We start from the raw sequence: 72,089 nt of genomic DNA, 5'->3' as shown, positions 1-72,089 counted from the left end.
AGCAGATACTGTCAGAAGAGCTGTTAACAGTATCCTTCAACAGGCGGATCCACGAGAGCCTAACATCACGAAGATGCGAGATGCACTTAAAAACCTGAAAGAAGACGAGTCCATCGTGGTCCTCCCAATGGACAAAGGGCGCGCTAGCGTAGTCGTGGATACCGACACCTACCGTGCCAAGATGTCTACGCTTATTGAGAACGGACCCTACCACTCCTCAACAAAGATCCAACAGACCGTCTGACCCGCAAGTTGTCCGAAAAGCTGCTCACCTTGAAGCGAAGCGGATATCTATCAGAGGCCGTTAACAACAAGATCCGACCCCGACACAAACAGCCGCCTAGAATCTACGGTTTACTGAAGATCCATAAGGCCGACTTACCGCTAAGACCTATCGTGTCGTGGTAAACACCTTTGCATATGATTTATCCGCTTACTTAGCCAACATCCTGTCTCCTTTAACAGGAAAGTCAGAGTACACGGTGACCAATTCAGTCCACTTCGTATCCACCGTCAGCAATGAGACGATCTTAGACAACGAGATCATGGTATCCTTCGACGTAGAATCGCTGTTTACCAACGTTCCTATCGACGACGCTGTACAAGCCGTACTGCAGAAACTCGAGAACGACCCAGGCCTTGCAGACCGCACCACGCTAACGCCTGCATTGATCGCTGACCTTTTGACCTTCGTATTGAGATCCACATACTTTCAGTATAACGGATCGATTAACGAGCAAAAAGAAGGCGCCGCCATGGGGAGTCCGGTTTCCGCTCTCATTGCCAACCTCTACATGGAGAATTTCGAAGAACAGGCGATAACTACATCATCCTACGAGCCTAGGATCTGGAAACGTTACGTGGACGATACCTTTACCATCTTGGATCGCGAAAACATAGACGATTTCCTACTGCATTTAAACAACCAGCAGCCTTCCATCCGCTTCACCATGGAGACAGAGAAAGACAACAAACTCGCCTTCCCGGACATCGCAGTTTTAAGAGAACCTGACGGCTGCCTCTCCACCAGCGTACACCAGCGTATACAGGAGGCCCACGCACACCAATCAATACTTAGCGTATGATTCACAGCACCCTCAATAAGTAAAACGCGGTATTGTTAAGTGCCTTTACGAGCGCACCAAACGCCTCGTAACAAAACCCTCCGTTATCTCTGAGGAGAAAAAACATATGTCATCTGTTCTGGTTTCTAATGGTTATCCTTCTCCTTTCTTGCAGAAACTAACCAAGAGCGGAAAACCAAACAACAGTGCCGAACACGCCAACGAGTTCAAAGCCACTGCGGTTTTACCTTATGTTAAAGGTCTGTCCGAACAGCTTCGCCGCTGCCTACAACAACAAGGCGTACGCGCTGTTTTCATGTCGGAGACTACGCTAAGATCTCAGTTAGTACAACCGAAAGACGCTGTCGACCCGGCTAAACAAGATGGTGTAGTTTACAGGATTCCCTGTGAATGCGGCAAGGTGTACATTGGAGAGACTGGAAGACCTATACAAGACAGAACTAAGTAGCACGATCGAGACATTCGAATCGCCCGTACCGAGACTTCCGCCCTTTTAGAACCTGCCCACAACACCGGACACAAGCCACTGTGGAATGAAGTAAAGTTTTTTGAACGTGACCCTTATTACTACACGCGCAGGGTCAAAGAGGCTATTCATATAAGACTTCACCCTAACAACATCAACAGGGATAGTGGAATAGAAATTCCAGAAGCGTGGATGCCCACGATCAAGAAACACAAAACCAGGAGAGCCATGCGACAGCGGTTCGCCGAGGGAGCAAATCACTGAGTAAACAGCAAGTATCGAAATGCACCAATCAGAGCTGCTTAAAAACAACCAATCATAGCAGAGCATCTTTATAAGATCACGCATGACCAGTCGACCTCATCGCCTGAAGAAGACTAGCAGTATGCATTCGAAACGTCGCGATCTACATCACACGTGACTACATCTGAGACAAACGAAAAACTTAGCTTTTATTGTTATTCACAAAGATGAATAATCACAACCTTTTCCACGAAGTAAAACACAAATTTGGCGATTTCAAACGTATTGACTTGGAAACATCTAAAATTCCTAGTTTGGAGAATAAGGGAGCGGAATGAGCTCGATAGTCTGAGTTGATGATAGCCCGCACAGCTCGCTTGTGCAAATAATAAATTATATTTGAGTTAAATACGTATATGGATGACCAGGCGGTGTTACAATAGACGATATAAGTCTAAAGTAAGGTGTAGTACAAAGTGAGTTTGGTTGTAGACGATAGGAAAAAGCGAGACCTAAATATAATACCTATAGATTTAGCGATTTGTTTACATACATAGGTAATTTAGTGTTAACAACTGAGTTGAAAATGTAAATTAGCCACCGTAAAGGGTAAAAAAGGTTACCTTTTCGAGCGTTAGCCCTTCGTCAGAGCGATTAGAGGAATTGTGGGTTGTGTATAGGTTTATATGCAGAAAGTGGAGCTACACCATTGGTGGGAATATGGTGACGAGAAAACAGGAATAAATTAGATGAATGAAAAACGCTCGTTGCTTCCGTGGGAATTAAGAGTGCCGATTTGGAAGATAAATTTTTGTTCTTGTGTTTAACGGCTTTGCAAACTGCTAACATGTAAGGAAAGGCCGCAGACTGCCATATGCTGTTTAGAATGATTAGGGAGATTAAAGTGTCTAGCGACTGGTTTGGATGCGTCCCAGTCATTTCTTTCCACGTCGCGAAGGTGTTATTGGAATCCGTCAGCTAGTCGTCTTCCTGTTTCGCCAATGTATAACTTATCGCCATAAGAGCAATTTTTGCAGTTAATACCATTGGGAGAGATACACGTAAAGTGATCAGTGATCTTAATGGATCTCTTGGGACCCGATATTTTCTCTACGTTATGAATGAAAGAACAAGTTTTTCATCGTGAGCGAGCGCATTTGAAAGTTCCAGGTCGGTCATTGGATTTAAAATGAACCCCCACTTATTTCATTGAAACGTGACAAAAACATAGGTAACTTTTTAGTCAGGGATTCATTTCAAACCAACTAATTTGCGTTTTCAACTCAGTTGTTAACACTAAATTTCCTACTGAATTTGCATTCAATGCCTGGCATATTTTTATTCCGAAAAGGACTTGAGAGCTAATTTATTTCCCTGCAAGGACATATACGAAGATCAGCGTTGCTCGTGGTTAACTATTTCAGTCGTAGTTTTCAACATGGCGTCTCGTCACTTACCCAACATGGAAAATAAAGGATATTCTGGCGTGTTGGGAAGTTTTTTGATGGGAGTAAATGGCAATTTTACAGGACATTTGGACGCTTCGAACTCTGTAGCAGTCAATTCGATCGAGAGCAGTTGACTTTATTGATGCACTTTCCTGTAATAGGCGAGTGTTTGGGATGGAGAACGACGGATTTTGAAGAACTGTATGGTTACCTAGATCAATGATTAATGACAAAAGAACTGGCTCGGGAAGTGAGTGGTTTTAATTTATCGAGTCCCTGTGAGATTTGATGAATAGCAGAATCAGTACTGAATATGTCTCGATCGAGAGCAGACGGGACCATGAGCTCCTGATTGTTATATTTTAGAAATTTTACAAATTTCCAAACAGTTTCTTACATTATTTGGACGCCATTATGGACGAAATGCGCGAGCGCGGCCGCCATCTTGTCCAATATTTCTGCCGATGAACAAAGTAGTTATTATATTGCAGTACTTTACTGTTTGAGTTGTGGTCTGTGCGATACCAGGATGCCTCAATAAAGAGATTTATGTTTGCACATTTTAACGAAAAAGCGAATAAATAGATTGTTTGTATTTTTGAATAATGAATTCCATCAGGGGGCAACTCAGATAGTAGGAAACTGGCTCTCGTTATTCACAAGTGTTCTCTTGATATTGAAGACCTTCGGATACCATATTGGATCTGTGACTCGCCTTTAACCACCTTCCAGCTCACCAGCGGCAAAGGAATATCTCGCGTTCTATGAAGAGTCGAGTCCCTTTCCTTCAGGGTATCTGGTCTTAAATTAGTCGTTGAACTCTTCGCGTCAACTACCTTCTTTTTGATCGCCTCAACAGGCTTCTTTCCAGTCAACCTGGTCACTTCACTATTCAAAACTGAAACAACTTTTGGAAGCCTCATAACCCAATCGGTTTATTTCTTTCCTTATTTGAAGTTCATCTCTGGACTGTATTGGAAAGTGAAAGTGCTAAAGTTGGAGAGGTTCGGCGGCTTTCAATTTGCTTCCAAGATCAACAACTGCTAATGCATATTTATACACTTTTTTCCTATTGGAAGTCTGTCATATGGAAGTAATAGAATATCCGCTTGATGAACTACATTTGAAGATTCAAAGTCTAACGTTGGTCTCGGGAAATGCTTCAGGACAGGCAAATAAATCTGTCAGATGGCTTACTTCATCGGCCAAAGCTTTGCAACATCCCCAGACACTCCTTCTCTAGTCAACTTCTTAAAAGCAGGCAATCCCTTCCAAAAACCTTTAACGCCCTAATAAACTCTTCAAAGTTTTCTTTCCATTTTGAACTAATACACCAAAAACAAATGACAGCCATTCCCAACCGGTAATCTTTCCGAGTTTTCTCTTTACCATGAAGTAATCGTTCAAGTCCTTCAGAACTTTTCCTTCATCAAAAGGAATAAAATGAGCCAATGCTTTGCATAAGAGCTAAAGAAATGTATCAACCATTATATCGTAAGTCTTTGAAGACAATGAAGCTTGGTATATCTTGAAGTGCTTCTTATAATCTTTTTTCAGAAAGCCTCTTAACTTGATCCTGGGTGTTATAGAGGTGCTATGGGATGTTATAAAATTTCCAATCAATACTGAAGGAAGGCCAAGTGTGAGAATATGAGATGGGAATATTCTGCCCTTTTCAGCTTTGCTATCAATTATTTAATTTATAATTTTTTAACTCATCTGCGTAATCCTGAAAAATGGTCTTCAAATACTTAGCATTTCGTTGGATTGCTTATATTGTAGTTATTACTCATGAATGAATTATTTGCCCTTTCAAAGCGATTGGCGATCATTGAAACACCTGCCGAAATTCCTCTTTTCTTTCATTTAAATTCTGAATTCTGTTTTGAATAGTATCCATTAAACTATCAAATTTTTAAGATTCATCTGTTGTTTCAAGATTTCCGATTGCGTAACTTTGGAAATGAGCATTCAGAAGTTAAACATTCCCATTGAATAATACTTTTCTAACCATCTCACAATTGGAAAAAGTCATCATTACTCTTGTCCTACGATTTTCCTTTATTAGCCACAGGACTTCAGGTTTTGCTATTTGCATAAATTGTCTCGTCCAAAATCTTCAACATCCTCAAATTACCTCGCGAAACCTCTCAATGTGCTGTCTGTTTGACTAATTCTGATATTAATTTCTTTTCTTTATAATCTGTTTGATTACTCTAATTTTTCTTTCTTGCTCTCTTTCTTCCGGACTTGATACTTTGAATTTAGATTTCTTTTAACTTCTCGAGTCGCCTCCAGCTTATTTCTCAATCCAAGCATATCCTCGATTACTCTGATTTCCCTTCTTCTCTGAATATTTACTTCAACTCAGGGTCTGACGGGGACATATCTTGTTGGTGTCAGAAGTGGAGCGTCAATGTTTGTAACTGGATGGTCAGGAATATTAGATATCCGTTGAATCAAAGCTCATAATTTTGGAACATTCATGTTCTCCAATGTTTATATTACCAAGAAAAATTATTTTTGTACCAATTATTAAAATCGAAAAAGAATTTAGTTCCAATATACCGAAAAGAATTCAGAGAAGTTGCCAAAGGCTGTGGAATAAAATACAGAAACAAGATTCCAAGTGAAGAATTGAAAGCAGTTCTCAGCTATCTTCCTTTGTACAGGAGACGGAACGTAGAAGTGAGAATGGAACACAGTTTTGCAAGGTCTATGACTCAATAAAAGAAGCGGTAAAGGATTTTGGAATATCAAATGCTTCCTCTATTAAATATGCAATAGATCATGAAAGGCCTTGGTCGAGAGATCTCATGAGAAAACATTCTGGCTCAGAGAAATTAAAAAAGTTAAATTTAAAAAAATAAATCTTTGAGGATTTCTTAATGTCAGGCCCTCTGGATTAGGACTCATCAGACTGGATTTTTGCTTGAACCAAATGGTTTTTTTAAAATTAGCTTTTGAATTTGACGCGATTCAACATTATGAATATCCAGACGCATTTCATCTCACATACAGGCAAGTTGAAAGCTAGAGGAGGAGTGTTGAGATGGAGAACTAAAAGTGTAAAACATATGTTATCTAATCATTGAGAGAGAGGATTGGCATTAGAACAGGTACCATTTTATCTGGACCTTTTTTGATAGGTGTCGTTGCGAGTTCATTTTTTTCAAACTGTCCCGGACGTGTAAGAATGAACAAGAGTCGATTTTTAAGATTATGAATCGATCTTGCGCAGATAAAGGAATTGCTCAAGAACAAGCCTGAAGATCTTTAGGTGGCGGTTTACCCGAAGTTTTCAGTGGCTGAAAAGGATTTACATAGTTTGGTTTAAAGAAAGACAGGATAACCCCACCCGGCAAAATTGACGCAAATATTAGGCAAAAAATGAGACACTATTCAAAGAACTTTTGGGTCCCATCCTTTTCTTGTTGTATATCAATGACCTTCCACTTGCAATACCCGATTGCAATGTGAATATTTACGCCGATGACACTACATTATGGATGGCTAATTCTAATCCTTTGTATATCCAACACGGACTTCAGGAAGTCTCAACAGAGCAAATCTATGGTTCTCGCTAAACAAGATGGTCTTAAACGCAAAGAAAACAAAACAGCTATTTGTTGGAGCCAAGCAAACACTTTCCTACTGCACAAACCCATCGCTTAACCTTTCGTTGCAAGGCACTGAAATCAAAGAGGACGTCAACGAGAAGCTGCTTGGTGTGAAGATAGACAAGCATCTTAATTGGAATAGCCATATAGATTACATGATCACTAAATTAAACTCCACGGTAAATCTTCTGAAAAGAACCAGGAAGTATCTGAATCTATCACTTAGGAATTTGCCATACAACGCTTTAATTAAACCAATCTTCGAATATTGTTGTTGTTCAGTGTGGGGAAACGCTAAGATTGATAATGATTGATATTTATGATTGATAATTAATGGACTGCATTGTAATATGATTGATAATTTATGGACCTCAAGTTTTTCCACTAATTGAAACTAACGATATGTTGTAGTGACTCTCACAATTTTTTGCCATAACAGGCATGCATTACATGAATGACTTGAGCACACCCAATGTTCTGCGTCAGATAGGGGAAAAGCTGCTGAGATACCTTGGCAGTAAATAGACGGAAGGAGTTGGCAGGATTAGGAGTAACAAGGGACAGGCAGCCAATTTCAACAACTTATGCCAGTTTGTGTCCGAACAAGCCGATGTGGTGACAGACCCAGTCTACTCAGATGAAGGCATCAGCAGACCAAAGGATAAAGTTGACGAGTACCGTACATCTGACTAAGAAAAGACTGGGAGAGGAGAGATAAAACTGAAAACAACTACTTCAACCAATTAACAAAGATTTTGCACTCTCTGCAGTTAAACTGTCTTTGGTGGTTTGACTATTCCACCTGTCGAGTCAATTAAAATAGTTTGACCATTTTAACTTCCTCGAGCAATGAAGATAGACTCTGCAGTTTATTCCTTGAAGTTAATTCGACCATTTAAAGTAGTTTAACCATTTGAGATTAATTGTTAAATTTTTCTCAGTGAACCCTATTTTTAGTTTAGTCACTGAACTTACTTTGACCATTTAAAGTACTCCAACCAGTTGAGATATAGTGTGCAATTTTCTCATTCGACCTTTGACTGTTAAGGAAGTTGAACCATTTCACCTAGAACGTCAAAATTGTGCACTTGAACTGATAAAGCTAGTTATGCATTTTAATCAGTCAACCATTTAAGCTTGTCTGATTATGTGAACTACTCCAACTGATTAAGACAAATTATGCAGTTGTGTCCAGATTAAATTGGTTTCACTAGTTAAGATAATCACGTTAGATTAATTGGTTCATGGAACCAACAAACAACATGAAACAATAACGTTATCCACAAGTCATATACTCCTCATGGCTGGCATTATAGGACAAAGCATTGGCAAGTCCTAAATTATTATCTATTGTTAGCCAAATATCACATTTTCGCACCACAAGCCTTTGCGGAGACATCTTAGATTTTCAACTCTTCCTACTGTCATCGCGGGAAAACTTGAAAGCCTAAAAGAGATCGCGACCGCAAAAGAAGAACTTCCGAAATTTTATCGAACGTGGGCTTTTTTACTTTAATTTTCATACTACTGTTGTTTTTACGTTAGACTTAATACTTAACTTCATTTTTGAGACCTGTATGTTTACATGTGATTGTCTTTTAATTGAAAAGAACTTTGTAAACACGCCAACCGTAAATTAAATTAATGTTAATAGTATTGTAATACATGTTCGTAATGTAGTGTATGCATAATTTGTGTAAGTTTAAGTATCAGTAGTGTTAGTAGCAAGTACAATGTTAGTGTAATTAATGCTGTAAGTAGTGTAAGTGATCGTCTTGTAAATAAAATTGTTTAAAAAAAAAAAAAAAATTGGTTAATGTAGTCGAACTAGTCGAGAACAATTGAACTTAACAAATAGCACAATGCAACTTCATGGGTTCAAGTAGTTTAAAATGGTCGAACCACCCTATATGACAAGATGATGCTAACTGAAACAGTTGAACCGAACAAAGTGTATATCATACTTTTGCATTTTGTTTAGTTGAACCATTAAAGCTAGTTTGATTATGTGAACTACTTCCACCAGTGAATATAGATTGTCCAATTTGTCCAGTTTAGCTGTTATCGCTCGATTGACATTTAGCCGGTTAAACCATTAAAGCTCCTTATTTGTTTTGTCTAGTTTAACCACTTCTGCTTATTCTGAATTTCGTCTTGTTGACCTATGTAAGCTATATCGACCATTTAAGTTTTCTACCCAATTAAGATAAATTGCACTGTCTATCTCTAATGGTCATGTAGTACAAATGCTCCAAATAAGTTAATAAGTTCAACCAGAAAAATGCATAACCAGGTTGATATGATCACCAACTGCACAATCAAACTTGATTGGTTAAACACGTTAAATTGTCCAAGTACCTATGACATTTAGTCTGATTGGCTAAGGTTGCTCCAATGGCCACACAAGGTTAAATGGTTCTCTTGGACAAAATGCATAACTAGCTTAAATGGTTTAGCTGGTTAAGTAGTCAAAGTAGGGAAGACAGCTAAACTGCTTAAGGTAGTGTAATGGTCGAGCTACCTTCAATTGTTGAAGCGCACATACGGCAAAATAGAGCCCAATTTGTCTAAGTTAAGATGATCAAGGAAACTTAATTAGTTCAAGCAGTTAAAGAATCTAACTGGCAAAGACAGTTATATGCATAAATTTTCCAAATTTAGTTGGTTGCAGAAATTCAACACTCGGTCGAACTTGCTTAAATGGTTCAACTGGGCAAAATTCACAACTATCTTCATTAGTTCAACTGCACACTGCACAATCTAGCTTTATTGGTTGAAATTGTTAAAATGGTCAACCTAGTTTAATTGGTTTTACCCTGTGAATGGTCAATTTAGCTTAAATAACAAAATGCATAACCTAATAAAGTAGCTCTAAAGGAGAAAAGGCCTAAATGACTTCATCAGTTCGACTACACAAACTTCAGAAACTGGCTCAAATGCTTCAATTGTTTAAACAGTCAAAAGGTGGACGTAAATAAACTGCACAATATGCAAAAGTTATTTTAATTGGTCAAAGTGGTTCACATGGTCAAAGTATCGTAAGGTGTTCAACTCGACAATTTGCGTAACTTCACAAACTGCACAATCTAGCTACAATTGCTAGAAAACTAGCAAAAGCAGTTAAATTTCACAAATTGCGCAATGTATCTTAATTGGCTAGGAAAGTTCAGTGGTCGATCTAGCTTAAGTAGGTCAACAAGAAAAATCCAGAACCAACAGAAATAGTTAAAGTAAACAAAACCAATAAGTAGCTTATCTGGTAAAATAGTTAAACTAGCAAAGATACACAAACACTGAAAATAGAAACTTAACAATTCTATCTCCGTTGGCTGCAGCAGGTCAAATAATGAAACTAGCTTAAAAGGTTCAACCAGACAAAATGAATAGCTAGGTTAAATAGTTCAAATGGAAAAATAGTCAAAATATTGCAAACAGTGTAACTGCACAGCCTACAGAATCCATGTCAAGTTGTTAGTTTACTTTAAATGGTCAATCAAGCTGAAATTGTTCGGGTGGACAAAATTGAAAAGTTGCCGAAAAAGTTAGACTGGACAAGACGTATAAATAGCTCAAATGGCTCAGCCGGCTGAAATATCAATCGAGTGATGACGGTTAAACTGTTCAAATTTCACAGTCTGTATTATTGGTTAAATGGTTTAACGGAGAGAATACATAATTAGCTTAATAGGATCAACTGCACAAACCGCACAGTCTTGTAAATTGGTCGAGATAGTTCACACGGTTTAACTAGCTTGGATGCTTTAAATGAACAAAGTGCATAGCTAGCGTAATCCATTTAATTGCACAAGTTAAAGAACTAAGCTCAAATAATTAAAGTGGTTTAAAAGGCAATTTAAGGTCAACTAAGAAAAATTGCACAATCTATCTCAATTGGTTGAAGTATTTTAAATGGTTTAATTAACTTCAAAAAATAAACGGCAGAAACTAAAAAACCTAACGGAAATGCTTAAAGTATTTAAAATATTTAAAGTATTTGAAATGATTAGGCTGGTTAAATAGTCAAACAAGCCAAGGCAATTAAAACTCAGAAAATAGTTGAGTTAGTTTAATTGGCTCGTATGGACCATTCCATCAACCTCAATTGGGTCAAATGGTTTAAGCGATCAAACAAGCAGTTAGTTAGCAAGTTAGCTGTGTCACAACAAAGAAGTTTTTTTGACTGTTTGCAGATAATCACTCTGATTTTACCTGTAGGTTAAGTTTTGATTTTCTCAGCTTTTTGGCACCGAAAACATGTTCTGTTTGTTAGCAGCAGAATTGGGCTGTTCTGGGCTTGATCTCACGAAAAGCACCATTTTTCTTTTTTTGGTGGCTAAGCTTCGCTGTTTTTAGCTTTATGATACCGGAAATGTTTCCGTTTGTTTGTCGCTAAATTTACGCTGTTTATGGTTTGATCCTACTAAAGACTAAGTCCAGCGCCTATGCGAGTAAATTACGTCTTTTTTACTTTTATCTTACCACAAACTTTTTCCCCCCTAGTTTCCCGCTGAATTGAGTTGTTTTTAGCTTTATCACAGCCAGAAAAGGTTTTCTACCTCTGCAGCTAATCACGCGGTTCTTAGCTTTCTAGCAACGTAAAATTTTCACAATATCACACATATCTCTATTCTAACTAAATAACGCGGTTGTCAGCGTTATCGCACAGAAAACGTTTTTTCGCTCCGTTGGCTCTGAATCAAGCAGTTTTTAACTTTATCTCACCAAATAATTTGAGTTTCATCGCATGGAACACAACGTTTTTGCTTTTTTGTTGTCAAATTATCAAAAGATTATTTCAAAGAAGTTGGAATTCTTTTATTGTTGTGTTTAGCTTGATAATAAAACCAGAATCGCTCAGGGTTTTTTGTCAGAGTTGATGACAGACCTAAAATATTAATTATGCTTCCATTTAATAAGTGATTTGAGATCCTTCACGATGCAATATAAATATTGCCCAGTAATATTCAGAGAATCACTTTTAAGCCTGCTTTCTAATCTCTCTTTCTTTCTTTCTTTCTTTCTTTCTAACAGCTTTAAGAACTTCAGCATCAATCCATGGAGCACTATTAGTTGATTTTATCTCAATCTTGAGGACAATCGTTAACAGCGGCACCTATTTTGCTATGATTTTCAATGAATATACCATTATAAAATACTTTTCATTAATTTTTCATAATAAGATAATCAGTAGGGGGACACACTTTTACGACAGTATAACATATCGTTCGCATACTGTGGACATTCATGTAAAACAAACAATAACATCCACATAAGACACTGAAAAATCCTGATTCTGAGTGCTGTTATACACATAATTGAGATTAAATGTATTGGACACCTTTATAACCTCTTTTAGACAATGGAGACCAAAACTGTCTATGTATTTAATTCTCTCTTATGAGGTTTATAACAACCCAATGTGTACAAAATGAAACAATAACGTTATCCACAAGTCATATACTCTATGGCTGGCATTATAGGACAAAGCGTTGGCAAGTCCTAAATTATTGCCTATTGTTAGCCAAATATCACATTTTCTGCACAAGCCTTCGCAGAGACATCTTAGATTTTCAAATCTTCCTACTCTTCATCACGGGAAAAACTTGAAATCCTAAAAGAAATCGCGACCGCAAAAAAGAACTTCCGAAATTTTATCGCACTTGGGCATTTTTTACTTTAATTTTCATGCTGCTGTTGTTTTAGGTTAGACATACTTAATTTCATTAACATTTGTTTAAGCTATACCAAAAGTAAATATCCAAAGAAATGTAGCATTTTTGAGACCTGTATGTTTACTTGGGATTCTTTTAATTGAAAAGAACTTTGTAAACACGTCAACCGTAAATTAAATTAACGTTAATAGTATTGTAATACATGTATCGTAATGTAGTGTATGCATAATTAGTGTAAGTATAAGTATAAGTAGTGTAAGTAGCAAGTACAATGTAAGTGTAATTAATACTGTACGTAGTGTAAGTGATCGTCTTGTAAATAAAATTGTTTAAAAAAAAAACCAATGTGTACCACGTCCCACACTATCATCAAGATTAACCCATCCTATGCTTATCACTTATTTGATCTCTGAAAAACACAACCAGTGCTGCTTTATCCCCATTCAATGAAGGTTTGTAATGTAACCCAGTTAATTAATGGAATGGAATGGAACTTATTCAGCTTATTGCAGACTGATCTTGCATTGAGTGACATACAACGAAGAATATTCTTCCAGGTGTGGTGGTTATCAGAGTAAGGCAAAAAAGGGCTCATTCAGTTGCAAACAAAGGAGGACATGTTTCCGGTGTTATGGCTGAAAAGACTGCAATTTAGCGAGAAAAAAGCAAAAACGTTTGTTTTTGTAAGATATAGCCACAATAATAAGCTGCGAAAGAGAGTCTTTTTCAGCAGTGGAAAAAGGAAAACTGTGGATGGGCTGAATATCGGGGTGATTGGCTGAAAACAGCCTTTATCACAACCTTTTTTGGCTGTGATGAAGTTAAAACAGCTCAATGCCGCAGCAAACAAGGTGGAAAATGTTTTTGGTGACATAAATCTAAAATAGACGTAATGTAGCTACATAGAAGCTTAAAATTTAGTCCAGTGAGATACAACTGAAAACAGCGTCCATTTAGCGACAAACAAACCGAAAAATCTTTTTGGTGTCAAAAACAACGGTGATAGGACCAAATGGAATCCAATTCAGTCTGTAATGAACAATGATGATCAAAATTGGACTATTTGTTTATCACAAGTATGATTACAGACAGAACTGGACAACATGAAATCCTATTACTAATTAACCATAACCATTTCAATTTAAAAAAAAAAAACAGACCTAGAGACAATATCTTTACTTGAAAATTTTTCATTTAGCTTGTTCCACCTGTTTGATCACTTAGACCATTTGAACCAATTTAGCTTCTTAGTGAATTTTGTTCATGTGAGCCGATTGAACTAACTCAGTTTCTTTCTGCATTTTGTGTCGTTTGACTGTTTCCGCTGTTTGCGATTTTTTCAGTTTAACTGTCTCTTGCTAGATTGACTATTTAGCCACTTAAGGTATTTAAGCTGGTTATGCTTTTTGTCCATTAAAACCCTAACTCTCAGCTAAGTTTGACCAACTTAGCTACTTGACAGTTAAACCATTGATGATAGATTGTGCAGTTGATGCTATCAAGCTATTTATGCATTTTCTCCAGTTAAAGCATTTAAGATAGTTTGACCATGTGAACTACTTCCACAAACATTACAGATTGTGTAATTTGTACAGTTTGATGGAAATTTAGCCGGTTGAGTCATTTAAGCTATTTATGCGTTTTGTCTAGTTTAACCATTTCAGCTAGTTCTGAATTTTGTCCACTCGAATAATTCCGGCTTTATTGACCATTTGAACTAGTCTAAACCGGTTGGCATAGATTTTGTAGACTGCACAGTTATACCGTTTGCGATAGCTTGACTATTTTATCGTTTGAACAATTTAACGTTGTTTGCATTTCGTTCAGTTGAACCTTTTACGCCAGTTTGATTATTTCAGTGACTGCAACCAACGGAGATAGAATTGTTAAGTTTGTTTACTTAGCTATCTTTGCTGTTTTGACCATTTCATCACATAGTAAAACTATTAAAAAGAGCTAACCTGCACAAATTGCACAATCTCTCTTAACTGATTAAATTAGTTCAAATGCTCAAAGTAGCTAATATTGTTCAAGGGGACAAAATGCATAACTATGCACTTTGTCTACTTGAACAGTTTGCATTGTGCAGCTTTAGTTTGACTATCTCACCGTTTGACCATTTAAACTACTTGTGTATTTAACTATCTTCGCCGGTTTTGCTATTAAGGAAGTCAAATATCCAAAAGGGTCAACTTGCAAAATTGCAAAATTTCTTTCCACTGGATAAGATTGTTCAAAAGGACAAAATGTGGAAGCAACTTAATAGGTTCAACTGGACAAACTTTTCAATCAAGCCTAGTTGGCTGACCTGATTAAATAATCAAACTGGCGAAAACAGTGAAACTGTAGAAATTGCACAATCTGTATTGAAGTTTAAGTCGGTAATATAGTCAAACTAACTGAAACGATTTAACTGAACAAAATGCACACCTAGCCTAAGTGGTTTAACTGCACAGCTTACCTTAGTTCAACTAGAGAAAATAGTCAGAGGCTTACTGGGTTGTAAAGCTTAGTTAGTTCATTTGGTTTTTAATAGTCAAACTTCTTTGAGTATCTTAATTACTTCAAGCAATTCAGTTAGATTCAGCAGTTTGTGCCGTTTATTCCTTTAAGTTAATTCGACCATTTAAAGAACTTCAACCAGTGTAGATGAATTGCACCGCGTTCGCCCCCTATCAAGTTCGCTCCTTTGAGTTCGCCCCTACCTCATGCCGTGTTCGCCCCCACACTTTTCAAGTTCGACCCCATCAAGTCGAGTTCGCCCCTTGATTGAGTGATATCTAGATGAGTTGACTAAACGTTTGAACGTGTCCTTTAGTAGCATGTCGTAATGATGTGGGATATTGATCAAATGAAGCCTTTAAGTGCTACTGTGGTTCTTTCTTTATTCACTCTGAGCTTTCGCCGTTCTACGGCATCATCAGGGAGGACGATAAAATATTTGCGCTATGGTTTTAAACGTTGGAGGTGCCACTGTAAATTAGCATAGTGTAGAACTAGCCAATAGGACGCATGAAAACTAATGGCGTGATAAAATGTTCTAAAATATTAAAAAAAGTTAATTAAAATAGCTCATTAAAGTAAATTATTAAAATCGAAGATCGTTAAGTTCAGTGCATTCCTCACGGGAGTTCAGTCCCGGCTTGTGCTTTCTGATGTAATACGCTTCGTACAATCGCAGATTGAACGGGGTCATTTTCACGCGTGATCACTTTGACTTCAATGTTATGGCTGTTGTTGCGATAGCGTGTTGTGAGATGTTTTTTTTTACCGACGAGTTGTCGTTGGTCAAGTGTTCTTTTGTTCGATCATGTAGGAATCGTGTCGTGCTTCCGATGAATATTCGCCACAAGCTTTGCACGTGAGCTGATAAACGGTGTTTCTCTGTAGGCATAAATTGGTGTCTGCGATGGGGCAGTTTGGTCTGTTGCATTTCCTTTCTGTTGTGTTGTGTGAAAGGGCTTGTTTCAGAGTGTAGGACTTGTGTGGGCAATTCGCACTGGGATGTTTTCTCTCTTGAAGATTCCCGTGATTTTTCGGTTTAGCAGGTCTGAGATGAACGGGATTTTGAGATAATGCCACTCTTTTGTCTGTGTTTGGTGATTCTGCAGGTGTTTTGTTTCCTGTATGGTGCGTTCTGGATATCCGTTGAGGCGGAGAATGTTGTCGAAGTCGCGGTCGTGTTTGTTGGATGTTATTTGGGTTGAACATCTCTGCTGTATACGCCTCCGTTCGTTGCGAATGAAGTTAGTCTTCCAGCGCTTTGGTAGGGCAGACTGGTGGTGTACGAAAAGCGGCTTTTTCGCAGGTTTCCTGTAAAATTCAAAGGAGCTCTCGCCGTTCGTCGTGATAGGGACTTGCAAGTCAAGTAGTGATAAAAGATAGGCCTTCTGGTGATGCAGTGGGTTTCTCGATCTCAAATTTTAGTCTCAGGTGTAGACTGTTCATGGTGTCGTGGAATTCATTTGCCTTCTCTTCATTTGGCTGTTTGAAGATATATGACGTCTACGTAGCGTTTGTATGGGCTGACGAGGCGGCAGGATGAGAAGGCGATTTGTTCAAGTTTATCCATGAACAGGATGGCTAAGTTGATTTGTGACGAAGGCACTAGTAGAATGTGCCAAATGTCACGTCAGTGACAACCATTTTGAATTTTGGCAATTGCGTGGAACCTGCTTGGGAACTGGCTTGACGGAATCATTTAAATACTCTGCGTGGGATCTGGGGTTACCAGAAATAACTGTATACACTGAATTTGTGATAAAGAGAACCACACAGTTTATCTAACAAACACAAAATGTGTTGATCGTAACAACCAGACTTGAGAAGATGCAAACCAGGCTTTCATCGCGACAGCATTGCTTAAGTTGTTAGACTTGTATCCATTTAGCTTTATTTATGAAATTAAGACTGAAGAATTTACTCATCAACTTACGAATCAACTCATCTGGATGTCACTCAATCAAGGGGCGAACTCGACTTGATGGGGTCGAACTCGAAAAGTGTGGGGGCGAACACGGTATAAGGTAAGGCGCGAACTCTGGAACTAATTAAATGATTTGAGCTTTATCCCGCCCAAGAGAACGTTTTTGCTGTTTTGTTGCTAAATTACACTGAATTTTGCACGGTATAAGGGGTTTTCTCCTGTCCCCAGCGTTAAGAGTACCTAGATCTCACTCAAAATAATGTGTTTTTGGCGTTTTTCTGTTTAATTACGCTGTTTTCAGCTTTTTTGCACTGGAAAAAGGTTTTTGCCTGTTTGCAGGTAATCACGTTGATTCTAGCTATGTCTCACTCATTACACAATTTTTGTATTTTTTCTGCCAAGTACGTTAGGTGCTAACTAGGTTTTCCCATTTTTGCAGCTAATCACACTGATTCTAGCTATATCTCACTTAAATGAACGTTTGTCTTTGTTTGGTGTTCAATTACGCTTTTTTGAGATTTTTTGCACTGGAAAAAGGTTTCGCCAGTTTACGGCTAATCACGCTGAATCTATCTATATCTCACTAAAAACAACATTTTTGCTTTTTTCGTGCTAGAACTACGCTCTTTTTATCTCTATCACACGTGGTTTTTTTTTTGTTTACTGTGGAATTAAGCTGTTTCTAGTCTCATTGCTCTGAAAAGAGGTTTTCTGCCCTTACGTAGCTAAAAGCTAAATCACAAAGATGTCAGCTTCAGAAACGTTGTTTCGGTTGTTTGTCGCGAATGTCGTAATTTTTTAGTTTTAATTGCACAGAAAAGCAAACGCTGATTTTTTTTTCAGTAAAATAGAGCTAAAAATAGCGTGATCTGCTGCTTACATGCGAAAAACCTTTTATTTCATATGTACTGAGATTTACCTAAAAAAATCGTAGTGAATAAAATCGTACTGATTCTAAATGTAGCCAATCAGGAGTACGAACGAAAAAATTTCACCGTGAAAAATAATCGTTCGTCCAATCAGCAACGCGAACGACGAAATTTCACTAATGATAAAGGAACGTGCTGAAGAGAACGGCATGAGAGAGCCGTTGCACAAAACCCGCGCGCTTTGAAAAATGGCCAGGGAAGGTTCCCTTCTGTTTACTCAGTTGAAGAATTCATTTTAGAACACGAAAACAAAAATACCGCTCAAAAAACTGAAAGAGATGTAAGATTGCCTGAAAGATTTTTGAAAACGAAGGACGAAGACAGGAAAATTGAGGATATTCCAGCGGCTGAGTTGAATGAATTCATTAGCGAATTTATTATCTCCGTACGCACTAAAGATTGCAACGAGTACGAGCCGACTTGGCTTCAAAGTTTAATGGCCAGCTTCGAATGACATTTGAAGAAAAAGGGCTATTCTGCCAGCATAATCAACGACTTGGTCTTTGAGAAAACCAGAAAAGTTCTTCAATTCAAGCAAAAGAGCTAAAGAAGCAAGGAAAAGGGAATAAATTGAACTATTCAGCGGAGCTGTTATTCAAGGTGGTAATTTTTCCATTCATATCAACAAAGTAAATCAGTCTCCGACGCTTACCACAGATCCGTCAAGTCACGAAGCGGCGAGATGGAAACGTCTGAGGCCTTTAGAACTGGAAAGTGACTCTGATGATAACTGAATATTGACTTTCTTTACATGACACTAAGTAGTTTGTTGGCATGGCTTCCTTTATTATAATATTAATAGACATTGAACTTGATTGATATCTGATGAACACAGGTAAGCTTAAGTGTTATGAACTTTATGCACTTTTATTAACTTGTTGTTGAGAAATTTTCAAACTACTTTTTTTACGCTTTTCATCGCCCCATTTGTGCTATTTGTCTACCAACGACAACACGAAAAAATCTCAGCACCTATGAAATAAACACATTACAGCATGGAAAATGCTTTGTACGATTTTCATTCACTCGTTGATACGTATCAGAAAACTCACTCGTTCGCTGCGCTCACTCGTACGTTTTCTGATACTACACAACTCGTGAATAAAAATCGTACGCGCGCATTTTCCATGAAGTAATCTCTATTTACAGTGCTATTAAACCTTTCGCTGCGATAAGATTGTACAGTTTAAATCTTTCCGCTTTTTGCAATTTTTTCACTTGAACTATAATTGCTTTTCTGACTTTTTAAGCTAGTGATGTTTTTTGTTCAATTTAGACCTAGCCCTCAGCTACTTTGAGCATTTAAACTACGTGAACAAATGAAGATAATTTGTCCAATTGGTGCAGTGCCCCTGTTTGACTATTTAACCAGTTTAACCATTTACCTAGTTTGACCCTTTTAGCTACTGGATTCAATAAACTACATTTTACAGATGCTGCAATTGAATTATTTGACCCAGTTATGCATTTTCTTCAATTCGGCCGTTGAAGCTGGTCATGCATTTTATCTGGTTAAACCATAAAGGCTAGTGTCATTTAACGACCTTAACGAAATAAGATTGCTTGTTAAATTTGGGTGGCTCAACTCATTTCGCTAGTTTGACTATGTAAACCAATTAAACCAATTAAGCCCTTTAACCGATTGAGCTAGTTTGACCATTTTAACCAGTAGAACTAATTAAGGTGGGTTTTCAGTGAAATTATTTAAGCTAGTTATACATTGTGTCCGGTTAAATCTTTCAGGTAGTTTGACCCTATTAATTACTATCAACCATTCAATGTAGATTATGAGGTCTTCTGCAGTTTGACTGGTTTTGCTAGTTTGATTATTTAACCTGGTCAACCAATCAACCTTGATTGAATAGTTGGTCCAGTTGAAACATGTTTAAGATTGGTTATGCCATTTTTTTGTCCCCTGGAACCAATTTAAGGTAGTTTCACCATTTAGACAAGTCTAACCAGTGGAAAGAGATTATGCAATGTTTGCAGGTTTCCTGTTTTCGATGGTTTGGTAGTTAAATACCCAGGTACCCTTCACATGGTCAAACTACACAAAGTTTGCACCATCCCCATTGGTTATGCTACCACAACTAAATTAAAGGCTTTAACTGGACATCAAATGCATTTTTAGCTTAATAGGATCAAGTGCACAAGCTGCATAGTTGAGCTTAACTGGTCGAAGTAGCTCACATGGTCAAAGTCGCTTACTTGCTTCAATTGAAAAACAATGAATAACTAGCCTAATCGGTTCAAATTCACAACCTGGACAATCTAGCTGAAATGGTTGACCTGGTTTAACAGTCAAACTGAAGTGAATATGAAAATGATCTCCGCAGTTATGAACACTACTTAAGCCGTATGTAAAAGAGGCCTGAAAAAAATTCAGACCTGCACGGGATTTGAACCCATTACCTCTGCGATGATGGTGCAATGCTCTACCAACATGATCTAACAAGCCAACTGGGAGCCGGTCACTATTTCGGTTCCAAATAAACCCGTGAAGTGGCGAATAAACGGCTGGAACATATGAAAGTCAAATATTTGAACTGCAGATAAAGATTTGAATATGAAAGTGATCTTCGCAGTTATAAACTGTTAGCTCAGTTGAGCACTGTAGAGGAACCAAACCGACAGAGAAACAAAGTGGTGGGTTCTTTTGTACGTTGCATGCCAGTATTGGTATGCCATTGTTTTAAAAGCAATAACTGGCAATGGTATTCAAGGTTATAGCAGATATTGTAACTACCAGTTTCTGACATTGGTTATCCTTTGTGATCGAACGAGTCCGTCCAAAGATCTAGGTTACGTGATTTTACCGAGGTTCATTCCAGTTCAGGCCAAACCTCGGCACTGAGCCTCTTCTTTCGCTTCGTTCATACTTCCCTTGTATATGGCTAAGGAACCAGTCACTGGACTGTCGTGTTGTCAAGGAACTTACGAGGAAGCTAAAGGATTGAAAATTTTGTAAACTCGTGGATAATGGTTATGGTAGCGTGATTTTTGCATTGTAAACCACCGCACAGTGTCGAGCGTTTCGTTGATCTAGAGGAATAAAGAATGAATTTACGGCTGATACAGTTTGATATAGAGTGAATCGCACATGGAAGGACACAAAGGAAGCAGGAGCGAGATTTCCAAAGGAAAATCTTTCGATGAAGAAAAGGATGCCATCTGGCGTGAAATGGATCTGGAAAACAAATCATCTCGCCGTTGGGTCACCAGGTGCAATATCTCCACTGACCAGGTGTTGCAGATGCTGAAGAAAACTTTCACGTAGATGCGCGAAATAACGGAAAAGGGTAAGCAATTTGAGATTCAAAGGTCAAAGGAAAATCGGAAAACTGTACTCGCTAAGTTAACTAAGCAGATAACATAATCTCGCCCTTGTTGGCAGATTTTGAGAGCGAAAAATAAGTACCAACTGAAGCTGAGAAATTCGATAAGTTACTTGTTAAAATGCACCCATCATTCTCATTAAAATTCTCATAGAATCTTAGGTAGATAATCCTATTGAGTGCTTGTGTTTTTGGATCCATACACTAGTGGAAAGGCAAAGGAACTGTTTTAGGGCTGTTTACAAATTAAGAGTAAAGATTCATAGAAAGTGGCTAGACAACTTTTGCAGAAACACATACAAGGTTGCGAGTGGATACATCACGAAACCATTCGAGCTGGCCACTGTGAAACCATAAGGACGGAACAGGGCTGCAAGGGTGATCTATTGCCCTTGACCAAGGAAGGAACGCCGTAACAGGCATGGCTTACATGAATGACTTGAGCACAGCCAATGTTCTGCGTCAGGTAGAGGAAAAGCTGCTGAGATACCTTGGCAGTAAATAGATGGAAGGAGTTGGCAGGATAGGAGTAGGAGTTAAGGAGGCAAAAAGACAGCAGATGATAATATCCTCCACAGGCAAAGAAGTTCTTTGTCCCAGGGAAGCATCTTCTCTGAGTCTCTCCTTCGCAATCTTAATCCTTGCCCTTTTTTGATTTTAATGTGTCCAGAGGGGTTCAGGGTAATTTAGAGACAAGTGTTAGCCACAACGTTAAAGATGCTCAAAAACTTTTTCAGAATTTGGGGCATATTTTCGCCAAACCTAAGGATCCTGTCACGAAAGAACAACGAGCCGACACCATTTATTCTATTCCTTGCAATGACAGTGACAACGAATACATCGGACAGACGAAACGTTCAGTTTGGTACACGGTTAAAAGAACACCAAAAAGCGGTTTTCCTTTGCAAAAAGGAAAATTCAGCTTTATCAGAGCATACAGGCCGAACTAAACCATACAAGTGGGTGGGATAATTCTAAAATTACCACTACTAATCGGCGTTACCACCAGCGCCTTTGTTTGGAGGCTTGGCATATTAGCTCCGCCCACGCTCCTTTTAAATCGTGACGATGGCGGTTTGCTTCCTGACGCCTATTTACACCTCGTCAAAAAAAGGCCGCTAATTAGTGATCATATAAAAGGACCTCTTGTTGCAGCGTGTAGATGGCACCAGACAGGAGTGTCGAAACATTGGGTCTATGAATTGTAACTTCTTCGGTTACATTCATCAAATCTGCAAACCAGAGTAGCATCAACCTATGTCTGATTGTCCAACTGGTTGCCGTGTGAACTTTAATATATTTTATTAACAAATGGAAGGTTTAAAATTTGTTGAGACGATCACTATCACATTTGAAAGGATGTCACAAGATGGTGTAACCAAGAAAACAGCCTATTTCAATAGCGCACTAAACACTGTGTTAAATATGTTGATTCAGAAGATGATCTTAAAATTGCCAGCCAAGAGATACAAACTTCCAATTAATCGATTGGATTGTCAGTAATGTAGACCAAGCAATACAACTGCCTGATAAAGAAAACAGGGCATTAAATTCAATAAATTCCACAAACATTTGCCATTTCCTTTTGTCAATTATGCTGATTTTGAAGCCATGGCAGAAAGATTAAAAAATGTGCACCAGAACAGAATGAATCATACAGTGAAACATATCAGAAACACACAGATTGTGTATATGGTTATGAAATTTCTGTATTTATGACGACAGATTTAGGCAAACCTGTACAAATATACAGAAAATATTGTCCATGAATTCATGGAAAATATGATTGAAGAAGTGAAGATTGCTAGGAAACAGCTAAGAAGCATTTCAAAAAGCCATTAAAAATGTCCGAAGAAGATAAGAAACATTTCAAATATCATACAAAGAAAAAGACATGAGTAAAAAATGCACCAACTACAAACTTGTTAAATAGTTAAAGTAGCAAAAACAGTTAACCACCACACATCACACAAATTTTCAAATTATCTTACTTGGTTAAAGTTCTTCAAATGGTCATACTCGCTTCAATGGTTCAGCCGGGTGAGATGGATGGACTAACTTAAATGGTTTAACTGGTTAAACAGTCAAACTAGGGAAGATAGTTAAACTGCACAAATGCACAATCTCTCTTAATGGTTGATTTAGCTGAAATGGTTAAACTGCCTTATAGTTGAACTGCACAAACTGCACAATCTCCCTGAATTGGTTCAAGTGGTACAAAATTATCAAGGTACCTTAATTGGTCCAAACAGTTAAATAGTCAAACCAGCGAAGACAGTTCGATTACAAAATTGAAAAACCTATCTTGATTCGTTGCAGTAGTTCAAAATGCGTGACTAGCTTAAATGGTTCAACTTCACAAGCTTAATTTTCTCGCGTATTAAATTAGTCCGACTAGTTTAATTGGTTCAGCTGGTTGAATAGGCAAATGCACAAATCGCACAATACATCTCTATTGGTTGAAGTAGTTAAAATGATCAAACTAGCTCAGAAGGTTTAACCAAGATGCATAACTGGCTTAAGTAGCGATCTCTGTAATGGAGATCCAGCAATTTTGCATCGGAAAAAAGTTGCATCAAACTTTCCATTAACAAGTCACATTGGTAGTAAGTAAATAAAACCAAATTGGTTTCTGGAAACTCGTTAAAAAAAAATTTTGAGAGCTATCAATAATCAAAGGTGCAAAAGGCCTTTTCTCGACTTCTTCCGAGATCGAAAATGCCAAAACTGACAAGCTTGCTCCTCGAAACGCACTGCATGCAGCAAAAAATCGTTTCCACTCGTTAATTACGTGATATCTAAGAAGTTTGGAAAGCGTTTCAATTTTGATATGTGCATATTCAGCGGTTCGCCGTAACTTATTTAAAAAGACCTGTCGGACAGCTTTCTTAAATCGGTCAAAAGCAGTCGTTCTTTCTTAAGTGATATTTCAGACTAGATATGTCAGACTAGATCGTTAAACACTCTAGTCGATTTCTTCCAATCACACGTTCGAAAGCATAAAAATAGTCTTAAGTAAGTCGCTGAACTCTTCACGTCAACCACCTTCTCTTTGATTGCTTCAACGGGTTTCTTTCTAGTCACCTGATCTTTCACTATTCAAAGCTAAACAATTCCTAGAAGCCTCTTCACCCATTCGGCTGATCTCTTTCCCTCTGAAGTTCATCTCTGGACTGTATTGGAAAGTGAAGAGACGTTCGTCTAAAGTTCGATAGAATCGTTCAACAATTTCCTGATGCCTGTGAGCGTTCGCATTTCCTCTTCTTATCGTGATATTGTCCTTTGCCATCTCTCCTGTTACTTCACCCATGAATTCACCCTCAGGATCAACTTGAAGAACGTAAGGCCATCTCAGTGGTCCACGATTGTAAATGTCTGAAAAGCTCTAAATACCCCAGAGAAATACTTTGAGGTAAGAGGTTCGGCCGCCTTTAATGCGCTTGCAACATGAACAACTGTCAATCTATGTTTTTAGACTTTCCTCCCTCTAAGGAGCCTTTTATGAGGAAGGAAAAGAAGATAATTTTTTTAAGTGTGTTATTACAGCTTTTCCCAGCGATGGAAATCTTTGTATAACACCGTGGTTTAAATGATAAAAGCTGAAAGTGACGTAAATTAGCTGTTTTGAGTTTGTCTCACAGAAAACAACATTTTTGTTTTTTTTTGTTGCTAAATGACGCTGTTTTTGCCTTTATGAGGCCAAAAACATTTTTTCGTTCCTTTGTGGCTAAATTATTGTTTTCAGCTTTTTTGCTCCGAAAATATGTTTATAATGATTTGCAGTTAAATTACCCCTTATCTCTTGGAAAACAGCTCTTTTGCCTGTTTGTTGCTAAATTACGTTGCTTTGAGCTTTTTGGCACCGAAAACATGTTTTCGTTCGCTTGCGGTTTAACTTATTCTATTAGATATGTAAGCTAGATTGACCATTTTAACTGTTTCAACAATTAAGATAAAATTTCCAATTTTTGCAGTTTAACTGTTTTCCCTAGGTTGAGTAATTAACTCGTTAACGAATTGAACTATCTTGATTATCTCAACTTCTTTAAACCAATTAAGCTATATTATGCAGTTTGTGCACTTCAACCATTTAAGCTTGTTATGCATTTTCTCTGGGTGACTATTTAAAAGATTTAACTAATCAGGGTAGATTGTACAATTTGAGCGGTCCAGCTGTTCTTGCTAGTTTAACTATTGAACCAATTAAACTAACTTGACCAGTTAAGTTAGATTAAGCAGTTGCACATTTAAATTAGTTATGCAATTTTTGAGGTTTAAACTACTTTGACCATTTGAACTATTTATCAATGGATATAGATTGAGCACTTGGTGTAGTTTAGCAATGTCCTCTCGTTTGACTATATAACCAGTTGAACCATATAAATAGTAAGACTATTCGAACTACTTGAATCTGTTAAGATAAGTTGTGCAGTTTGTGCAATTTAACCGATGACGCTAGTTGTGAATTTTAATCAGTTTAACCAGTTAGGTTAGTTTGACCATTTAAACTACTTTCATCAGTTGAGATAGATCGTAGAATTTGTATAGTTGAATGTCTTTTAAATGGTCAAACTGGCTTAATTAACAGCAAAAAATGCATATCTAACTTAATAATTTCAAACTGCACAAAATAGTACGACAGCTTAAACTGCACAATTTAGCTTAAATGAATCAACTGGTTAAATAGACAAACTAGGGAAGACAGTGAAACTGTACAGATTCCAGGATGTATCTCAACTAGTTAAAGTAGTTTACATGGTCAAACTAACTCAAATGGTTTACTTGACGAAATTCAAAGTTAGCTTAATAGGTTTAATCGCACAAAATGCTTAAACATCCCACTAGTAAGACTGCACAATAGAAGAAAAATGTATTGCTAGCATAAATTAAGTGAAAACATGCATATTAGGTTAATAAGTTCAACTGGTTTATCTATCTTCATTGCATTAAGTACTTTGAATGCTCAGACCATCTTAAATGGTTCGACTACACAATATGCTCAACTAACTTAATAGATTGAGTGGAACAAACTGCACAATCAAGCTTAAATGGATCAACTGGTTAAATAGTAAAATTTAGGTTAGGCAGTTATAGTAAGAAAAAATTGCACAATCTTTCTCCAGGTAGAAGTAGTTAAAATGCTCAAACTTAGCTTGAATGGTTTAGCTGGAAAACAAACTAAATAAGTTTAATTGTTTAAATAGTCGAACTAGCGAGGACAGAGTGCACAATCTATCTTAAATAGTTGAAGTAGTTCAAATGGTAATTCTGGTTTCAATTGTCTCACCCGAAAAATACAAAACTAGCTTTAATGGTTCAACGGCTTAAATAGTCACATAAGCGAGCATAGTTAAACTGCAAAAATGCACAGTGGTTTTAATTAGTACAAACAGTCAATCTAGCTCAAATGTTTTAAATGGAAAACGCATAGGTAGCTTAATAATTCAATTGCACAAACTTCTCAATTCAGCTTAATTGGTTCAACAGGTTAAATACTCAAATTGGTGAAAACAGTGCAACTGCACAATGCATGTCTTAAATGGTTGAATTAGTTCAAGTGGTCAAACTAGCTAGGGAACGGATCATACTGACACACAAGGCCAAGGGAGATGCAAAGAAGGATACGGAATCTACAGCACAGAGCATAAAATCCGCTCTCTCGACAAATCACGCCAACAGGATACTAGAGCAGATTAAGACCAACACCCAACGAGTCTTCAACACCACCAGACAGGCGGCTGTGTCACCGGTTGACACACCGTATGTCGACAAAGCTAACTGGTTGTTAATTTATCCTCTAGGTCCCTTAGCGATGCCGAGAAAGCCCTACTGAAGAAAGGACTTGAACTTCGCCGTAACTCCTGGGAATATTCCTGCCACAGAGATCATCGCCAAGGTCGAAGCAGCCATAAGACAACTCGACGCCGAACAAGCAGATACTGTCAGAAGAGCTGTTAACAGTATCCTTCAACAGGCGGATCCACGAGAGCCTAACATCACGAAGATGCGAGATGCACTTAAAAACCTGAAAGAAGACGAGTCCATCGTGGTCCTCCCAATGGACAAAGGGCGCGCTAGCGTAGTCGTGGATACCGACACCTACCGTGCCAAGATGTCTACGCTTATTGAGAACGGACCCTACCACTCCTCAACAAAGATCCAACAGACCGTCTGACCCGCAAGTTGTCCGAAAAGCTGCTCACCTTGAAGCGAAGCGGATATCTATCAGAGGCCGTTAACAACAAGATCCGACCCCGACACAAACAGCCGCCTAGAATCTACGGTTTACTGAAGATCCATAAGGCCGACTTACCGCTAAGACCTATCGTGTCGTGGTAAACACCTTTGCATATGATTTATCCGCTTACTTAGCCAACATCCTGTCTCCTTTAACAGGAAAGTCAGAGTACACGGTGACCAATTCAGTCCACTTCGTATCCACCGTCAGCAATGAGACGATCTTAGACAACGAGATCATGGTATCCTTCGACGTAGAATCGCTGTTTACCAACGTTCCTATCGACGACGCTGTACAAGCCGTACTGCAGAAACTCGAGAACGACCCAGGCCTTGCAGACCGCACCACGCTAACGCCTGCATTGATCGCTGACCTTTTGACCTTCGTATTGAGATCCACATACTTTCAGTATAACGGATCGATTAACGAGCAAAAAGAAGGCGCCGCCATGGGGAGTCCGGTTTCCGCTCTCATTGCCAACCTCTACATGGAGAATTTCGAAGAACAGGCGATAACTACATCATCCTACGAGCCTAGGATCTGGAAACGTTACGTGGACGATACCTTTACCATCTTGGATCGCGAAAACATAGACGATTTCCTACTGCATTTAAACAACCAGCAGCCTTCCATCCGCTTCACCATGGAGACAGAGAAAGACAACAAACTCGCCTTCCCGGACATCGCAGTTTTAAGAGAACCTGACGGCTGCCTCTCCACCAGCGTACACCAGCGTATACAGGAGGCCCACGCACACCAATCAATACTTAGCGTATGATTCACAGCACCCTCAATAAGTAAAACGCGGTATTGTTAAGTGCCTTTACGAGCGCACCAAACGCCTCGTAACAAAACCCTCCGTTATCTCTGAGGAGAAAAAACATATGTCATCTGTTCTGGTTTCTAATGGTTATCCTTCTCCTTTCTTGCAGAAACTAACCAAGAGCGGAAAACCAAACAACAGTGCCGAACGCGCCAACGAGTTCAAAGCCACTGCGGTTTTACCTTATGTTAAAGGTCTGTCCGAACAGCTTCGCCGCTGCCTACAACAACAAGGCGTACGCGCTGTTTTCATGTCGGAGACTACGCTAAGATCTCAGTTAGTACAACCGAAAGACGCTGTCGACCCGGCTAAACAAGGATGGTGTAGTTTACAGGATTCCCTGTGAATGCGGCAAGGTGTACATTGGAGAGACTGGAAGACCTATACAAGACAGAACTAAGGAGCACGATCGAGACATTCGAATCGCCCGTACCGAGACTTCCGCCCTTTTAGAACCTGCCCACAACACCGGACACAAGCCACTGTGGAATGAAGTAAAGTTTATTGAACGTGACCCTTATTACTACACGCGCAGGGTCAAAGAGGCTATTCATATAAGACTTCACCCTAACAACATCAACAGGGATAGTGGAATAGAAATTCCAGAAGCGTGGATGCCCACGATCAAGAAACACAAAACCAGGAGAGCCATGCGACAGCGGTTCGCCGAGGGAGCAAATCACTGAGTAAACAGCAAGTATCGAAATGCACCAATCAGAGCTGCTTAAAAACAACCAATCATAGCAGAGCATCTTTATAAGATCACGCATGACCAGTCGACCTCATCGCCTGAAGAAGACTAGCAGTATGCATTCGAAACGTCGCGATCTACATCACACGTGACTACATCTGAGACAAACGAAAAACTTAGCTTTTATTGTTATTCACAAAGATGAATAATCACAACCTTTTCCACGAAATAAAACACAAATTTGGCGATTTCAAACGTATTGACTTGGAAACATCTAAAATTCCTAGTTTGGAGAATAAGGGAGCGGAATGAGCTCGATAGTCTGAGTTGATGATAGCCCGCACAGCTCGCTTGTGCAAATAATAAATTATATTTGAGTTAAATACGTATATGGATGACCAGGCGGTGTTGCAATAGACGATATAAGTCTAAAGTAAGGTGTAGTACAAAGTGAGTTTGGTTGTAGACGATAGGAAAAAGCGAGACCTAAATATAATACCTATAGATTTAGCGATTTGTTTACATACATAGGTAATTTAGTGTTAACAACTGAGTTGAAAATGTAAATTAGCCACCGTAAAGGGTAAAAAAGGTTACCTTTTCGAGCGTTAGCCCTTCGTCAGAGCGATTAGAGGAATTGTGGGTTGTGTATAGGTTTATATGCAGAAAGTGGAGCTACACCATTGGTGGGAATATGGTGACGAGAAAACAGGAATAAATTAGATGAATGAAAAACGCTCGTTGCTTCCGTGGGAATTAAGAGTGCCGATTTGGAAGATAAATTTTTGTTCTTGTGTTTAACGGCTTTGCAAACTGCTAACATGTAAGGAAAGGCCGCAGACTGCCATATGCTGTTTAGAATGATTAGGGAGATTAAAGTGTCTAGCGACTGGTTTGGATGCGTCCCAGTCATTTCTTTCCACGTCGCGAAGGTGTTATTGGAATCCGTCAGCTAGTCGCCTTCCTGTTTCGCCAATGTATAACTTATCGCCATAAGAGCAATTTTTGCAGTTAATACCATTGGAGAGATACACGTAAAGTGATCAGTGATCTTAATGGATCTCTTGGGACCCGATATTTTCTCTACGTTATGAATGAAAGAACAAGTTTTCATCGTGAGCGAGCGCATTTGAAAGTTCCAGGTCGGTCATTGGATTTAAAATGAACCCCCACTTATTTCATTGAAACGTGACAAAAACATAGGTAACTTTTTAGTCAGGGATTCATTTCAAACCAACTAATTTGCGTTTTCAACTCAGTTGTTAACACTAAATTTCCTACTGAATTTGCATTCAATGCCTGGCATATTTTTATTCCGAAAAGGACTTGAGAGCTAATTTATTTCCCTGCAAGGACATATACGAAGATCAGCGTTGCTCGTGGTTAACTATTTCAGTCGTAGTTTTCAACATGGCGTCTCGTCACTTACTCAACATGGAAAATAAAGGATATTCTGGCGTGTTGGGAAGTTTTTTGATGGGAGTAAATGGCAATTTTACAGGACATTTGGACGCTTCGAACTCTGTAGCAGTCAATTCGATCGAGAGCAGTTGACTTTATTGATGCACTTTCCTGTAATAGGCGAGTGTTTGGGATGGAGAACGACGGATTTTGAAGAACTGTATGGTTACCTAGATCAATGATTAATGACAAAAGAACTGGCTCGGGAAGTGAGTGGTTTTAATTTATCGAGTCCCTGTGAGATTTGATGAATAGCAGAATCAGTACTGAATATGTCTCGATCGAGAGCAGACGGGACCATGAGCTCCTGATTGTTATATTTTAGAAATTTTACAAATTTCCAAACAGTTTCTTACATTATTTGGACGCCATTATGGACGAAATGCGCGAGCGCGGCCGCCATCTTGTCCAATATTTCTGCCGATGAACGAAGTAGTTATTATATTGCAGTACTTTACTGTTTGAGTTGTGGTCTGTGCGATACCAGGATGCCTCAATAAAGAGATTTATGTTTGCACATTTTAACGAAAAAGCGAATAGATAGATTGTTTGTATTTTTGAATAATGAATTCCATCAGGGGGCAACTCAGATAGTAGGAAACTGGCTCTCGTTATTCACAAGTGTTCTCTTGATATTGAAGACCTTCGGATACCATATTGGATCTGTGACTCGCCTTTAACCACCTTCCAGCTCACCAGCGGCAAAGGAATATCTCGCGTTCTATGAAGAGTCGAGTCCCTTTCCTTCAGGGTATCTGGTCTTAAATTAGTCGTTGAACTCTTCGCGTCAACTACCTTCTTTTTGATCGCCTCAACAGGCTTCTTTCCAGTCAACCTGGTCACTTCACTATTCAAAACTGAAACAACTTTTGGAAGCCTCATAACCCAATCGGTTTATTTCTTTCCTTATTTGAAGTTCATCTCTGGACTGTATTGGAAAGTGAAGAGATGTCAAGCTAAAGTTGGAGAGGTTCGGCGGCTTTCAATTTGCTTCCAAGATCAACAACTGCTAATGCATATTTATACACTTTTTTCCTATTGGAAGTCTGTCATATGGAAGTAATAGAATATCCGCTTGATGAACTACATTTGAAGATTCAAAGTCTAACGTTGGTCTCGGGAAATGCTTCAGGACAGGCAAATAAATCTGTCAGATGGCTTACTTCATCGGCCAAAGCTTTGCAACATCCCCAGACACTCCTTCTCTAGTCAACTTCTTAAAAGCAGGCAATCCCTTCCAAAAACCTTTAACGCCCTAATAAACTCTTCAAAGTTTTCTTTCCATTTTGAACTAATACACCAAAAACAAATGACAGCCATTCCCAACCGGTAATCTTTCCGAGTTTTCTCTTTACCATGAAGTAATCGTTCAAGTCCTTCAGAACTTTTCCTTCATCAAAAGGAATAAAATGAGCCAATGCTTTGCATAAGAGCTAAAGAAATGTATCAACCATTATATCGTAAGTCCTTGAAGACAATGAAGCTTGGTATATCTTGAAGTGCTTCTTATAATCTTTTTTCAGAAAGCCTCTTAACTTGATCCTGGGTGTTATAGAGGTGCTATGGGATGTTATAAAATTTCCAATCAATACTGAAGGAAGGCCAAGTGTGAGAATATGAGAGGGGAATATTCTGCCCTTTTCAGCTTTGCTATCAATTATTTAATTTATGATTTTTTAACTCATCTGCGTAATCCTGAAAAATGGTCTTCAAATACTTAGCATTTCGTTGGATTGCTTATATTGTAGTAATTACTCATGAATGAATTATTTGCCCTTTCAAAGCGATTGGCGATCATTGAAACACCTGCCGAAATTCCTCTTTTCTTTCATTTAAATTCTGAATTCTGTTTTGAATAGTATCCATTAAACTATCAAATTTTAAGATTCATCTGTTGTTTCAAGATTTCGGATTTCGGAGCTTGGGTTATGAGCATTCGGAGGTTAGACATTGCCATTTAATATTACTTTTCTAAGCATCTGACAATTGGAAAAAATCATCATTACTCTTGTCCTACGATTTTCCTTTATTAGCCACAGGACTTCAGGTTTTGCTATTTGCATAAATTGTCTCGTCCAAAATCTTCAACATCCTCAAATTACCTCGCGAAACCTCTCAATGTGCTGTCTGTTTGACTAATTCTGATATTAATTTCTTTTCTTTATAATCTGTTTGATTACTCTAATTTTTCTTTCTTGCTCTCTTTCTTCCGGACTTGATACTTTGAATTTAGATTTCTTTTAACTTCTCGAGTCGCCTCCAGCTTATTTCTCAATCCAAGCATATCCTCGATTACTCTGATTTCCCTTCTTCTCTGAATATTTACTTCAACTCAGGGTCTGACGGGGACATATCTTGTTGGTGTCAGAAGTGGAGCGTCAATGTTTGTAACTGGATGGTCAGGAATATTAGATATCCGTTGAATCAAAGCTCATAATTTTGGAACATTCATGTTCTCCAATGTTTATATTACCAAGAAAAATTATTTTTGTACCAATTATTAAAATCGAAAAAGAATTTAGTTCCAATATACCGAAAAGAATTCAGAGAAGTTGCCAAAGGCTGTGGAATAAAATACAGAAACAAGATTCCAAGTGAAGAATTGAAAGCAGTTCTCAGCTATCTTCCTTTGTACAGCAGACGGAACGTAGATGTGAGAATGGAACACAGTTTTGCAAGGTCTATGACTCAATAAAAGAAGCGGTAAAGGATTTTGGAATATCAAATGCTTCCTCTATTAAATATGCAATAGATCATGAAAGGCCTTGGTCGAGAGATCTCATGAGAAAACATTCTGGCTCAGAGAAATTAAAAAAGTTAAATTTAAAAAAATAAATCTTTGAGGATTTCTTAATGTCAGGCCCTCTGGATTAGGACTCATCAGACTGGATTTTTGCTTGAACCAAATGGTTTTTTTAAAATTAGCTTTTGAATTTGACGCGATTCAACATTATGAATATCCAGACGCATTTCATCTCACATACAGGCAAGTTGAAAGCTAGAGGAGGAGTGTTGAGATGGAGAACTAAAAGTGTAAAACATATGTTATCTAATCATTGAGAGAGAGGATTGGCATTAGAACAGGTACCATTTTATCTGGACCTTTTTTGATAGGTGTCGTTGCGAGTTCATTTTTTTCAAACTGTCCCGGACGTGTAAGAATGAACAAGAGTCGATTTTTAAGATTATGAATCGATCTTGCGCAGATAAAGGAATTGCTCAAGAACAAGCCTGAAGATCTTTAGGTGGCGGTTTACCCGAAGTTTTCAGTGGCTGAAAAGGATTTACATAGTTTGGTTTAAAGAAAGACAGGATAACCCCACCCGGCAAAATTGACGCAAATATTAGGCAAAAAATGAGACACTATTCAAAGAACTTTTGGGTCCCATCCTTTTCTTGTTGTATATCAATGACCTTCCACTTGCAATACCCGATTGCAATGTGAATATTTACGCCGATGACACTACATTATGGATGGCTAATTCTAATCCTTTGTATATCCAACACGGACTTCAGGAAGTCTCAACAAAGCAAATCTATGGTTCTCGCTAAACAAGATGGTCTCAAACGCAAAGAAAACAAAACAGCTTTTTGTTGGAGCCAAGCAAACACTTTCCTACTGCACAAACCCATCGCTTAACCTTTCGTTGCAAGGCACTGAAATCAAAGAGGACGTCAACGAGAAGCTGCTTGGTGTGAAGATAGACAAGCATCTTAATTGGAATAGCCATATAGATTACATGATCACTAAATTAAACTCCACGGTAAATCTTCTGAAAAGAACCAGGAAGTATCTGAATCTATCACTTAGGAATTTGCCATACAACGCTTTAATTAAACCAATCTTCGAATATTGTTGTTGTTCAGTGTGGGGAAACGCTAAGATTGATAATTTATGATTGATAATTAATGGACTGCATTGTAATATGATTGATAATTTATGGACCTCAAGTTTTTCCACTAATTGAAACTAACGACATGTTGTAGTGACTCTCACAATTTTTTGCCATAACAGGCATGCATTACATGAATGACTTGAGCACACCCAATGTTCTGCGTCAGATAGGGGAAAAGCTGCTGAGATACCTTGGCAGTAAATAGACGGAAGGAGTTGGCAGGATTAGGAGTAACAAGGGACAGGCAGCCAATTTCAACAACTTATGCCAGTTTGTGTCCGAACAAGCCGATGTGGTGACAGACCCAGTCTACTCAGATGAAGGCATCAGCAGACCAAAGGATAAAGTTGACGAGTACCGTACATCTGACTAAGAAAAGACTGGGAGAGGAGAGATAAAACTGAAAACAACTACTTCAACCAATTAACAAAGATTTTGCACTCTCTGCAGTTAAACTGTCTTTGGTGGTTTGACTATTCCACCTGTCGAGTCAATTAAAATAGTTTGACCATTTTAACTTCCTCGAGCAATGAAGATAGACTCTGCAGTTTATTCCTTGAAGTTAATTCGACCATTTAAAGTAGTTTAACCATTTGAGATTAATTGTGAAATTTTTCTCAGTGAACCCTATTTTTAGTTTAGTCACTGAACTTACTTTGACCATTTAAAGTACTCCAACCAGTTGAGATATAGTGTGCAATTTTTCTCATTCGACCTTTGACTGTTAAGGAAGTTGAACCATTTCACCTAGAACGTCAAAATTGTGCACTTGAACTGATAAAGCTAGTTATGCATTTTAATCAGGTCAACCATTTAAGCTTGTCTGATTATGTGAACTACTCCAACTGATTAAGACAAATTATGCAGTTGTGTCCAGATTAAATTGGTTTCACTAGTTAAGATAATCACGTTAGATTAATTGGTTCATGGAACCAACAAACAAATGAAACAATAACGTTATCCACAAGTCATATACTCTATGGCTGGCATTATAGGACAAAGCATTGGCAAGTCCTAAATTATTATCTATTGTTAGCCAAATATCACATTTTCTGCACAAGCCTTTGCGGAGACATCTTAGATTTTCAAATCTTCCTACTGTTCATCGCGGGAAAACTTGAAATCCTAAAAGAGATCGCGACCGCAAAAGAAGAACTTCCGAAATTTTATCGAACGTGGGCTTTTTTACTTTAATTTTTCATACTACTGTTGTTTTTACGTTAGACTTATACTTAACTTCATTTTTGAGACCTGTATGTTTACATGTGATTGTCTTTTAATTGAAAAGAACTTTGTAAACACGCCAACCGTAAATTAAATTAATGTTAATAGTATTGTAATACATGTTCGTAATGTAGTGTATGCATAATTTGTGTAAGTTTAAGTATCAGTAGTGTTAGTAGCAAGTACAATGTTAGTGTAATTAATGCTGTAAGTAGTGTAAGTGATCGTCTTGTAAATAAAATTGTTTAAAAAAAAAAAATTGGTTAATGTAGTCGAACTAGTCGAGAACAATTGAACTTAACAAATAGCACAATGCAACTTCATGGGTTCAAGTAGTTTAAAATGGTCGAACCACCCTATATGACAAGATGATGCTAACTGAAACAGTTGAACCGAACAAAGTGTATATCATACTTTTGCATTTTGTTTAGTTGAACCATTAAAGCTAGTTTGATTATGTGAACTACTTCCACTAGTGAATATAGATTGTCCAATTTGTCCAGTTTAGCTGTTATCGCTCGATTGACATTTAGCCGGTTAAACCATTAAAGCTCCTTATTTGTTTTGTCCAGTTTAACCACTTCTGCTTATTCTGAATTTCGTCTTGTTGACCTATGTAAGCTATATCGACCATTTAAGTTTTCTACCCAATTAAGATAAATTGCACTGTCTATCTCTAATGGTCATGTAGTACAAATGCTCCAAATAAGTTAATAAGTTCAACCAGAAAAATGCATAACCAGGTTGATATGATCACCAACTGCACAATCAAACTTGATTGGTTAAACACGTTAAATTGTCCAAGTACCTATGACATTTAGTCTGATTGGCTAAGGTTGCTCCAATGGCCACACAAGGTTAAATGGTTCTCTTGGACAAAATGCATAACTAGCTTAAATGGTTTAGCTGGTTAAGTAGTCAAAGTAGGGAAGACAGCTAAACTGCTTAAGGTAGTGTAATGGTCGAGCTACCTTCAATTGTTGAAGCGCACAAACGGCAAAATAGAGCCCAATTTGTCTAAGTTAAGATGATCAAGGAAACTTAATTAGTTCAAGCAGTTAAAGAATCTAACTGGCAAAGACAGTTATATGCATAAATTTTCCAAATTTAGTTGGTTGCAGAAATTCAGCACTCGGTCGAACTTGCTTAAATGGTTCAACTGGGCAAAATTCACAACTATCTTCATTAGTTCAACTGCACACACTGCACAATCTAGCTTTATTGGTTGAAATTGTTAAAATGGTCAACCTAGTTTAATTGGTTTTACCCTGTGAATGGTCAATTTAGCTTAAATAACAAAATGCATAACCTAATAAAGTAGCTCTAAAGGAGAAAAGGCCTAAATGACTTCATCAGTTCGACTACACAAACTTCAGAAACTGGCTCAAATGCTTCAATTGTTTAAACAGTCAAAAGGTGGACGTAAATAAACTGCACAATATGCAAAAGTTATTTTAATTGGTCAAAGTGGTTCACATGGTCAAAGTATCGTAAGGTGTTCAACTCGACAATTTGCGTAACTTCACAAACTGCACAATCTAGCTACAATTGCTAGAAAACTAGCAAAAGCAGTTAAATTTCACAAATTGCGCAATGTATCTTAATTGGCTAGGAAAGTTCAGTGGTCGATCTAGCTTAAGTAGGTCAACAAGAAAAATCCAGAACCAACAGAAATAGTTAAAGTAAACAAAACCAATAAGTAGCTTATCTGGTAAAATAGTTAAACTAGCAAAGATACACAAACACTGAAAATAGAAACTTAACAATTCTATCTCCGTTGGCTGCAGCAGGTCAAATAATGAAACTAGCTTAAAAGGTTCAACCAGACAAAATGAATAGCTAGGTTAAATAGTTCAAATGGAAAAATAGTCAAAATATTGCAAACAGTGTAACTGCACAGCCTACAGAATCCATGTCAAGTTGTTAGATTACTTTAAATGGTCAATCAAGCTGAAATTGTTCGGGTGGACAAAATTGAAAAGTTGCCGAAAAAGTTAGACTGGACAAGACGTATAAATAGCTCAAATGGCTCAGCCGGCTGAAATATCAATCGAGTGATGACGGTTAAACTGTTCAAATTTCACAGTCTGTATTATTGGTTAAATGGTTTAACGGAGAGAATACATAATTAGCTTAATAGGATCAACTGCACAAACCGCACAGTCTTGTTAAATTGGTCGAGATAGTTCACACGGTTTAACTAGCTTGGATGCTTTAAATGAACAAAGTGCATAGCTAGCGTAATCCATTTAATTGCACAAGTTAAAGAACTAAGCTCAAATAATTAAAGTGGTTTAAAAGGCAATTTAAGGTCAACTAAGAAAAATTGCACAATCTATCTCAATTGGTTGAAGTATTTTAAATGGTTTAATTAACTTCAAAAAATAAACGGCAGAAACTAAAAAACCTAACGGAAATGCTTAAAGTATTTAAAATATTTAAAGTATTTGAAATGATTAGGCTGGTTAAATAGTCAAACAAGCCAAGGCAATTAAAACTCAGAAAATAGTTGAGTTAGTTTAATTGGCTCGTATGGACCAATTCCATCAACCTCAATTGGGTCAAATGGTTTAAGCGATCAAACAAGCAGTTAGTTAGCAAGTTAGCTGTGTCACAACAAAGAAGTTTTTTTGACTGTTTGCAGATAATCACTCTGATTTTACCTGTAGGTTAAGTTTTGATTTTCTCAGCTTTTTGGCACCGAAAACATGTTCTGTTTGTTAGCAGCAGAATTGGGCTGTTCTGGGCTTGATCTCACGAAAAGCACCATTTTTCTTTTTTGGTGGCTAAGCTTCGCTGTTTTTAGCTTTATGATACCGGAAATTTTTCCGTTTGTTTGTCGCTAAATTTACGCTGTTTATGGTTTGATCCTACTAAAGACTAAGTCCAGCGCCTATGCGAGTAAATTACGTCTTTTTTACTTTTATCTTACCACAAACTTTTTCCCCTAGTTTCCCGCTGAATTGAGTTGTTTTTAGCTTTATCACAGCCAGAAAAGGTTTTCTACCTCTGCAGCTAATCACGCGGTTCTTAGCTTTCTAGCAACGTAAAATTTTCACAATATCACACATATCTCTATTCTAACTAAATAACGCGGTTGTCAGCGTTATCGCACAGAAAACGTTTTTTCGCTCCGTTGGCTCTGAATCAAGCAGTTTTTAACTTTATCTCACCAAATAATTTGAGTTTCATCGCATGGAACACAACGTTTTTGCTTTTTTGTTGTCAAATTATCAAAAGATTATTTCAAAGAAGTTGGAATTCTTTTATTGTTGTGTTTAGCTTGATAATAAAACCAGAATCGCTCAGGGTTTTTTGTCAGAGTTGATGACAGACCTAAAATATTAATTATGCTTCCATTTAATAAGTGATTTGAGATCCTTCACGATGCAATATAAATATTGCCCAGTAATATTCAGAGAATCACTTTTAAGCCTGCTTTCTAATCTCTCTTTCTTTCTTTCTTTCTTTCTAACAGCTTTAAGAACTTCAGCATCAATCCATGGAGCACTATTAGTTGATTTTATCTCAATCTTGAGGACAATCGTTAACAGCGGCACCTATTTTGCTATGATTTTCAATGAATATACCATTATAAAATACTTTTCATTAATTTTTCATTATAAGCATAATCAGTAGGGGGACACACTTTTACGACAGTATAACATATCGTTCGCATACTGTGGACATTCATGTAAACCAAACAATAACATCCACATAAGACACTGAAAAATCCTGATTCTGAGTGCTGTTATACACATAATTGAGATTAAATGTATTGGACACCTTTATAACCTCTTTTAGACAATGGAGACCAAAACTGTCTATGTATTTAATTCTCTCTTATGAGGTTTATAACAACCCAATGTGTACAAAATGAAACAATAACGTTATCCACAAGTCATATACTCTATGGCTGGCATTATAGGACAAAGCGTTGGCAAGTCCTAAATTATTGCCTATTGTTAGCCAAATATCACATTTTCTGCACAAGCCTTCGCAGAGACATCTTAGATTTTCAAATCTTCCTACTCTTCATCACGGGAAAACTTGAAATCCTAAAAGAAATCGCGACCGCAAAAAAAGAACTTCCGAAATTTTACCGCACTTGGGCATTTTTTACTTTAATTTTCATGCTGCTGTTGTTTTAGGTTAGACATACTTAATTTCATTAACATTTGTTTAAGCTATACCAAAAGTAAATATCCAAAGAAATGTAGCATTTTTGAGACCTGTATGTTTACTTGGGATTCTTTTAATTGAAAAGAACTTTGTAAACACGTCAACCGTAAATTAAATTAACGTTAATAGTATTGTAATACATGTATCGTAATGTAGTGTATGCATAATTAGTGTAAGTAGCAAGTACAATGTGAGTGTAATTAATACTGTACGTAGTGTAAGTGATCGTCTTGTAAATAAAATTGTTTAAAAAAAAAACCAATGTGTACCACGTCCCACACTATCATCAAGATTAACCCATCCTATGCTTATCACTTATTTGATCTCTGAAAAACACAACCAGTGCTGCTTTATCCCCATTCAATGAAGGTTTGTAATGTAACCCAGTTAATTAATGGAATGGAATGGAACTTATTCAGCTTATTGCAGACTGATCTTGCATTGAGTGACATACAACGAAGAATATTCTTCCAGGTGTGGTGGTTATCAGAGTAAGGCAAAAAAGGGCTCATTCAGTTGCAAACAAAGGAGGACATGTTTCCGGTGTTATGGCTGAAAAGACTGCAATTTAGCGAGAAAAAAGCAAAAACGTTTGTTTTTGTAAGATATAGCCACAATAATAAGCTGCGAAAGAGAGTCTTTTTCAGCAGTGGAAAAAGGAAAACTGTGGATGGGCTGAATATCGGGGTGATTGGCTGAAAACAGCCTTTATCACAACCTTTTTTGGCTGTGATGAAGTTAAAACAGCTCAATGCCGCAGCAAACAAGGTGGAAAATGTTTTTGGTGACATAAATCTAAAATAGACGTAATGTAGCTACATAGAAGCTTAAAATTTAGTCCAGTGAGATACAACTGAAAACAGCGTCAATTTAGCGACAAACAAACCGAAAAATCTTTTTGGTGTCAAAAACAACGGTGATAGGACCAAATGGAATCCAATTCAGTCTGTAATGAACAATGATGATCAAAATTGGACTATTTGTTTATCACAAGTATGATTACAGACAGAACTGGACAACATGAAATCCTATTACTAATTAACCATAACCATTTCAATTTAAAAAAAAAACAGAGACCTAGAGACAATATCTTTACTTGAAAATTTTTCATTTAGCTTGTTCCACCTGTTTGATCACTTAGACCATTTGAACCAATTTAGCTTCTTAGTGAATTTTGTTCATGTGAGCCGATTGAACTAACTCAGTTTCTTTCTGCATTTTGTGTCGTTTGACTGTTTCCGCTGTTTGCGATTTTTTCAGTTTAACTGTCTCTTTGCTAGATTGACTATTTAGCCACTTAAGGTATTTAAGCTGGTTATGCTTTTTGTCCATTAAAACCCTAACTCTCAGCTAAGTTTGACCAACTTAGCTACTTGACAGTTAAACCATTGATGATAGATTGTGCAGTTGATGCTATCAAGCTATTTATGCATTTTCTCCAGTTAAAGCATTTAAGATAGTTTGACCATGTGAACTACTTCCACAAACATTACAGATTGTGTAATTTGTACAGTTTGATGGAAATTTAGCCGGTTGAGTCATTTAAGCTATTTATGCGTTTTGTCTAGTTTAACCATTTCAGCTAGTTCTGAATTTTGTCCACTCGAATAATTCCGGCTTTATTGACCATTTGAACTAGTCTAAACCGGTTGGCATAGATTTTGTAGACTGCACAGTTATACCGTTTGCGATAGCTTGACTATTTTATCGTTTGAACAATTTAACGTTGTTTGCATTTCGTTCAGTTGAACCTTTTACGCCAGTTTGATTATTTCAGTGACTGCAACCAACGGAGATAGAATTGTTAAGTTTGTTTACTTAGCTATCTTTGCTGTTTTGACCATTTCATCACATAGTAAAACTATTAAAAAGAGCTAACCTGCACAAATTGCACAATCTCTCTTAACTGATTAAATTAGTTCAAATGCTCAAAGTAGCTAATATTGTTCAAGGGGACAAAATGCATAACTATGCACTTTGTCTACTTGAACAGTTCGCATTGTGCAGCTTTAGTTTGACTATCTCACCGTTTGACCATTTAAACTACTTGTGTATTTAACTATCTTCGCCGGTTTTGCTATTTAAGGAATTAGTCAAACTATCCAAAAGGGTCAACTTGCAAAATTGCAAAATTTCTTTCCACTGGATAAGATTGTTCAAAAGGACAAAATGTGGAAGCAACTTAATAGGTTCAACTGGACAAACTTTTCAATCAAGCCTAGTTGGCTGACCTGATTAAATAATCAAACTGGCGAAAACAGTGAAACTGTAGAAATTGCACAATCTGTATTGAATAGTTTAAGTCGGTAATATAGTCAAACTAACTGAAACGATTTAACTGAACAAAATGCACACCTAGCCTAAGTGGTTTAACTGCACAGCTTACCTTAGTTCAACTAGAGAAAATAGTCAGAGGCTTACTGGGTTGTAAAGCTTAGTTAGTTCATTTGGTTTTTAATAGTCAAACTTCTTTGAGTATCTTAATTACTTCAAGCAATTCAGTTAGATTCAGCAGTTTGTGCCGTTTATTCCTTTAAGTTAATTCGACCATTTAAAGAACTTCAACCAGTGTAGATGAATTGCACCGCGTTCGCCCCCTATCAAGTTCGCTCCTTTGAGTTCGCCCCTACCTCATGCCGTGTTCGCCCCCACACTTTTCAAGTTCGACCCCATCAAGTCGAGTTCGCCCCTTGATTGAGTGATATCTAGATGAGTTGACTAAATGTTTGAACGTGTCCTTTAGTAGCATGTCGTAATGATGTGGGATATTGATCAAATGAAGCCTTTAAGTGCTACTGTGGTTCTTTCTTTATTCACTCTGAGCTTTCGCCGTTCTACGGCATCATCAGGGTGGACAATAAAATATTTGCGCTATGGTTTTAAACGTTGGAGGTGCCACTGTAAATTAGCATAGTGTAGAACTAGCCAATAGGACGCATGAAAACTAATGGCGTGATAAAATGTTCTAAAACATTAAAAACAGTTAATTAAAATAGCTCATTAAAGTAAATTATTAAAATCGAAGATCGTTAAGTTCAGTGCATTCCTCACGGGAGTTCAGTCCCGGCTTGTGCTTTCTGATGTAATACGCTTCGTACAATCGCAGATTGAAGGGGTCATTTTCACGCGTGATCACTTTGACTTCAATGTTATGGCTGTTGTTGCGATAGCGTGTTGTGAGATGTTTTTTACCGACGAGTTGTCGTTGGTCAAGTGTTCTTTTGTTCGGTCATGTAGGAATCGTGTCGTGCTTCCGATTGAATATTCGCCACAAGCTTTGCACGTGAGCTGATAAACGGTGTTTCTCTGTAGGCATAAATTGGTGTCTGCGATGGGGCAGTTTGGTCTGTTGCATTTCCTTTCTGTTGTGTTGTGTGAAAGGGCTTGTTTCAGAGTGTAGGACTTGTGGGCAATTCGCACTGGGATGTTTTCTCTCTTGAAGATTCCCGTAATTTTTCGGTTTAGCAGGTCTGAGATGAACGGGATTTTGAGATAATGCCACTCTTTTGTCTGTGTTTGGTGATTCTGCAGCTGTTTTGTTTCCTGTATGGTGCGTTCTGGATATCCGTTGAGGCGGAGAATGTTGTCGAAGTCGCGGTCGTGTTTGTTGGATGTTATTTGGGTTGAACATCTCTGCTGTATACGCTTCCGTTCGTTGCGAATGAAGTTAGTCTTCCAGCGCTTTGGTAGGGCAGACTGGTGGTGTACGAAAAGCGGCTTTTTCGCAGGTTTCCTGTAAAATTCAAAGGAGCTCTCGCCGTTCGTCGTGATAGGGACTTGCAAGTCAAGTAGTGATAAAGATAGGCCTTCTGGTGATGCAGTGGGTTTCTCGATCTCAAATTTTAGTCTCAGGTGTAGACTGTTCATGGTGTCGTGGAATTCATTTGCCTTCTCTTCATTTGGCTGTTTGAAGATATATGACGTCTACGTAGCGTTTGTATGGGCTGACGAGGCGGCAGGATGAGAAGGCGATTTGTTCAAGTTTATCCATGAACAGGATGGCTAAGTTGATTTGTGACGAAGGCACTAGTAGAATGTGCCAAATGTCACGTCAGTGACAACCATTTTGAATTTTGGCAATTGCGTGGAACCTGCTTGGGAACTGGCTTGACGGAATCATTTAAATACTCTGCGTGGGATCTGGGGTTACCAGAAATAACTGTATACACTGAATTTGTGATAAAGAGAACCACACAGTTTATCTAACAAACACAAAATGTGTTGATCGTAACAACCAGACTTGAGAAGATGCAAACCAGGCTTTCATCGCGACAGCATTGCTTAAGTTGTTAGACTTGTATCCATTTAGCTTTATTTATGAAATTAAGACTGAAGAATTTACTCATCAACTTACGAATCAACTCATCTGGATGTCACTCAATCAAGGGGCGAACTCGACTTGATGGGGTCGAACTCGAAAAGTGTGGGGGCGAACACGGTATAAGGTAAGGCGCGAACTCTGGAACTAATTAAATGATTTGAGCTTTATCCCGCCCAAGAGAACGTTTTTGCTGTTTTGTTGCTAAATTACACTGAATTTTGCACGGTATAAGGGTTTTCTCCTGTCCCCAGCGTTAAGAGTACCTAGATCTCACTCAAAATAATGTTTTTGGCGTTTTTCTGTTTAATTACGCTGTTTTCAGCTTTTTTGCACTGGAAAAAGGTTTTCGCCTGTTTGCAGGTAATCACGTTGATTCTAGCTATGTCTCACTCATTACACAATTTTTGTATTTTTCTGCCAAGTACGTTAGGTGCTAACTAGGTTTTCCCATTTTTGCAGCTAATCACACTGATTCTAGCTATATCTCACTTAAATGAACGTTTGTCTTTGTTTGGTGTTCAATTACGCTTTTTTGAGATTTTTTGCACTGGAAAAAGGTTTCGCCAGTTTACGGCTAATCACGCTGAATCTATCTATATCTCACTAAAAACAACATTTTTGCTTTTTTCGTGCTAGAACTACGCTCTTTTTATCTCTATCACACGTGGTTTTTTTTTGTTTACTGTGGAATTAAGCTGTTTCTAGTCTCATTGCTCTGAAAAGAGGTTTTCTGCCCTTACGTAGCTAAAAGCTAAATCACAAAGATGTCAGCTTCAGAAACGTTGTTTCGGTTGTTTGTCGCTGAATGTCGTAATTTTTTAGTTTTAATTGCACAGAAAAGCAAACGCTGATTTTTTTTTCAGTAAAATAGAGCTAAAAATAGCGTGATCTGCTGCTTACATGCGAAAAACCTTTTATTTCATATGTACTGAGATTTACCTAAAAAAATCGTAGTGAATAAAATTCGTACTGATTCTAAATGTAGCCAATCAGGAGTACGAACGAAAAAATTTCACCGTGAAAAATAATCGTTCGTCCAATCAGCAACGCGAACGACGAAATTTCACTAATGATAAAGGAACGTGCTGAAGAGAACGGCATGAGAGAGCCGTTGCACAAAACCCGCGCGCTTTGAAAAATGGCCGAGGGAAGGTTCCCTTCTGTTTACTCAGTTGAAGAATTCATTTTAGAACACGAAAACAAAAATACCGCTCAAAAAACTGAAAGAGATGTAAGATTGCCTGAAAGATTTTTGAAAACGAAGGACGAAGACAGGAAAATTGAGGATATTCCAGCGGCTGAGTTGAATGAATTCATTAGCGAATTTATTATCTCCGTACGCACTAAAGATTGCAACGAGTACGAGCCGACTTGGCTTCAAAGTTTAATGGCCAGCTTCGAATGACATTTGAAGAAAAAGGGCTATTCTGCCAGCATAATCAACGACTTGGTCTTTGAGAAAACCAGAAAAGTTCTTCAATTCAAGCAAAAGAGCTAAAGAAGCAAGGAAAAGGGAATAAATTGAACTATTCAGCGGAGCTGTTATTCAAGGTGGTAATTTTTCCATTCATATCAACAAAGTAAATCAGTCTCCGACGCTTACCACAGATCCGTCAAGTCACGAAGCGGCGAGATGGAAACGTCTGAGGCCTTTAGAACTGGAAAGTGACTCTGATGATAACTGAATATTGACTTTCTTTACATGACACTAAGTAGTTTGTTGGCATGGCTTCCTTTATTATAATATTAATAGACATTGAACTTGATTGATATCTGATGAACACAGGTAAGCTTAAGTGTTATGAACTTTATGCACTTTTATTAACTTGTTGTTGAGAAATTTTCAAACTACTTTTTTTACGCTTTTCATCGCCCCATTTGTGCTATTTGTCTACCAACGACAACACGAAAAAATCTCAGCACCTATGAAATAAACACATTACAGCATGGAAAATGCTTTGTACGATTTTCATTCACTCGTTGATACGTATCAGAAGACTCACTCGTTCGCTGCGCTCACTCGTACGTTTTCTGATACTACACAACTCGTGAATAAAAATCGTACGCGCGCATTTTCCATGAAGTAATCTCTATTTACAGTGCTATTAAACCTTTCGCTGCGATAAGATTGTACAGTTTAAATCTTTCCGCTTTTTGCAATTTTTTCACTTGAACTATAATTACTTTTCTGACTTTTTAAGCTAGTGATGTTTTTTGTTCAATTTAGACCTAGCCCTCAGCTACTTTGAGCATTTAAACTACGTGAACAAATGAAGATAATTTGTCCAATTGGTGGAGTGCCCCTGTTTGACTATTTAACCAGTTTAACCATTTACCTAGTTTGACCCTTTTAGCTACTGGATTCAATAAACTACATTTTACAGATGCTGCAATTGAATTATTTGACCCAGTTATGCATTTTCTTCAATTCGGCCGTTGAAGCTGGTCATGCATTTTATCTGGTTAAACCATAAAGGCTAGTGTCATTTAACGACCTTAACGAAATAAGATTGCTTGTTAAATTTGGGTGGCTCAACTCATTTCGCTAGTTTGACTATGTAAACCAATTAAACCAATTAAGCCCTTTAACCGATTGAGCTAGTTTGACCATTTTAACCAGTAGAACTAATTAAGGTGAGTTGTTCAGTGAAATTATTTAAGCTAGTTATACATTTTGTCCGGTTAAATCTTTTCAGGTAGTTTGACCCTATTAATTACTTCAACCATTCAATGTAGATTATGAGGTTTCTGCAGTTTGACTGTTTTTGCTAGTTTGATTATTTAACCTGGTCAACCAATCAAACTTGATTGAATAGTTGGTCCAGTTGAACATGTTAAGTTGGTTATGCATTTTGTCCCCTGGAACAATTTAAGGTAGTTTCACCATTTAGACAAGTCTAACCAGTGGAAAGAGATTTTACAATGTTTGCAGGTTTCCTGTTTTCGATGGTTTGGTAGTTAAATACACAGGTACCTCACATGGTCAAACTACACAAATTGCACGATCCACCATTGGTTTATGCTACCAAACTAACTTAAAGGCTTTAACTGGACAAAATGCATTTTTAGCTTAATAGGATCAAGTGCACAAGCTGCATAGTTGAGCTTAACTGGTCGAAGTAGCTCACATGGTCAAAGTAGCTTACTTGCTTCAATTGAAAAACAATGAATAACTAGCCTAATCGGTTCAAATTCACAACCTGGACAATCTAGCTGAAATGGTTGACCTGGTTTAACAGTCAAACTGAAGTGAATATGAAAATGATCTCCGCAGTTATGAACACTACTTAAGCCGTATGTAAAAGAGGCCTGAAAAAAATTCAGACCTGCACGGGATTTGAACCCATTACCTCTGCGATGATGGTGCAATGCTCTACCAACTGAGCTAACAAGCCAACTGGGAGCCGGTCACTATTTCGGTTCCAAATAAACCCGTGAAGTGGCGAATAAACGGCTGGAACATATGAAAGTCAAATATTTGAACTGCAGATAAAGATGTGAATATGAAAGTGATCTTCGCAGTTATAAACTGTTAGCTCAGTTGAGCACTGTAGAGGAACCAAACCGACAGAGAAACAAAGTGGTGGGTTCTTTTGTACATTGCATGCCAGTATTGGTATGCCATTGTTTTTAAAAGCAATAACTGGCAATGGTATTCAAGGTTATAGCAGATATTGTAAATACCAGTTTCTGACATTGGTTATCCTTTGTGATCGAACGAGTCCGTCCAAAGATCTTAGGTTACGTGATTTTACCGAGGTTCATTCCAGTTCAGGCCAAACCTCGGCACTGAGCCTCTTCTTTCGCTTCGTTCATACTTCCCTTGTATATGGCTAAGGAACCAGTCACTGGACTGTCGTTTGTCAAGGAACTTACGAGGAAGCTAAAGGATTGAAAATTTTGTAAACTCGTGGATTAATGGTTATGGTAGCGTGATTTTTGCATTGTAAACCACCGCACAGTGTCGAGCGTTTCGTTGATCTAGAGGAATAAAGAATGAATTTTACGGCTGATACAGTTTGATATAGAGTGAATCGCACATGGAAGGACACAAAGGAGGCAGGGAGCGAGATTTCCAAAGGAAAATCCTTTCGATGAAGAAAAGGATGCCATCTGGCGTGAAATGGATCTGGAAAACAAATCATCTCGCCGTTGGTCACCAGGTGCAATATCTCCACTGACCAGTGTTGCAGATGCTGAAGAAACTCACGTAGATGCGCTAAATAACGGAAAAGGGTAAGCAATTTGAGATTCAAAGGTCAAAGGAAAATCGGAAAACTGTACTCGCTAAGTTAACTAAGCAGATAAACATAATCTCGCCCTTGTTGGCAGATTTTGAGAGCGAAAAATAAGTACCAACTGAAGCTGAGAAATTCGATAAGTTACTTGTTAAAATGCACCCATCATTCTCATTAAAATTCTCATAGAATCTTAGGTAGATAATCCTATTGAGTGCTTGTGTTTTTTGGATCAATACACTAGTGGAAAGGCAAAGGAACTGTTTTAGGGCTGTTTACAAATTAAGAGTAAAGATTCATAGAAAGTGGCTAGACAACTTTTGCAGAAACACATACAAGGTTGCAAGTGGATACATCACGAAACCATCGAGCTGGCCCACTGTGAAACCTAATGACGGAACAGGGCTGCAAGGGTGATCTATTGCCCTTGACCAAGGAAGGAACGCCGTAACAGGCATGGCTTACATGAATGACTTGAGCACAGCCAATGTTCTGCGTCAGGTAGAGGAAAAGCTGCTGAGATACCTTGGCAGTAAATAGACGGAAGGAGTTGGCAGGATTAGGAGTAGGAGTAACAAGGGACAGGCAGCCAACTTCAACAACTTATGCCAGTTTGTGTCCGAACAAGCCGATTTGGTGACAGGCATGGGGGTTAGAGCATACAATGAGTCGTTGGTGCCGTATAGACCACCACAATCTTGCAGTCGTTGGTCTAGAGGGGAAGAAGTGAATCTTCAAGCACCATCATTATTCATTGGTAGTTCATTGGGTTCAATTTTGTTAGTAAAGCATCGTCCAATTATGATATAATTGACTAGGTAAAGTGAATGGGGATAAAGGAGTTTATGGGTGTGTTTTTCAGAGATAAAATAAGTGATAATTATAGGATAGGATACTAGGTGTTAAGAATGTTGATGACAGTGTGGGTGGTGATACACATTGGGTTGTTATCAACGACAAAAGAAATTATTAAATGTTTGGATAATTTTCGTCTCACATGTTCAAAAGAGGTTATGAAGGGGTCGAATACATTAAAAACCTCAATTATGTGTAGAATGTCCACAGTATGAGGACGAAATGTTATAATGTCGTAAAAAAGTTTTTCCCCACCAATTATGTTTATAGTAAAAATTCATAAAACAGTATTTTTTAATCGGTATATTTAGTGGAAATCATATCAAGATAGATACAACTGTGAAAGGTGTTGAAGGACCCGCAAGACAATCAAGACCAAAATATGATCAGGTTGATACTGGTTCTAAAAAAGAGACAAACGAGATAGAGGCCTAAAAGGAGATACTGGTGCACGGAGGGCTCGGGGAGATACGGTGACAAAGGAGATACTTCTGCACAAGGGCCACCTAGAAGTGATGGTGCTGGGTCTCAGGGTCCTTAAACCCAGCACCACCACTGCAGCACAAGGACCAAAAGGAGAGACCGGTCCTATAAGTCCCAAGGGTGATAAAGTTGACAGTGGTGTTAGAGGTCGAAATGGTGAAAAAGGGGACACTGGAGCATAGGGACCTTCACGTGATAAAGGTGATAGAGGGCCACAGGGGCCATCTGGTGGTGGCGAGTCTGCAGACCTTCCAACTGTTTCATAATCGGACGGAACTCAGATAATGACAGGTAATTGACATATGAATGGTAAAAACGTTGTTAATCTTGGGGATCCATCAGGTGCAACAGATGCCAGTAATGAAAAAGAATGTTAATACCATTGCAAACAACATACTAAGTGGCTCTGAGACCTTCCAAGGCGACATAAACATGAATAACAACCGTATTAGGACATTGTATACAGCTAGTTTAAATAATGATGCTATTAATAAGGTAGTTTGTGAGACAACATGCAGAAAAAAGTGATGATAGCCAATTGTTGAAAGTGGTAAGTAGTATAAGATGGGATGCAGATGGAAAGACCATTTATAATCTCAGTAGAGCACAGTATGATGATGAAGCTGTAACCTTAGGGCAGATGAAAGACACAACAGATAAAAAGTAGACATGGGCAATCTGTTGCCCCAAACATTAAAAAATCAGGCTATTAATGCAAGATTATGACAGCGGTTATAGCAGTGAGAGGTATGTGGTTGACAAGAAATATGTTGACGGGAAAACTCTTACTTCAGACAATTAAAAAGGTCTTGATACGAAAGACAGTAAGGAGATTAATGTAGAAAACTCAACAAGTGCAACAGATAGAAGAACTAAAAGGTATGTTGATAAAAAAACAAGTAATCATTTGAAAACTGATGGAAGAAGAGTAATGACTGGTAATTTGAATATGAAGAACAGAAATACGATTTATGTCAAACAGGCATAGGCACTTGAAAGTAAACATGCTACTGATGTTAATTTTGTCAGTGCAACTATCAGCAACGATAATACACAAATGACCACTAATTATTAGTAATATGTTAATAACAGATTAAATCTGTTTGTTGGTAGTCCCGATTTGTAAAACACATTTTCATAGATAATGAAATAAAAGTGGGCAGTTCGGTGATGAAGATGACATTACCTAGGTTAAATCCATTGATCGAGCCTTTCATCAAACTCCATTTGCAAAGTGCAAAACATGTATGAACTTACAACTGGTGAAAATACAGTAATATTTGAATTAGCTTTCCCTCCGCATCTTATCCCATTCATCAGTTGACACATTAGCCACAAGTATCGAGACAATTTCCAGGGTATCAACTCATAAATCTGCCGATTGTACCAGATCATAGCTATATGTACACAAGTACAACAGTGTAACACCTTAATATCTGATGAAGAAAAAGGCGAGGGTGGCTTATGCACAAGATTTAGTCATTCGTGTCATAGTTTATGGCATCTTGGGATATCATAACGATGGTCTACTTAGTGTGTGGTATAGAAAGTTTGAAATATAACTGATGGTACTCTTAACCTCATCACACTGGTTAAAATGAACAGACTTAAAAATAGAAGATGCAGTCAATAATGATATTCCTATTATAAAGAGAGTGTTTGATGATAAAAGCGAAAGTTTTTATTTTTATTGTTAAAACCTTTTACATAATAATAGTTACACGGTACAGTTTGTTACAAGTGGAGTTGATATTTCAAAATCAAATAGCGCAAATTTCTCTGTCTAAACATCGACTGGTCATATAACTTTTGATGTATCTGGTATTTATGAAATCCATTTCAAAGACGCATAAAAAGGCCCAGCTTGTTATATACATATGAGTCCTGGGAACGTCAATCATAATAATATTGTGTTTGTCTACATTGAAGACACAAACAATAAATGAATGGACATCAAAGTTTTCCATCCTATCAGTGTAACTACTGGATATGAAGTAAGGATTCAAACAGGTCAACAAATATTGGATAGTGCTTCTTAAAGTCAGATGCTTATTAAAAAATCAGTTAAATAAGTATAATTATATAACATGTACGGGTATTTTTGCTGGCAGTGATACAAGACGAAACAGAGTAATCAGTATACGTAGTCCACTAGGCTCTAAAGGTCTCAATACGGCACAAACTGCAGAGTCTATCTTAATTGCTTGAAGTTAAAATGGTCAAACTATTTTAATTGACTCAACAGGTGGAATAGTCAAACCACCAAAGACAGTTTAACTGCAGAGAGAGCAAAATCTTTGTTAATTGGTTGAAATAGTTGTTTTCAGTTTTATCTCTCCTCTCGCAGTCTTCTCTTAGTCAAATTTACGGTACTCGTCAACTTTATCCTTTGGTCTGCCGATACCTTCAACTGAGTAGACTGCGTCTGTCACCACATCGGCTTGTTCGGACACAAACTGGCATAAGTTGTTGAAGTTGGCTGCCTGTCCCTTGTTACTCCTAATCCTGCCAACTCCTTCCGCCTATTTACAGCCAAGGTATCTTGGCAACTTTTCCCACAACTGACGGAGAACATTGGCTGTGCTCAAGTCATTCATATAATGCATGCCTGTTACGGCGTTCCTTGCTTGCTCAAGGGCAATAGATCACCCTTGCAGCCCTGTTCCGTCATTAGGTTTCACAGTGGGCCAGCTCGATGGTTTCGTGATGTATCCACTTGCAACCTTGTATGTGTTTCTGCAAAAGAAATCTAGCCACTTTCTATGAATCTTTACTCTTAATTTGTAAACAGCCCTAAAACAGTTCCTTTGCCTTTCCACTGGTGTATTGATCCAAAATACACAAGCACTCACTAGGATTATCTACCTAAGATTCTATGAGAACTTTAAAGGCTGCTATGAATGATGGGCCACGACATCACATCTCTAGAGAACATAGGCGACTTGTGACTAGGTGAGAGACTTCTGACCTGTTGTATAAAAATCATTTTTGACAGTTTTGCCTGTTTCCTTCGAATATCAAAATAGTTTTGATCTGGTATATATAGATATAGATAGAATCAGCATGATTAGCCGCAAACTGGTGAAACTTTTTTTCCAGTGCAAAAAAGCGTAATTTAGCATCAAACCAAGACCAACGTTGTTTTAAGTGAACTATAGCTAGAGTCAGTGTGATTAGCTGCAAAAAGCGAAAACCTAGTTAGCACCTAACGTAGTTGAGAAGAAAAAATGAAAAAATGTTGTAATGAGTGAGATATAGCTAGAATCAACGCGATTACCTGCAAACAGGCGAAAACCTTTTTCCAGTGCAAAAAAAGCTGAAAACAGCGTAATTTAACAGCAAAACACCAAAAACGTTATTTTGAGTGAGATGTAGGTACACTCAGTGTGATTAGCTGAGGACAGGAGGAAACCCTTATACAGTGAAAAAATCAGTGTAATTTAGCAACAAAACAGCAAAAACGTTCTCTTGGGCGAGATAAAGCTCAAATCACTCAATTAGTTCCAGAGAGGCAAAAACACCAGTTTTAGTGCAAAAAAAGTTAAAAATAGCGTAATAACAGCAAACAAGTACAAAAGCGGTCTTTGGTGCGGGAAAGCTGACACTAGCGTAGTTCAGCAGCAAAAATACAAAAAGAACAGCGTAATTTGTCCGGTTCAACTGTCTTCAACTTAACAGAGTACATAACCAGCGTAATCCATTCAACTGCACAATTTGAACGATTTAGCTCAAATACGGTCCAACAGTCGAACTAAGGTCAATTGAGAAAAATTGTACAATCTATCTACACTGGTTGAAGTTCTTTAAATGGTCGAATTTACTTCAAGGAATAAACGGCACAAACTGCTGAATCTAGCTGAATTGCTTGAAGTAGTTAAGATATCAAAGAAGTTTGACTATTAAAACCAAATGAACTAACTAAGCTTTACAACCCAGTAAGCCTCTTTGACTATTTTCACTAGTTGAACTAAGGTAAGCTGTGCAGTTAAACCACTTAGGCTAGGTGTGCATTTTGTTCAGTTAAATCTTTTCAGTTAGTTTGACCATATTAACGACTTTAACTCTTCAATAGAGATTGTGCAATTTCTACAGTTTCACTGTTTTCGCCAGTTTGATTATTTAATTAGGTCAACCAACTAAGCTTGATTGAAAAGTTTGTCCAGTTGAACCTATAAAGTTGCTTCTACATTTCGTCCTTTTGAACAATTTTAGGTAGTTTAACCATTTGAACAATCTTATCTAGTGGAAAGAAATTTTGCAATTTTGTAAGTTTACGCTTTTGGATAGTTTGACTAATTCCTTAAATAGCAAAACCGGCGAAGATAGTTAAATACACAAGTAGTTTAAATGGTCAAACGGTGAGATAGTCAAACTAACAAAAACAGTATAGCTGCACAATGCAAACTGTTCAAGTAGACAAAATGCATAGTTATGCATTTTGTCCCCCTGAACAGTATAAGCTAGTTTGAGCATTTGAACATTTAACCAGTTAAAATAGATTGTGCAATTTGTGCAGGTTAGCTCTTTTTAAAAGTTTTACTATCTGTTGAAATGGTCAAAACAGCAAAGATAGCTAAGTAAACAAACTTAACAATTCTATTTCCGTTGGTTGCAGTAGCTGAAATGATCAAACAGGCGTAAAAGGTTCAACCGAACGAAATGCAAACAAGGTTAAATTGTTCAAACGATAAAATAGTCAAGCTATCGCAAACAGTATAACTGTGCAGTCTACAAAATCTATGCCAACCGGTTTAGACTAGTTCAAATGGCCAATAAAGCTGAAATTATTCGAGTGGACAAAATTCAGAACTAGCTGAAATGGTTAAACTAGACAAAACGCATAAATAGCTTAAATGACTCAACCGGCTAAATTTCAATCAAACTGTACAAATTACACAATCTGTAATGTTTGTGGAAGTAGTTCACATGGTCAAACTATCTTAAATGCTTTAACTGGAGAAAATGCATAAATAGCTTGATAGCATCAACTGCACAAACTGCACAATCTATCTTCAATGCTTCAACTGTCAAGTAGCTAAGCTGGTCAAACTTAGCTTAGAGTTAGGGTTTTAATAGACATTGCTCAGGGTCCAAAAGGTGACAAAGAAGACACCAGTCCTCAAAGTCCCAAAAGTGATAAAGTTGACAGTGGTGTTAGAGGTCGAAATGGTGATAAAGGGGACACTAGAGCACAGGGACCCAAACGTGATAAAGGTGATAGAGGGCCACAGGGGCCATCTGGTAATGGTGATTCTACAGACCTTTCAACTGTTTTATAATCGGATGGAACTCAGATAATGACAGGTAATTGGCATATGAATGGTAAAACGTTGTTAATCTTGTGGATCCATCAGGTGCAACAGATGCCAGTAATAAAAAAATGTTAATACCATTGCAAACAACATACTCAGTGGCTCTGAGACCTTCCAAGGCGACATAAACATGAATAACAACCGTATTAGGAACTTGTATACAAACAGTTCAAATAATGATGCCTCACGTTATTTTGAGTGAGGTGTAGGTACAATCAACGTGATTAGCTTAGAACAGGCGAAAACCCTTACCATTGTAAAATCTGCGTAATTTAGTTTAGGTAATCACATGATTTTGAGCGCAATTTTTAATAAACAAGCACGAGAAATTTCTTTTTGTGGTCTTTGAAAAAAATTAACAAGTGCTTGTTTATTTCAAATTGCACGAAAAAAAATCATGTGAGTACGTGTTAATAATATACATGGAAAACATACAACTGCTTAAATAGTCAAACAAGCAGACACAAATAAACTGCACAAATAGCAAGTTACTTTAATTGGTCGAAGTGGTTCACACGGTCAAAGTAGCCTAAGTATTTCAACCGGACAAAAGCCATAACTAGGTTAATTGGCATAACAGCACGAACTACACAAGCTATCTGAAATGGTTCAACTGGTTAGATAGGCAAACTAACAAAGGCAGTTAAACTACAAAAATTGCCCAATATATCTTTATTCCTCAAAAAAGTTTTTTGGTCGATCCAGCTCATATGGGTGAACAAGACAAAATTTAGAACTAGCAGAAATGTTTAAACTAGATAAGACCAATAGGTAGCCCAGATGGTTCAACCGGCTAAATGTCAATCAAGGAATAACAGTTAAAGCGCACAAATTGCACAATCTATCTTAATTGGTCGAAGTAGTTCACATTGTCAAACTGACTTAAATGGTTGAACTGATTAGAATGCATAACTAGCTTAATCAGTTCAACTGCACAATTTTGACAATCAAGGTAAAATGAATCAACTAGTTTAACAGTCAAAAGTCAACTGGGAAAAATTGCACAATGTACCTGACCTGGTTGGGGTAATTTAAATGGTGAAATTAACTTCATTAATAAACAGCACAAATTGCACAATGTAGTTAACTTTCTGAAGTATTTAAAAAAGTTATAATATTTTAATTGATTCGACTTGTAAAATAGTCAAACTAGGTAAGAAAATTGAACTCCACAGATTGAAAAATAGGTAGTTGAAATGGATTAACTGCACAAAATGCATAACTAGATGAGACACAAACAAACAATTTATTGAAAATTGATTTAAAAAACCGATATCCACCGATTGTAATACGTCCAATTAAAAAAACATTAATTTAGCTACATTTACAAATGGCAATGACGCTGCAAATAAATCATATGTGGATGGTGTTGTTGGTGTATTTGTACCTGTATACTGTTTTAATTTTGTAATGGGTCATGATTAGAAAACGGAAATCACATTCTTAAGGTCAAGATTAAAATATGCAGTTTCCAATGATTTACATTCCACAGTATATAGTGACAAATTAACTCTTGATGTGGATGGAACATATGAATTTCATTAAAGATATGTTTGAGTGGGGCTTGCAACACATTTCTACAATGAAGCATATGATTCTTCCAGATGCATTCGTAGGCTTTACACAGAATTCACAGAAAACACAAACGATAAATGGATAGATGTTACATTTTGGAATATTTGGAACATTTACTGGTCATTCCATATCACTCGGTGTAGATAATGGCACTCCCGATGGTGGGCTTTATGCTCAATTAATGATGAAAAAACATCTGACTAATATAAACATATTACATACGAGCTTCAAAACGAGGAGTGTTATAGACTTCAATCATATAGATAAATCACTAAAAAAACAATTAATGAAACTACATCATTATACCAATACTTAATTTAAAAGCTTCGTTTGGTAAAAAAAGCCCACACGATGTTCAAAAAACCAAATCTGTCATGCAATTTGTCATCGTCCTTTTAATAGTAAGTGGTACTATAGCTGGAAGGGTATCAACGAATCCCTTCGTACTTGGCATTTTACCTGGTAGTGGTTTGATATTAAAAACATATTGAGAAATTAAAGACTTTAAAAAGAAGATCGAATTATGTCAATTTGCCTTTACTACCTATGTAACGATACTCATTGACTTAAGGTCCTTTTTAAGAGGAGTGTAATTTGATAAACAGAGTTATTTGGACCGATTGAAAACTATATATAAAATTGTCATAGACAGGTGTTCATTGGTTGATGCTTTTGAACAACAGTAAAAGAAGTAGTTTGCTGTGATGAATGATTTATTAAGTATTATGCTGTTGAAATTACTAATTAGTCTCAATATATTGTTCCAGTAGTTGTGATTCTATTAAAGGGTGTTCTTTGATCTGATTACTTTTATGCAATCTATATTGACTTGCATATCATTTAATATCATGATAAAATTGATATTAATCATCCGCCATCTATGACCATCGATCAGTGGTAATACATTGTTTATCTTTTCAGACTGCTATGATCCTACTTTGACTGGTGGTTACTATAAGATAGCATTTCCTGAGATATATATTGACCGAACTATTATTTTGCAATTGTTATTATGGAAGCTATGAGACTCTTTCATTGGTTCATAGCCATCTACTTGCCCATAATTGGTGCACACAATCGCACAGTCTTTACTCTCTAAAGACAGCTTCTCCCAACATTTTTATACTACGACTGATCGTTCCTTTATTTGCCTATAACAGAAGGGACACATTACTTCATCTAACTCATTTTGAACTATTTTATTGCAATACATAATGTGATTATATTACATAGATATTGTATGTTTAAATGGTATTGGGGTTATTCTTTGTTTCCTGAAATCATATTCATATCACGTGATTCCTCTTCTGCTTCTAGTATATTGCCATCATTAACATATCTTGTATATTTTGTATAAATATTTTATATAAATATTTTCTTGGTCATTAAAAGTAATGAGCATCATCGTCCAGTTCACTGTCATATAAGCTATTATCACAACTATCTTAATAATCATCTTGACCATCATACACATAATCGCTATCTTGACTTCTATGATTACTACTATTATATCTGAATGTATTTATTGAGATTCGATGTATACCAATACATCACATAAAAATCATGGAATATCCAAAATTAGGATAGCATATGGATTCTAGGAAATAAAAAGTATTATACGAAAAAGGCAGCGCAAAATTACTGCGCAATAACAACAGCACAAAATCACTGATATCTGATGAGTATGCGTTAAGAGCCCCTAATACTTTACTACTATCCCAACTAGGTTCGGTTGTTGAAAAACCCTATAAACGGGTCAAGAAACCAAATCTTTGCATATCATTTGCTATCATGATGAAATTGACATTAATCATTCGCTCTCTATTATCACTGATCTGCGATAATACATATCTTTTCAAAGTCTGCTATGATCTTTGTAGTTATTGTTATGTCTTACATTTTGGTTATATTAAATAGTACCTTATTAAGAAAGTATTTCCTGATTTTACATTTGTCATTTTGGAAGCAGCAAAGCTCTTAGATTGGCTATAGCCACTTACTTGCCAACAATTGGTGCACACAATCACATAGTCTTTATTCTTCAAGCACTGTTCTCCCAACATTTTTTACTATGACTGATGGTTCCTTTATTTGCTTATCTTTAATTATTTTATTGCATTACATTATATGATGATATTACATAGATATTATATTTTTAGATAGTGATAGGGGTTATCATTGATTTCCTTACATTATATCTCATATCAGGTAATTCCACTTCTGCTTCTAATGTATTGCCATCATTAAAGTATCTCATATATTTTGTATAGATATTATGTATAAATGATTTGTATACATTTTCTCTTGCTCATCAAAGTAATCAGCATGTCACTCAGTTCACTATCATCTCTCAAGCTACTTTCATCACTATCACCAGTATCTGAATAATGGTCTTGACTATCATATATATAATCACTATCTTGACCACTATGATAACTACTATCATCTAAATAAATATCCTGAGATTCCATGTATACCAATACTTTAGATGAAAATCATAGAATTTCCAAGATTTAGAATAACATATGGATTCCACGAAATAAAAAGTATTGTATGAAAAAAGCAGCGCAGAATTACCGCACAATAATAACAACACAAAATCTCTGATGTCTGGTGAATACGTTTAAAAAGGCCCCAGTACTTTACTACTATATTAACTAGTTTAACCACTTAAGCTAGATTGTGCAGTTTATGCAATGGATCCATTTAAGCTAGTTATGCATTTTGTGCAGCTGAAGTATTTGTGCAGTTGAACTATTTCAACTACTTCAACCAATCAAGACAGATTTTGCAATTTGTGCAGTTTAACTGTCTGTCATGGTTTGACTATTTAACAGGTCGAATCAATCATGATCATATAAAGTAATCCACCCGGTTGAGAAAGATTGTGCAAATTTTTCAGTTGACCTTTGACTAGTTAACCGCTTAAAGCATTTCAGCTTGATTGTTTAGATTGTGCAGTTGAAGTGATTAAGATAGTTATGCATTTTTTTAGTTAAACCACTGAAGGCAGTTTGATCATTTGAATTACTGCAAGCAACGGGGACAGATTATTTAAGTTGTGTATTTAGCAATTTTCAGTGGTTTGAGTATTTTACTAGTTAGTAAGACTATCCAAAATTACTTAACTGCACAAATTGCACAATCTATCTTTACTGGTTAAACTATCTCAAATGTTCGAACCAGCTTCAATTGTTGAAGGCGACAAAATGCCTATTTAGCTTAATAGGTTCAACTGCACAAACTTCTCTATCTAGTTTAATTGGTTATAATGGTTAAATAATCAAACTAGCATAAAAGTAAGAGTGCACAAATTGAATGTTTGTCCATTGCAGGTTCCCCTCCTCCCACTCCTCCCCTGGACTGACTGCTAGTCCTTTGCAGGTTACTCTCCTCCCAACCCAACCTTAGGAGGTCATGACCCCTAAGTACCGCAATTTTTCTCATCCTATGTTTTCGAGTATAATTAATAAGAGAGAGGATTTGAGTTTGTCTGTGTTCTTCAATACACACAGGAGGAGATGGAAGCAAAAGAAAAAAAATGAAAATATAAGTACAATGTAAATGTAAGGTTGTCTCATTCGTTGCATTGGCACCGTGCTCTTTAAGTGCTTTCATGTCTCTCGATCTTATTGCAAATGTATAAGCTAAGGAGTTATACTTGTGTCAACTTAAGGTTAATGTTTGCTTACCTGAAAAACGCTGAAATGACTAAACAACAGCCAAGTCTTTCTTGGAATCAAATTTTGGCATCGCAAGCTGCCGGATCATTCGCACACAATCAATTATCAATTAATCAGTTTGGGAAGTTATAACCTTTCCCCTCATTTTAGACCCTGCAGCACCCCTCTGCCTTTCCCCATAATATTTAATCCCTCGTTAAAAATTAACACTACATCTAAAATTAGTAAGAGCCATAAACATTTCTATTTGCCGGAAAATATTATATTATATTTTTATAAAAAAAAACACAAGGAGGAGGAGGAAGCACAAAAATTAAAGCAAATATTACATATAACATCCTCCTCTAAAAACCAAAACCCAAAACTCCCAAGCTCGGATTAAGAGTAAAATTGACAAGGGTAAAGTACCTGGTTAAAGATGTCCTTTTCACAGCTGAGATCATCGATGGCTTTTTTAACCGCTAAAGCCTGCTTCCTGCTTGATTCGAGGTCTGATTAAGATAAAGGAAGAGAAAGTCCATAGATTGTAAAAGTTAAATCTCATTTGAGTAATCTTAATTATTAGGTATGTTATACAATCTAATTATCATGATTTGTGGTTATATCAACTTTTAACAAGAACTAAAACATTTGATAGATGTTTTATCGTTTATCTCAAGATATAGAGTCAGGCTATCAATATGAATTGGTCGCCTGCCGTTGCACGAATTGCAACTCACCTTAGTACTAATCATACAACAAAGAGAACTTATTTAACAGGATAGTCATGAGAAAAAGGTGCAATTTGTAGTTCACCTTGTTAAGTCCCTTAAATCTACACGCAAAATCACGATTAAAGTGACTTTGCCTTGTTGGAGCTCTAGAACTGAGGAAAGGGAAAGTCAGACATGTCCGAGATCTGTCTAGTTTCAAAAAAGACAAACATTCTCTATACATAACCATGGAAACCTGTCTTCTGTCAATTATGAAACCTAATGGACCCCCTAGAAGATTGCATGCTTTCTAACTTTTTACTGAAAAAAAATTCCTTGCTTGTTAATAAGCATTTATAAAAAGAATAACAATGTCAAAGAGTCTGTGAGGTTTCATGGAAATTTGTGGCAGACATGAAACTTTATAAGGGACCCCGTATTTTCCAGTTTCTACAAAAATTCACAACAGGGTCTAGCACTTGCTTTGCACAGATTTGCAAGTCTTACGTTGAATTGTTTTAAAAAGTTTTTAAGCACGATAACGTTGATGTTTTTGCAAATTTACCAAACTGCACCCGATAAGTTACTATATAAAGACGGTTTTTTGTTGCAATTTTTGTTTGACATTTGCTGACTCGTGAAAATTCATAGAGAATGCAAAGAGCGAAAGAGAATTTGAATGGAAAATATGAAATAAAAAAACCCTTACTCTGGCAATTTCAGAGAGCTTTTCATCTTTTATCAGCTCGTGCTTGATTTCAAGCAGGTCATCTACAATTTAAGAGAATGAATCAAACAGAGTAGATGAGTCAGAGTGAGCTGAGTGCTACAAGTGCTCGTGAGATTTTCCAAAGTGACACGGATCCCATTCATACTCAACTTTTGCTAATTATCAGTCTAACTTCCGCACCAAACTGCAAATAATATAACTCAGCTTTTCCTCTCTGAAGTGTTGCTCAACATTTCCCAGGAAAATAGCAGTTAAAAGATTCAGTGAAACACTATTTCTCAATTTTGAATTTAGGCCAATGTTCAAATCAATGTAGCTTCACGGATGATCTGTTTTGTGTTACCTGGACATAAAACCATGAAATGAATTAGATTAAACACCAATTTAAAAGTTCTCATCGAGTTTCCCATTATCGTTTATACTCATACCTCTCAAGCTCTTCTTGCTCTTTTCCTCGTTGCCTATCCTGTTCCTTGAAAGAGAAAAATAAACCAAAGACTTCTATTTGACATTCGTATGCTAAAATACACTTGAAAGTAAGAGGTTGCCTGGATTTTCCTTTTGACCTTCCCTGCTCACGCTCACGGTTTTCTATTTACGTCCTCACAGTTCAACTTATCAGTCAATACTTAATTTTGGTGACTAAAATTATCACCAAATATGAGAACTGGGTAGACATTATTCAAAAAAATTCTCTGCGTTGCTTATGAGGTGGTGGAATAATAAAGAAAGAAGAGTAGCCTCTTCCGTCATGAAAAATTTGATTCCTGTACTTTTAATCCATACCCGGCGGATCAAAAGGTGTGTGACTATCCATAATTACCGCAGAAAAAGGGACTTAAGTTCGAAAATCAAAAGCAGTAAAGGGTCAGAAAGCTGTTCCAAAATAATTTGTCCTGTGCGTAGCCAAAACATCCCATGAATTGTGAATACACAATAATCTATATTTGGCGCGAAAATGTTCTTGAATATTTCACCTCGAACATTTTCTGTTTATCGGAGCTATCAGTGTTCCTTGAGCTTGGCTCTCGGAAAACCACCCACATTAAAAAGCTTTATAATTTTCTTCGCTTTTACTTTAGTTAAGTAACAACCTAAGCCCATATATACTAAGATACTCACATTAATTCGGGTCTGTACCCTCGTGTTTTGATCTTTGATGAAGATATAAACGTATAAAAGATATAAAACTGCATTTATGAGAAATGATAATGACGATAGCAACAACATTTAGATTGATATTTATCAGATATAATTATTTACTGATGTGTTCTTAGTGTAACTAATTAAATTCAAACGTTCAATGTTTTCCTAGAAGGTACAGACAAATTTGTTTTCTTGCCCTTTTCACCTCTCATGATTTCTCAAACTAATAATCAATTTGACCAGCTTAAACTGGAAAAAGAACACAAGAAAGCAGTAGCCAGGGAAGACGAGAATGCTAAGGTAAATGTTGAAATGACTACCCTTGGCGTCGTGTCCATGCTCTGTTATCTGCACCACGCTAGGCCAATCCTCCTAAGGAGATCTCCCAGAGCTCAAAACAGAATTTGATCCTCCCGTGTTTTATGATGCGATTATCGTACTCATGAGTCAGAAGAATTAGCAAAAAACGGTTCCGAGATCTTTTTAGTCTAGACCCTGGTGACGAATTTAACCTTAGAGACCAAGGCTACTATAATCTTGAACGGCAAAATCGTGCGATGGAGGAATTCGTAAATCAGCAGCAGAAAAATCGTAATCGAGAAAAAATTGTATTCATTAGAGCAACACTCAAGGGAAGAGCTCAACAAATTGTGTGTAGCTGCATGTACCTAAACCCAGAAGGATGCTGAATCTGTAGGCGTTTCAATTCTGTTCGATTGTACCAACATCCTTAAAAACTACCGGCTATCTCAACAAGATTTAAAGCCCCAACAACATAGGAAATGTTATAGAAAGACTGCCTGACTGGTGAGACAACGATGATCGTATTCTTGATAAAGTAGGAAGAGTGCGTCGTGTAGGTTTTTTAATTAGTCCCGTCTGCGAACGTTTTGATTTCGTTTAAAAGAAAAGCCAGTGTTTCTAGTGTTTCAGAAAAAGACACCAATCGATGGGATGCCGCAAGGAGAAGCCCTGTGCACAATGTGATCTGCAACGGGAGACACAACAGTGATGCACCTGGTTGTATCTTGGTTCGTCACGACTGGCACGTTTGATTTCAAAGTGCTCATTTAAGATCGACCTTGTACTAGGCGTGATATACTTTCAATGGTCAATTCCGTTCATGACCCGCTGGGAAGGGCAGCTCCATTTACTCTTCCAGGGAAGCTTTTTCATCAGGACTTGGATCCAAAGGGCTTAGAATGGGATGACGAAATTTTAGAGAATCCCTTGATCCGCAAATGAACATGGCTTGAAGTTGGAAGTCTTTGCACCTTTGAATCTTCCGTAGAACACCTCTACTGTTGGAAAAGAGGCTCGCACTCTACAATGTAAATAAGATTGTTTTTTGACTAATTTAAAAATTGAAACATCTTAACTGTAATTCAGAAACATGCTATGGGAAGGCAAAGTGTGACGCGTGTTGAGACATTTAAATTTTGGAAGCTCGCGCGAGATAACGTGTTAGACTATGGGTTATGTGAGAATCCGTTTTAATTTGCTTTCTCTCTCCTTTCTAGGGTCGCACTTTTTAGCGATTTTGTGTGTGCAAGGTAATTCATGCATGATTTATTCGCGGAGTTTTTATTTGAATTTCATACTGCTTACGAACAATAAGATAGAATCGAAGGGTAAAGTGAAATTCTCTTTTTCCCTTTGTTTCCTTTTCCTTTCTTGGCAATTCTCATAAAATTTAAACAATAATGAATGATATGTTATGCTCGTCACTGTCAAATCACGATAGTTTGCTCAACCTTAGCGAATAACTGTCAAGAAGTCTCACAAGCCGAAGATATACTCGGTTAATTAATTCGCCGATCACTGCAAAATTGATTGCCAGAGACAGTGGTCGATATCTGACATGCCACATATCGGTGACTTCATACGCCAATCGCAGCCACCAGAAAACTCGCACCACTCTTTCTACCAATCAGGAATAAAAATTAAACCAATCACCACTTGGTCCTTCACGTTTTCCCGCGCTTCAGGCAGTTTGGTTGATTTTACTTTGAGTTCTCATCTTCAATGCATTTTCCGTCCATCTTATTTGCCGTTGTGATTACTTTGGTTTCGTTTATGATATTTTGTTGAAAAGCGTTATATCTTGTAATTCATCGAGATTTACCGATCATTCTCCACTTATTGAGATAAAATGTATCAAAATGTTCGTGCGGGAGAATTGTTGATTGTTGTCATGATGTTCAGTTTGCAAGACGCCTAATGCAAAGCGCTGACTGAGGATATTTCCTGCCGTCGTTTACCTTTGTCTATATTAAAAGTTATATTATATTAGAAGTTTTCAATTTTTTAAAGTTAAAGGATACATTTTCTTAACTGTTATGTTTGTTTCATTAACATTAACTTAAAAAAGGTTATCCTGAATCTAATTCTAGAAAGCCATCTTGTCAACATTTTTACCAGACATCTAGAGCTTTGGTTTTTGCCTCAAAAACATCTTATTTCCTTTTCACCCGAGGTCGCACGAATCAGCACTTTGCGGATGATTGCATCATTGCATGATGGGAACAAAAACTGCTCGTTAGACACAAATCTTACATTCTACTGAAACTCGAGACTCGTTAAGAGATTGAGCTAAGTGTTGAAAGAGTAGCGTTAAAACTGTAGCAATAGGTTCAGACTTCAAAAGCAAAACCAATGAAGCTAGTTTACCTTTGACAAGTGGTAATGACATACGAATTAAGAAAACGGGGAGGTGGATCAAATGAATGATTCTGATTTCCTTTCCATTTTCAACTTCGAGTTAAATCAGGGTGATCCAATTTCGAATTGCTTAGGTGTCGAGTTGCTCAGGGTAAAATCGTGTAGGCAAGAGTTCAAGAAGGGTCCAATTACCCAAGGTAATTGGGTTGTGGTAGTTCTTCTCTGTGGCAGGCCTACAGTAGGACTTGGCCGACGTTCTTTTTTCATGATCAACGCAAAACGAAAATTTAATTAATTCTTGAAATGCTTGAAATGTTTGACGTTTCCCGTATCTCTTAGCAATATATGAGTTGTTAGTAATCGGATCCTTGTGTTTGCGCCAGCTTGTTTTGACGCGAAAATACACGATTTTGGTGAGAAATCATCGTTTTTTCGCCGCTAGTCTATAACAGATGGATTAACTTGCGTATGGCTTATTGTGAAATTGACATCGCGCTATGGTCTCAACATATCTCACGATGACGTTTAAACTTTACTGGAACTATTTGAAATAGTAACTGCCAACGACACACAATAGAACTGAATGCACGGGCTGAGTGCTTACCTTACAGGCTGAGACGCGGATCTTAGGTGCCGTGTACATTTAAAGATCGAAGATGACGCGAATACTACCGAAGATTTTTGGAAAATTCTTGAGGAAATTCTTGATGATAACTGGCCGACTTCGGGAATTTAGACCCTTATTTGCAATCGTACGTACCTGGAACTAGAAGTGTACAGGAAACCATGCCAAGGGCAAGGTCAGCGCACGAATAAAAGATAACTCTTTCTTTCCTCATAAAATAGTTACATCAATCAAAACCTCGTTGCTGAGCGAAACTTGGAACTTCGCACCAATCACATCCACTTTGCTGGGGAAAAACTGGGCACTTCCCACCACGCAAAATCGCATAGTAATTCTCGGGAATTCCTCAGGGACGTCGGGTTGTTCACAGCACCTTCGGCGTTTCAGTCTTTCTTTGGGTAGGCATTCAGTTCTGCAATCCGCTATAGATCACTGAAATTCATTTTATCTCGGTTTTACTTAGGATGCCACTTTAGGCTTATGTGCGGTGTAGATCATTGTCCTACTGATAACTACTATTTTAGATCTTTTTAGCTGGCTTAAACGTCACGTTTGGTTTTTTTCTGGCCATTAATTAAGTTATGTTAGGTTTTTTTTTGGTCATTTTGGATCATTGGGCACATCAGTCAAGGCCAATTAAGGTCATTCCTTGTTTTCGTAAGTACGGTTTTAAAAAGATTGTGAATAGCCTGCTTTCCTACTTATTAACGTGTTTGATAAACAAATACGGAGGCTAAAAATATGTGTCCTCAAAGGAGAGAAATCGTTATTCGTGGAAATGGTGATTGTTTTTACCCAGCTGTTGCTCTTTGAAGGGATGAAACAAACGATGAGAAACACGCGGAGATCAGTAGGTGGAGTTCCAGTTTGTTTCAGAAAAATCCAGAGGTTTTTGAGTCGCCACTCTTCGTTATTATCAACTACAAAGCCAGTCACTGTTTATTCAACACTAAAATTTTCTACAATGATTTTTTCGGATGAGCTAACTGACTAATCATCTGAAAATGATAGTTCACTGTTGCTGCACAATCCCTTCTAATCCTGTGCTCAGTTGCCAACGTATCCCACGGAATCACCTTTAGTTGTTTTGCTTAAAAAACATTTTTTATTAGACTAAAACTCCATCGTGAGTCCCTTTCTAACAATACAGGCCTTTTTTTGTTGGTATTCAAATTAAACTTTTTCCAAATTTCTTTTACTCTGCGCACAATACTTTGGCGTACGCCTTTGTTCGCGCCAGAGAAATTTTTCTCCACAAATGCAAATCTGAGGGTGTTAGTGGGGTTAACCGTTAATCGTTAGTCGTAAAACAGCCATAGATTTTAGCCGTTAGACAAATGTTAATCGTCAGTCGTGAAAAAAAGTTTACTGTAACCGATAGCCGTAGAAGCCACTACCGCATTGAGACCCTCAAACCGTGTTTGTTGCAGTAAAAACTCTATCTACCTCCTTTGTCTACTTTAATCTCTTTCTAATCAGCTTTTCCAAAATTCTTCTGCACCAATTTTAAAAGTAAAACAGTAAAAATCCAACAATATTGATCGATCCTTCCAAGAGCTCATCCCGCTCCAGCAACATTTCAAAAAAGACAACGAAGCGAGAGGCAAATCGGATCTGGTACATTGTGACATGATGGCTTATCTGACGAAAGATGTCAAGGCTGTAGTTGGAACTGAGGCACCTCACAAATATGTATTGAGTGTTAAGTTTTGTTTAAGAGTTGGACTATGTACTTCATTAATGGTTATTATTTACTGTTACATTGAGAACTCAAGTTGCGCTATTCAAAGATTAATGTAAAGATCCTCGTTAATTATACTTGTAGATTTCATGTTATTTTAAGTTAATTAAACAAAGTTGTGGATTACAGAATTTGATCAAACAGACAAAAAGCATTTGGTTAGATTTGCAATTCATGTTAGCACTGATAACGAAATCAGTTGCCTTCAAATTTTCCTACTGTAATCGAAAGTTACACGGTAGCTTTCAATGCCAATGTAGGAGTTCTGATCAAAATTGGTCGCTCAGTGGAGACATGAACAAATGCCCCAATCTTTGGACTTTTCCAACACCAGGTTAAGTTCCTTTTATTCTAAGGCGAGGATAGGAAAGAAATGAAATGGACAAGTTTCCATGTTCCTGAAGTCTGATAGATATAGAATATAACCCAGTGGATTTAATTTACAGATGGCATTTATGTCTGTCACAGTAAATGTATTTTCCGCTGGTATGAAGTTGATGCAGTTCGTTAGCACTTTATGTTTTTTCGTTTTTGCTGGAACACGCCGTTAGGGCGTGTCTCCAGGGGTTTTTGTGATTGGTTGATGTGTAGTAGGCTTTAGGCTTTAAAGAGTTGACAGATTCCTCTCGCTTCCGCTCTCCGTCCTGACGTTTACTTCTTTTGATGCTAGGATACTGCTATGAATTCTACAGAAGAAAGTGGTTCCGTTCCTTCTGTTGTTGAAGCCGATGTTGTTTCGCAGAACCCTTCTTCGAATTCACAGTTGGTGAATGAGGTTTTCTCTCTTTTTAAAGGCTACTTGACCTCTCAATTGGGAGAGAGAAAGGGAAGCAGTTTGAGCGAAGCTCTAAGTCCGACAAAGAAGCTGCAGACATTAAGTTCAAAGGTAACCGAAAGCAGTTTGAGTTGAATTCGCAACTGGACAACATATTAACACGAATCGACGAGAGTGCTAGTAGCCCGGCTGATGTTCACAAGTTGGTTGAAGAAGGAAAACTGCTCATCAAAAAGCGTCAGAAGTTGATCAAAATCGCCGACAAGAACAAAGATGGCTGGCTTGTTGTCCAAGAATACGAGTCCGACGATCTCGCTTCAGACTCCGAAGATGAGAAGAAGATACGTAAAGCCAAGGCTGCCGCTGAGAAGAAGAGAAAAGAAACGAAGAGTATCAGCGGTAACACTTCGAAAAAATTTAAGTCTTCTAGTGACTATCAGCTTTTTCGCTATAAGACCTCTACTTATTTTTACTTTGTGAAGTTCTGGGTCCTTATGGTTGGACTGCCTGAGCATCCAACCATCAATTTGTTGTATTTGCTTATCCATTTATTTAAGAGGAAAATAATTTACGTTCGTTTGAGCGTAGCGAATTAGAACGTAAATGTATTTTCCGCTGGTATGAAGTTGATGCAGTTAGTCAGCACTTTATGTTTTTTCGTTTTGTTGGAACATGCCGCTAGGGCGTGTCTCCAGGGGTTTTTGTGATTGGTTGATGTGTAGTATTTTAGGCTTCAAAGAGTTAACAGATTCCTCTCGCTCGCGCTCTCCATCCTGGCGTTTACTTCTTTTCCCACTCACCCACCCACCCCCCCCCCCCCCGCTCTGTAGCGGAGGGCGAAAATTGCCTGGTTGTTCCCCCTGTGAGCCTTATTGCTAGAGCTATTCATTACCTGCACGTTTCCAGGGCTGTTGCCACTTTAGTTGTGCCCTTTGGCCGTCTTCATATTTCTGGCCTATTATTTCTAGAAAATGGGTAGTGACAGGTTCACTGGTTTCATCCTAGCCGTTCGTATGAAGTTTCTTAAGTTTCTATGGCTTTATTTACATGGGATGTTTAACCATTAAAATTTCAGTGGATAAAAGGCGCAGGCCTGGGCCGATATTATTACCATGTTTTGTAGTTAAGAGGTACTGGCCTTGGTCGATATTGTTACAATATCTTTGTAGATAAGAGGCACTGGCCTGGGTCTATATTATTACCATGTTTTGTAGTTAAGAGGCACTGGCCCGAGTTGGTATTATTACAATGTTTTTGTGGATAACAGGCACTGGCGTGGGGTTGGTATTATTACTATGTTTTTGCGGAGGCGCTTGTCGTTATTCTCTGTTGTTGTGAAAGTGTCTTTGCAGCATGTGACTGTTTTGGTGGTTTCATAATTTGCGTTATTTCTTGTTTTCTCGTTACAGATGTTTGCTTCAGACTATCTTTGGAGTTGCATCCCGGTTGGTGTAAAGCCTAACCTAGGAGAGTATCTCGACATTATTGAAGTCTAAAGCGGATTCTACATCGAGGAGATATAAGAAAGAGATTTCGAAGTTTATTGATTTTTGTAATTCCTCCAACGTTCAGCCAGTGCCTCCTTTTCCTGTTACGTTTATAATTGTTTATCTATTTAAGGTTTATCAGAGTTCTAACTCTTATGCTTCTCTAGTTATGGCTCACGCAGCTCTTAAGAGGTTTCACTCGTTCGGTTTAAGCAACGGCGCTAATCCACTGGATAGTTCGATCTGTTATAATTTACTGGAGGCTGCTAGGCGTAATAAGCCAGTTACTGTTAAAAAGGCGCCTATCTCCGCTGAAATTATTAAGGATATTATTGATAAGTTCGCTGGATCTTCTGCTAATCTTAAGGACATACGAGTTACTTGTATCTGCTCGTTAGGCTTCGCGGGGTTTTTTCGTTATGATGAGCTTAGTAACATTGCGCCCATGCATCTTGAATTTTTTCCTGATCATCTTAGAGTGTTTGTTCCCAGGGCTAAAAATAACATTTATCGTGAAGGTAATTATGTCTATATTAAGAGGTTAGCTAACAAGTATTGCCCTGTTGCACTTTTAGAAAGGTGTATTTCCATGTGTAACATGGAACTTTCAAGTTCAGTTGCTCTCTTCCGTCCAGTAAGGTTATTTAAGTCTACCAACACTTACAAGTTATACGGAGTTAAATTATCATATACCAGATGTAGGGAAATCTTTAAAGAATGCCTTAAAGAAATAGGGGTGGATCATAAGTTGTACGGGCTTCATAGTTTAAGGGCTGGTGGAGCTACCTCTGCTGTTAGTTATAACCCTAGTCTTTCGGAGAGGGTACTTAAACTGCATGGTCGGTGGAAGTCCGATACTGCGAAGGATATGTACATTCAAGAAGATATTTCTAAGCGTTTACAACAAACTTCTCAGCTTGGTTTGTAAATTTACATTTATTTAGTGATATTTAGCTTAGTTACACTGTTATGACTGCTTGTGTGAAGCTTGAATAAACGTCAGTTGTTGGACTGCCTGAGCACCTAACCATCAATTTGTTGTATTTGTTCATCTATTTATTTAAGAGGAAAATAATTTACGTTCGTTTGAGCGTAGCGAATTAGAACGTAACTTGTATTTCATTGTGCAAAAAATACAGGAAATGGGTGTTTTCCCAAGGGAATCCCATATTGATATAGATTTGAGCATTATCAACCCACCTGATTCCGCCTGGTTTTCTCGTGCACGTTGAGAAATTTTTCAGTATAAAGCTGGGAAAAAGAGCAATCAATAAAAAACAGAGCTACATCAAATTTGTTCAACAATAATAATTACATTATAATGGAAAATAATCTTAAAATTGTGACAATGGCGTGGTGTGCAAATTCATTTTTGAGAATGCAAAGTTTTCAGATTTATAATGGCAGAGTATTAGAATTGAAATGTTACTGTGAAGAAACTTTGGAGTGACGTGCTGCAATAATTCAAAGTTTTTGGAATAAAAATGAAGTGAGTAGCAGAAAATTGATTAAAAATTTGACAAAGAATTAAGAAAATCTGGCATTTAAATTCAATAAAGTTAAAAAGAGCTACATTATATGTTACATTAGGAAATATTACAGACATGAAAATAATCCTAAAATGATAACCATGACGTGCTGAAGTAATTAAAGACAGATACAGTTTGGAAGCTTACTTTTCAAAGATTGTCAGTATAAGAGAAGAAGGACTCCTCTCAATCACGTGCACAAGGGTCACCGTTCCTACTTCACCATTTTAAAGATGGCAGCAGGTAACTCGACCATTATCCTGCCTCTCCCGCCAAATTAGCCATTTGACCAGATTACCTCGACTAACACGACCGAATTGGCCGCCTCGGTCAACGCAGTCGACAGAACTGTCTCATCCGACACGTTTGACGGAACTGCTAAAACACTTCTAAAGCTAGTAGAGCTCATTACCAGAAATCACGGACATTTTGTGCCGGTGTCACAGCAGATTTGGACCCCCCGCGGATTTGGACTCTCCCGTCCATATCCGCTAGCG

At 37.5% G+C, this 72,089-nt stretch overlaps 2 pseudogenes; both read left to right on the top strand.

Annotated features, from left to right (window-relative positions):
- The window catches only part of LOC136279595 (uncharacterized), a 7,919-nt pseudogene extending 6,104 nt beyond the window's left edge, over positions 1-1,815 (top strand).
- Positions 1,816-26,763: 24,948 nt separating this feature from the next.
- On the top strand, positions 26,764-28,240 carry LOC136279594 (uncharacterized; annotated as a pseudogene).
- Positions 28,241-72,089: the final 43,849 nt, after the last annotated feature.

Source organism: Pocillopora verrucosa, chromosome 3, assembly GCF_036669915.1.
Source record: "Pocillopora verrucosa isolate sample1 chromosome 3, ASM3666991v2, whole genome shotgun sequence".
NCBI lineage: Eukaryota > Metazoa > Cnidaria > Anthozoa > Scleractinia > Pocilloporidae > Pocillopora > Pocillopora verrucosa.
Note: the sequence above shows the minus strand (reverse complement) of the source record. Positions and strands in the feature narration are given on the sequence as shown.